Below are 72089 nucleotides of genomic sequence, written 5' to 3' on the forward strand. Positions count from 1 at the left end.
GGTCAAATATAGATTGGACATCTTGCACCGTCAATGGCACTTGAACCAGAATATGTCTTGTGGGCATTTATAAGGTCACTACATGAACATTTTAGGGTGTTTACAGGTCACTTATTATTGATTTTGATTCATTTTGGGGACATTTTTGAGTCACTTCCTTTTCAGTTACCCAAAATGAACAGGAAGTGACCTGTAAATGCCCCAAAATCAGTAGGAAGTGACCCGTAAATACTCTAAAAGGAAAAGGAAGTGACTGAAAATCAACAGGAAATGACGTGAAATAATTCAAAATGAACTCATTGCCTGTCATGGGCTGCCATCGATAGCGCTAGATGTCCAATCCATTTTGACCGGGCGGGTCAAATATAGATTGGACATCTTGCACCGTCAATGGCACTGGAACCACAATATGTCTTGCGGGCATTTATAAGGTCGCTACATGTGCATTTTAGGGTGTTTACAGGTCATTTGCTATTGAGTTTGATTCACTTTGGGGACATTTTGGGGACACAAATAAATTGGACGTCTTGCGCCATCACTTCACTTGACTTCATGCTTATTTTGGGGCATTTACAACACCTCCTGTTGATGTTGAGTCACTTCCTATTCATTTGGGGACATATTCAGGTCACTTCCTGTTCAGTTACCCAATATGAAAAGACAGTGATAAATAAATTACCCAAACTCAACAACAAGTGACCAAAAAAATCCATGTATTGTATTATTTATATATTAAAGGGCGATTTCTTGACATGTATCAATAATTGTTCGCCATATCGTGAGATTATCGTGAGCCTTGTGTTGCCAATACTAGAGTAGAGATTTGAGTAGTGTTGGTACGTGTAAGTAATCCTTTCCAGATTAATCAAAAGATATCATTAGCTTAAAACATCTATGTGCGTTCACTTGCTGCCCCCCTCCCACTTCAAATGGACGTCTACAAGTAATCAACTCATTGGTGGAAGGGTTCATCCCCCCAGTGTGATTCATACACTCAAAAATACGGTCGTTCCCGGATTTTGTGATTTACTGTGGACATTCAAGACCCCAAAAGGATCCTGCTTAGTGCCAATGTGCTTCCTTCAAATAGGCACAAATGAGTTTCAAACAAACAAAACAACAAAAAATCCAAAAAGCTAGCGCTAAACACACCGCTAACAAGGAGAGGCTAACACAAGACTAACGTTCAAGAGCAACGGCTATACAATAGCGACAGCGAATATTAGCGCGTTTACACACTTACACACACACAACAAACAGGTGAGAAGAAGCAGACTGAGCAACTAGACGGTAATTAAAGTTAATTAATTAATCTCCTAAAGTGGCTGGTGTGTTGACACAAACTGTCAAACTCCAAAGTGGATTTTTTTTTCTGCATACATGGACAAGTCTGTGCAAAACTGTGCATCTTTGACTTTGTGGGGACCTCAATCAGACAGAGAAGTACTCAAATACAAACGATGGGGATGGAACGCTTTGGATGAGATTTATTACGAGACAATATTTGACACCCGCGTCAGCTACAGGCAGCATGAAAAATCCATTGTTCGGGCATTTGTTTTGGCACTAGCGCAGGTCATTTGTTGATAAATTTGATTTTCATGAGGAATATTTGAGGTCTTTTTTTCTTGTTAACTCATTGGCACTGAGCATTCAAAGTAGCTAGGGGCAGAGCTTGACTTCCAGTACATTTTGGGTCACTTCTGGATGATTCTGAGAAATTTGCAGGTACTTACTGTCCATTTTTGGGGGGTAAAAATTAATGACCGCCAAATGGAGAAACACTGAATGATTTAATGAAAGTTTTTTTTTTGGGTGGGGGGGGGGTTATTAATTTCGATTGATATCTTCTGGTGTCCTCAGTTATTTAAACATAATTTACTCCTTTGGTTTTGGGTCACTTTTGGTACATTTTGGGCCACTTCTTGTTGATTCTGAGCCATTTTCAGGTACTTCCTGTACACTTTGGGTCAATTCTCATTCATTTTTTTGGGTCAAAAAATGATGACCACCAATGGAGAAACACTGAATGAGTTGGTGAAAGATTTTTTTTGGGGAGTATTGATGTCAAGATGAAAATTTTAGTTTTGTGACTATTCAGTATCTTATTGTGTACTCAGCTTTTTATATAGTCATGTGAAAAAATTAGGACACTCTATGGAAGCCTGCATGTTTTCTCACATATTTTTGGTCATAAGGATATTTAAAATCAATTTTAACAATCTTGAGAGAATCAAGCAATAGAAAAAAACAAAACTTAAAGAAAATGATTTTTTTTTTAATAACCTTCTGTAAAAAGTTTAAATAAATGCAATTTCTGTTGAGGAATAAATTAGGACACTCCCACATTCAATCCCACTTAAAATGGCTAAAATCACACACAGGGGTATCACATCAGGTGTACATGATTTTGGTGTGCCTCTGACTACTGAAGTGAGAGAAAACAGAATGGTGGATCAAAGGAGCTGTCTGAGATCTTTAGAAAGAAGATTGTAGACGCTTATGAGTCTGGTAAGGGATTTCAGAAGATCTAAAAAGAATATAAAATCAGCCATTCGACTGTCTGAAAGTGGAGAACATTCAAAACAACTGCAAACATGCCCACGTCTGGCTGTCCAAGCAATTTCACCCCGAGAGCAGACCGCAAGATGCTAAAAGAAGTCTCCAAAAACCCTAAAATGTCAACAGAAGGCTCTTGCTACTGTTGATGTGAAAGTGCATGCCTCTACAATCAGAAAGAGAAGTGCAAGGAAGAAACCTTTCCTCTCCAAGAAGAACATAAAGGCCAGACTGAAGTTTGCCACAGTGAATGTAGACAAAGACCAGGACTTCTGAAATCATGTTCTTTGGACAAATGAATCTAAAATTGAATTATATGGACACTAGAACAGAGGACATGTTTGGCGTAAATCCAATACAGTATTCCAGGAAAAGAACCTCATACCAACTGTGAATCATGGAGGTGTCATGGTTTGGGGATGCTTTGCTACACCAGGACCTGGCCAGCTCATCATCATAGAATCCACCATGAATTCTATTGTGTATCAAAGGGTGGTTGAGGAACATGTGATATCAAAAATTAAAGCTGAAGCAAAACTGGACCCTGCAACATGACCATGACCCAAAACATCCACCAAGGACTGGCTGAAAAGGAAGAAATGAAGAGTCCTGGAATGGCCGAGTCAAAGCACAAATCTCAATCCCATTGAGATGCTGTACATGTAAGCAACCCCTCAAACATCTCACAGCTGAAAGTATTCTGCGTTGAAGAGTGGGGCAAACGTTTTTTTCAGACCGAAGTTAAAGACTGGTAGATGTCTACAAAAAGCGTCTAACTGAAGTTATTTCAGTCAAAGGGGGTAACACTAGCTATTAGATGGTAGGGTGTCCTAACTTTTTCCTCAGTTAGAATATGCATTTTTGTTGATAAATTTGATTTGAATGAGTAAAACAATGTTAATTTTTTGGTTGTTTACCTGCAATTAAATCACTTTTTTTTTTCCAGAGATAAACAAAAAATATCAGACATTGATAAGTGAGGGGTGTCCTAATTTTTTCACATGATTGTTTACTGTTTTTTTCCCCATTAATTTTGGTCACTTTTTGTTAATTCTGAGCAATTTCCAGGTACGTCTTGTACATTTTGGGTCAATTCCTGTTATTTTTTTGTGTTATAAACATTGCCTGCCAATGGAGAAACACTGAACGAGTTAATGAAACCATTATTCAAATTTTTGGGAGTATTGATATCGACAAGAAAACGACTCATCTTCCTGCCATGCTTAATTACTATAGTTCTAATTTTGGGTGTATTTCCACTTCAGACCACAAGATGGCCGCAGGTGTGATTTCAAATGCTGACGCACAAAACTGGATGTGATGGCGTTGTCGGACCCACGAACGATCGGACGAGAACAAAATCGGTGCAATGGCGCGAAGAAACACAATGCACACGTTGGCACATTCGCAGTCGGAGAGGGGACGTAATAGCACCAGTATGAAATAAAGCTAATGTGGCAGCAAAGACCCTCGCATTAGTCGGCCACAGATCTGACACCCTCACTCACTCAGGTCATCAAATTGTTTCAGGGATTTATAGTCTTTAGTCCTTTTAGCCGCTCTTCTTGCGTGTTGTCTTTGTGGTAATTTGTCGCTTTTGGCACTGGATTCCCCCTCTTCCGCCCTTGACTGGATTACATAAACTGCATCTGAAGCAAGATGGAATAGATTGCAGAAACGACGAGATTTAAATGACAGTCCGAGTGATGCGTTCTCACCTGCGCTCCAGGCATGGCTGCAAAGGGGTTAGTGGGTCTGAGGACAGGCTGGTTGTACATCATTGGCTGAGGGGCCATGACTGGTACCCCGCCCACCTGACCCATCTGGGGGGGCACCTGCAAACACCATTGGAACACTCACAAACTCTGAAACCCTCTATAAGATATTCTTTATTGACTAGAAAATCAATCAATCAATCAATCTAAAAGATGGTTCCCCTCACCATTCCATACACAGGCACTTGAGGTGTCGTCATGGGGAAAGCCAGGGGAGCTGGAGCCTTTAAAGGAATGAAAAGACTCAGAATTAGTCCCCCCAAAAAAGTAAAATCAAGGCCAACGCCAAAATACCAGAGCACCCTCTAGGAATTTAATGCTGTTTGTACAGGATGACCCATAAAAACAGGAAATTTTTAAGCACTCCAATAAAAATACCATAATTTTCGGACTATAAACCGCTACTTTTTCCCCATATTTTTGAATCCGGTGGCTAATAGTCTGGTGTGACTTATTTGTTTATTTATTTGGGTTAAAGTGCGTACGACAGGATAGAAAAAGTCTTTATTATGTGAACTAGAAACTGCAATTTCTGGAGAAATTACTCTGGGTCTTTGCTATGTGGAGATACAGATCCTAGCCCTGCCCAGGTTTGTTTGGGGACATTTCTAGGACAATATCAGGTCACTTCCTGTTGATTTGAGGACATTTCGGGGACATGTCCAGGTCATATCAGGTCATTTGGGGGGCGTGTCCTGGTCATATAAGGTCATATGGGGACATTTGGGGGTGTGTTCTGGTCATATCAGCTCATTTGGGGACATTTGGGGGGCGTGTCCTGGTCATATCAGGTCATTTGAGGACATTTGGGGGGCGTGTCCTTGTCATCTCAGGTCATTTAGGGGACACGTCCTATTCAAATCTGGTCATTTCCCGTTGATTTGGGACATTTGTTTTTTTGCCATTGAAAATGAATGGGAAATTTGGACGTCCATGGCTGTCAATGGCATTGACTTACATTTGGGTCAATGCAATCCAAGTACATTGACATCAATAGAATCGACAAACATGGACGTGAATGGCATTGAACAAAGTAAATGCCATTAGAGCTGCAACGATTAATCGATGAACTCGAGTATTCGAGTACAAAAAATATTCGAATAAAATTTTGTTGCTTCGAGTATTCGTTTAATTAAAGTGGCGTTTTAATGGTTTTATTGAAAGTGTTTGCAATTCGTTTTACTGATGAGGGTGGATACACTGCCCTCTGGTCTGCCTCTTTTCGAATGACTGAATCCAACTGCTCCCTGTTAAGACCAACATAAGCGTAAAACGTAAGTTTTTGTTTGAGCTCATGTTTTTTAATGCATTCTTAATTTATAGGTCTAGTTAGCCATTTTTTGTGGGAATATATGTCCTAACCATTTGTTAGGAGCATTGTAAAAAAAAAATTTTTTTAGCATTTTATAGCATTAAAGGTAGCGGACCTTTTCTATGCAAGTTAGCCAGTTGTTCTTTTGTTGTACATAGATCCTCATTAAAAAAAAAAAAAAAAAAAAAAAAATACTGTTTAAGGCTCAGCTCAGGTGTTTTAATTTTTCATGTTCCTTATCCGATTACTCGATTATTCGAACCAAGTAGTCCATCGATTAATCGACTACTAAAATATTCGATAGCTGCAGCCCTAAATGCCATTGAAAATGAATGGGAAATTTGGACGTCCATGGCCGTCAATGGCATCGACATCCATATGCGTCAATGGAATCCAAGTACATTGGCATCAATCGAATTGATATAAATGGCCGTCAATGGCATCAATGCACTGTAAATTCCATTGGAAATTCCAATGGAAGTGAATGGGAAATTTGAACCAATGTTGCATCCCATTAAAAATGAATGGGCAAGTTTTTGGCAAATTTCCGGGGAACTAATTTTTTTTCCAAATTCTGTATACAGCTTTTATGCCCCTCACCGTCCCGGAATTTTTGATGTCAGAATTATGTGATTTGGTCAAAAATTGTAGGACCAGATACATTTTAAAAATGATTTTTTTCCCAAAAAATCGGTGAAAAATCAGTGTTTACGAGCGATCGGAAAATGTTTAATCGGAAAATCGATTAATCGCCCACTAAAATAATCAATACCTGCAGCCCTATTCTGAACCATTTTTATTTGGACCTTTTTGCGTTTTCTAACAGTCAAGGAATCACGATGGCCTTGTACTTACATAACTAGCATAGAACATTCCATTCTGCATCAGGATGCATCAGGAAAAAGGGACAAAAGACAAAAAGAGATGAGTAGACAAAGATAAACATCACGGAGATGGAAGCCGAGGAAAAAAATGTTAAAAAACAAATGACGATGGATGACACCAAGCAGCGAGCAAATGACAAAGCAAAACAGGCGTTCGAAAAATGAGAGGAAGGGAAGGTGATGGCGTCGCAAAACGGCCGGGAAAAAAAAGCATGGAGCGGTCAAACTGAGCAGGAAAACACAAGTCAAAAATGGATCCTACCATGTGCGGAACAGGCATGGGTGGCGGAACCATGGGGGCCGGGCTCCACTGGGTTGTAGACATGGTCTTGTTCTGCCAGTTCTGGCCTCCTGTTAGCTTCTTCTCCCCGGGCTGATTCCACTGCATTTCCGGCCTACAAGAAGTAACGACAACAACAACAACAAAAATACAATGAGAATTCACAGCCAGTTCAAATGGAATTTATAAACTAAAAATAAAAACAATATTCATAGAACAGATTGAGCTGACATATATCAGACGTACTTCTTAGAAGGGGTTCCGCCAAATTGCAGATCTGAGGAGAAACGAGGACTCTGGTTATTGTCAAATTAGCGTGGTTACAATATATTAAAAAGGTGGTGTCTCACGGAACTTTGTAGCCCAAAAGGTTATTGATACTCTCCAACCATGAATGGATATTGCGTTTCAAAAAGTAAAAGAAGAAAGGAACCAACAGCTTGCTATCAAAATCTTCCTTTAGAACTGTGTCTACATTGGCTCACTTGACGACACGAAATTTCCAATTCATTTTGACTGTACTGATACTGAAACCAGAGCATCTCTTGTGGGCATTTGCAGGTCACTTCCTGTTAACTTTGAGTCACTTCTTATTCATTTGTGGACATTCTTGAGCCAATTCCTTTTCAGTAACCCAAAATCAACAGGAAGGGATGCAAAAGGCCCCAAAATCAACAGGGAGTGACCTATAAATGCCCAAAAAGGAAAAAGAAATGACCGAAAAATCAACGGGAAATGACGTGGAATACCCCAATAACCCAAAATCAACAGGAAGTGACCCAAAAATGCCCCAAAAGGAAAAGGAAGTGACGGAAATTAACAGGAAATGATGAAAAATGCCCCCAAATTGAAAGGAAGTTGCCTGTAAATGCCCCAAAAGAAAAGGAAGTGACCGAAAAATCAACAGGAAATGACATGAAATGCCCCAGTAACCCAAAATCAACTGGAAGTGACCCATAAATGCCCCAAAAGAAAAACAAAATGACAGAAAACAAACAGGAAATAACGAAAAATGCCCCCGGATCAAAAGGAAGTGACCTGTATATGCCCCAAAATAAAAAAGGAACTGACCTAAAATCAACAGGAAATGACGTGAAATGCCCCAGTAACCCAAAATTAACAGGAAGTGACAGATAAATAACCCATAAACAACAGAAAGAGACACGTAAATGCCCCAAAAGAAAAGGAACTGACCTAAAATCAACAGGAAATGACGTGAAATGCCCCAGTAACCCAAAATTAACAGGAAGTGACAGATAAATAACCCATAAACAACAGAAAGAGACACGTAAATGCCCCAAAAGAAAAGGAACAGACCGAAAATCAACAGGAAATGACGTGAAATGCCCCAGTAACACAATATCAACTATAAGGGAAACGTAAATGCCCCAAAATCAATAGGAAGTGACCCGTAAATGCCCCCCAAATTAAAAGGAGGAGACCTGCAAATGCCCAAAAGAAAAGGGAACTGGCCTAAAATCAACAGGAAATGACGTGAAATGCCCCAGCAACCAAAAATCGACAGAAAAAGACCGATAAATAACCTAAAAACAACAGAAACTGATACGTAAATGCACCAAAAGGAAGTGACCCGTAAATGCCCCCCAAAAAAAGGAAGTGACTGAAAATCAACAGGAAATGATGTGAAATTCCCCAGTAACCCAGAATCAACTGATAGTGACCCGTAAATGCCCCAAAAGAAGGAACTGACTGAAAACCAACAGGAAATGACAAAAAACGCCCCCAAATTAAAAGGAAGTGACCTGTAAATGTCCCAAAAGACAAACGAACTGACCTAAAATCAATAGGAAATGACGTGGAATGCCCCATATCACCAAAATCGAAAGAAAGTGACTGATAAATAAGGCCAAAAAAAACACAAGTGATACAGAAATGCGGCAAAAGGAAAAGGAAGTGACCGAAAAATCAACAGGAAATGACGTGAAATACCCCAGTAAACCAAAATCAACTGGAAGTGACTTGTAAATGCCCAAAAAGAAAAAGGAACTGACCGAGAACCAACAGGAAATGACGAAAATGCCCCCAAATTAAAAGGAAGTGACCTGTAATTGCCCCAAAAGAAAAAGGAACTGACCGAAAATCAGCAGGAAATTACGTAAAATGCATAAGTATCCCAAAATCTAAAGGATGTGAAAGATAAATAACCCCAAAACAACAGAAAGTGACACGTAAATGCGCCAAAAGGAAGTGATCGAAAATCAACCGGAAATAACATAAAATGGCACCAAATTAACAGTTGCCCTAGTTTATGGGTCACTTCCTGTTCATTTTGAGTCACTTCTTATTCATTTGTTTGTTTGTTATTCATTCAGTTCATTCATATTCAGGAAATATGGGGACATTCCTCCAATGTCCCCATATTTCCCAATGCAAACAAACATTCCGGGTGATGTCCCCATATTTCCCAATTCAAACAGACTGGACGTCTGTGGCTGTCAGTGGCAGCAAATGCCCGGCAATGAGTTCATTTCCGGTCACTTGCTTTTCCTTTTGGGTCACTTCCTGTTCGATTTTGGGGCATTTACAGGTCACTTCTTGTTCGATTATGGGTTACTGAAAAGGAAGTGACTCAAGAAAGTCCCCAAAAACACTCAAAATCAACAGAAAGTAACCTATAAAAACCCTAAAATCAACAGGAAGTGACATGTAAATGCCCCCCAAATTAGGAGGTGGTCATGTTTTAGTGCCATTGATGGCACTAGACGTCCAATCCATTTTGACAATCAAACTGACTTGGATGTCTTGCGCTGTCAATGGTGGTCAATGAGCTAACATAGACAGCATTCCAGTGGAATATTTTCACAGCATTCTGATGTCTATTGTTTGACTCACTGCCTACGAGGTTTGCCAAGGAGGAGTCCAGGTCGTTGGCGAGCAGCTTTCCTCCCGACTGGAAGACCATTTGAGGTGGAAGCGGGTGGGCGGCGTGGATGGGAACCGTAGGCTTCAGCAGATCTCCCAGGGTGTCAAAACCTGCGGTGGGAACACAAACTATCTAGTGAAGAGACTCAAAGTCAACACGACCAGCAAAGCGAGGGATTAAAAGGTTAGACCACAGTAGGAGCTGGCAAATGTTTAATCCATTTGAGCGGGAAGGGCTGCCACCCTTCTCAATTCAAATAGATTGGACGCCCATGGCCATCGAGTGTTGAATTGAGTGGCTCAAAAAGATTTGGTTGTTGATGATCAAAACTGGGGGTGGGAACCTCTGGGTAGCTAGCGATACCATTTGCGATACAAGGCTCACGATAATCTCAAGATATGGCGATGCAACAGTTGCATGGGTCAGGAAATCATTTAAGGATATTTTACAAAAAAACAACAACTATGAAACAGAAAACAGGCTAGTTTCAGCATTCTGTTGTGAATTGGAATGAGTTCCGTTTGAATCCACTTCAAATTGGACGTCTATGGCCAACAGTGGCAACAAAACTAGACTACAGGATGTTGATTTTCAGATACTTCCTGTTTTTATAGGGTGTTTATGGGTCACTTCCTGTTGATTTTGAGTTTGTGAACAGGAACAGACCTGGGAATGTCCCCATTTTTCCCCAATTCAAATAGACTGGCCATCAGTGGCAAAAAAATCAGCAGTAAGTGGCCCGGAAATGCACCAAAATCAACAGCAATTGAGTGAAGATCAACAGAAAATGACCTGAAATGGCCCAAAATTTAACTCATTGGTTACCATTGGTTTTCACTTCCTGTTCAGTAAACCCAAATCGACACAGGAAGTGACAACTGATGGCAAACAATGAGTTTAATTTTGGGGGCATTTCAGGTCATTTGCTGTTGATTTCCGTTACTTGTTGTTGATTTTAGGGTCACTTCCTGTTGATTTGGTGTTACTGAACAGGGAATGTCCCCATTGTTCCCAATTCAAACACACTGGATGTCTATGGCCATCAGTGGCAACAAATCAGCAGGAAGTGGCCCGGAAACGCCCCAAAATCGGCAGTAAGTGAGTGAGGATCAACAACAGTAGGGTCGGTTGCCGACGGGCTTACCCTCACAAGGGATTCACACAATTACTGATTTCTAGATCACAGAGCTGATTTGTGTACACTCCACCCCTCCCAATCACTTATCCTATAGACTCCCCCACCCCCTTCCCTTCTTTCCCTGGTCAACAGGCCCCCCACATGGTGTCAACCGGAAATACATCTAGCTGACGATAGCACCAACATACTCATAGTTAGTGTAGGCGTTCAATGTATTTTTTGTTGTTGTTTCTTTCTCTTTTCTTCTGTTCCCCATGACCCCTTCCTGTTCGCTGCTTTGTCATAATAAACAAGGTATGTTGAATGATCACAATGGGAGTATGTCATACTTTCAATGTGAAACATTAAAGCTGTTCAGACCAACCGGACACTTAGACTTCCACTCTCTGTGTCAAACAGCTGAACAGGTAAAATCCTTAATTTAACAGGAAGTGACTAGTAAATGCGCTAAAAGGAAAATGAAGTAACGGAAAATCAACAGTAAATGAGATGTCATCATCCAGCTGGGGACGCGAGAGCGCTATAATGAAAGGTGGGGCTAAACAGCAGATTAAAAGACTAATTTCTTACCATCTGCGCTTTGCCAAATTGTTGTATGGAGTTGAATTGCCTGAAAATATGATTTTAATTCACATAATAATGCTATTTAGGATTTTTTATGCTGTCACGGGCACTTAAAGCCAGGAGGTGTTTCAATGTGCTCGGTGCTGGACAAGGACAGCACGAGAAAACGAGTGTGCAAATTGCCAAAACAGGCTGCCGTCGACCACATTGACCTCGTGAAACACAGAGAGAGCAGAAAATGAGGGGGAAAAAGAAGGGGAGGGGGGATAATATTTAGTTCGGAAGTGGTTTGTAGCTTTGACAGTGGTGCTGACACAAGACATCCAGGGTACATGTTTCCTGCTAGCTTAAGCAGATGGGAAAGGGAAGTCAAGGAGGAGGCGCACATGATTAAAAAACGAACATTTTCAAAAAATACCAGCTGATTAAAGCTAACGATTGCAATGCTGATAGATGGGACCTGTCAGAGCGCTGATCTGCTTCAAAATAATTGCACCTTGATTACCCGCTAACAGGAAGAAAAACAACAAGGAGCAGAAACCCTGTGAGCAATGCTAGCAAAGTTAACAACAGCGCTAGACAAGGTATCCAAAGAAAACAGAGTCAGTTTACAGTCTAATCTGCATTTTAACACGGAAGTTTTGTTAAAAAAACAACAGAATGCTAGCATGCTAGGTAAGCTAGCAAAGCCCGTCACCGTCTCGTACAGCAGCCACGAGTTGCAAGGGTTAATCGAAAGCGCGCAAAGCCGAGAAGGTTTTAGTTTCCAGCCTGGACGGTCGACGGGTCGGACCGGGGAAAGGTTTTACCGGCTGCTGGCTGTGTTCCGTCGTTAGCTGGAGCGGCTTTATTCCCGAACACAGCATCGAAATCTACAGTCATGGCGGGGGCGTTCTGTTCCAAAGGCTGCCTCTCCAGTCCTGAGGACGTAGTTCTGTTATTAAACTGCGGTTTTATTTTGAAGTAGCTTCGCCAAAATAATAAAAAAGGATATTCAATCAGCTGAAACATAAATTTAGGCCGTCGGTATTCAGCCGGGAACCCGTCAGGCCCAGGAATTTTACAGTTTTACGGTCCATTTGATAAACTCTTTGAAACCGACCGTAAAACTGTAAAATCCCTGGTAGACGTCCAATCCATTTAAACTGGGAGGGGGACTCCTACTTCATATGGACTGAACATCTATGACCAGAAAGGGGTCAAATGACCCCGACACCAAACTGACTACATGGCTTTGTAAAACAATAGACCACTCAAACAAGCAATCCAGCATACAACCCAACCCTACATACTCCTGTGGAGTCGCTGCCTAGGTGTGAAGAGGGGGTTTCACTCTGGATAACTGCAATTAGCATCTTGAATATTTGCAAATCCAGACCTTCTGACCTGTGAAGGTCCCCATTCTGTCACCTCAAACGGAATGGATGTGAGTGTCAGCCAACGAGTTCATTTTGGGGGATTTCACACCATTTCCTGTTGATTTTCCGTCACTTCCCTTTCCTTTTCGGGCTTTTACCGGTCACTTCCTGTTCATTTTGGGTTACTGAAAAAGAAGTGACTGTAGAATGTCCCCAAAAGAATAATAAGTGACTCAAAATCAAAAGGAAGTGTCCTGTAAATGACTTCACAATATATTGACGTGGCATATTTCCCATTCACTGCGTTACGCCATCCCGAAGGGGGTTGTCCCACACTTCGCTTCATTCATTAGCAGTCGGTCACATGCAGCGATCTTATACCGGATTTAAGCTGAAAAAGTATGAAGGCTGTACTGCATACAAACAGGCAGGATTGTTTGAAGAGTGATTCGTTCGAGGATTCAAGGTCATGATTATATTTTTCGTACCATGCATGCATTTTGAAACGTTGTGAAAAAAAACAATAGGATAAATTAGCAGCTACAGCATTGGCATTATACTTCGCAATATTTACGTAAAATAACTGCTAACTGCACGGTTTTTATCTATAAAGAATTCAGGGATTTAAGCATTTATTCACAAGAATTTTTGACGCAAAAAGCTCTTAGTCTGTGATATGGCGGCCGCTAATTTGCTGACTGACTAGCATCATAGTTCGCAATATTTACATAAAATAAATGGCAACTGCACGTTTTTTGCTTTTAACCAAGAATCGAGACTGTGTAACGTCCATAATTATAAAGAATACAGGGATTTAAGCATTTATTCATGAAAACTTTCAATGGACATAGCTCTTTGTTTACATATGGCGGCCGCCATTTTGCTTACTGACTAGCATCATAGTTCGCAATTTTTATGTAAAATAAATGCTAACTGCAGTTTTTTTTTTTTTGCTTTTAAGCAAGAATCGAGACTGTTTTACGTCCATTTCTATAAAGAATTCAAGAATTTAAGCATTTATTCACAAGAATTTTCAATGGAAAAAGCTCTTTGTTTACATATGGTGGCCGCTAATTTGCTTACTGACTAGCATCATAGTTCGCAATATTTATGTAAAATAAATGCTAACTGCCATTTTTTTCCCCTGCTTTTAACCAAGAATCGAGACTGTTTTACGTTCATGTCTGCAATATTTCCATAAAATAACTGCTAACTGCACATTTTTTAAAAAATCTATAAAAAATTCAGGGATTTAAGCATTTATCCACGAGAATTTTCAACGTAAAAAGCTTTGTCTCTGATATGGTGGCCGCTAATTTGCTTACTGACTAGCATCATAGTTTGCAATATTTACATTACATAAATGGCAACTGCCCGTTTTTTTCTGCTTTTAACCAAGAATCGAGACTGTTTTATGTTCATATCTATAAAGTACTTTCACTGGAAAAAGCTATTTGCTTACATATGGCGGCCAAAAATTAGCTTACTTACTAGCATCATAGTTTGCAATATTTATGTTAAATAAATGCTAACTGCCCGTTTTTTTATGCTTTTAACCAAGAATCAAGGCTGTTTTACGTCCATATCTACTAGTATAAAGAATTCAGGGATTTAAGCAATTATTCACGAGAATTTTCAACGGAAAAAGCTCTTTGTGTTTCCACTCAGTCAGCTTTGACAGAGATAGGCCCCCTATGAATTGGCCCCGCCCCCATGTCCCGTCAAAATATTATGAAGTTATGTAAATGCCCGAAAATGAACAGGAGGTGACCTGTAAATGCCCCAAAAAACAGGGGCTGTGAATGCTCTGGTTTCAGTGCAGATTGGATGTTTAGTGCCGTTAATGACAGGCAGTGAGTTAAAGGTCAAGAGACACATACTAAGGCATTTCAGGGGCGTTAAACTGGCGGTACGCGGGCCAGATCCGGCCAGTCGCAAAAGTATATTATGTGCATGAACTTCATGTTCGTTGCTCATATTTTTGTCACTAACTCCATTTATGCCCAGTCCGCATCTTTTAGATCCATTTAAAAGTGACATCACTTGCCGGATGGCACTTAATGACATCTTAATGACATCATAATTGTGATGGTGAATGAACCCTGGTTCACATGCCACTGACGAACAAGTGAAAGTGTGGCGTACCTCCCCAGGCGCTGTTGGCGGCAGAGATGGACGGAGTGCACTGCACCGCGGGGATGAAGGCCGGCTGGAGATCAAATAGGTCGCTGTTCAGGTTGGGCACACTGAGGGATTCGGACAAAATGGATGAAAAACTGTTGCCGCTACGGAGCGATTAGCGCATTCTAGCCCACCTGTTGGCCGAGAGCGTCGATCCGAACAACTCGGGGGTTTGGGCGACGTGGTTGTTGTTGTGGGCACTACTGGGGGATGCAGACGGCGGTGTTTTCATGCCAATCTCCTTTAATCGCTGATCCTGGAAAAGTGTTTGAATGGAACATGTCAACACAATGAGAGGATGTTAATCGTTGAATTAAGTTTAATAGAAATTCAGGCAACAAGGGGTTCATCACAGTCAATGGTAAGGGTGTGAAAATCCAGGTTAGGCCCATGATTGAAAACTCACCATTTTGATAACTTTAGATCTCATATGTCTCATGAACAGTCTCACCAATTTGAGGAGAATCCAACTAATGTCCACCAATGTCCCAGTTTTCATTGCTCTACAGTTGAAAAGAAAAACCTAATAGGAGAGGCTTTTTTGAAAAATTCAAGGGGGCGACTTTAAGCGTTGAAAAATTGGCGAAATTTACGGCAAGAAGCATGAATCTGTAAATTTTGGTGAGTTTTCGAGCATGTTAAGGCCTCCAAACGGTCGAAAAGAAAACAGGTAATCCCAGGGTTACGAACGATTTCTGTTCCTAAGATGGGACGTAAACTGAATTTCCGCTAAGTCGGAATTAACCCTTTAAGTACCCCAAAATAACGATCCAAAAAGTCCAAAAGTATTGTATTTTGTCTAATGATGGATGATGGAGCAGCATTAGTATGACCGCCATGTATGACTGAGAAGCAGACTCAGACATATGACATGGATTAAGGACAGCTGCGCTCTGGTTTTTACATAAGGTTGTAAATTGTTTCAGCTAATATTTGTTTGTGTATACCTTAAGAGCTTGTAATCTGGCCTGCTCCTCCTCCAGAGCCAGCTGCTTCTCCTTCTCGTCCATGCGGGCGAAGGACAGGTCGGCAGAGGCCAGACACGAGACGGCGTTGGACAGGGTGGACGCTCTGCGAGATGAGAGCGCAGTGACAATGAAGTGCCGATGACGACCGACTCTCATATCAGCAATCTCTACCTGGTGTCCGGATTCAGCTCCTTGGTCTTCTTGCCCTCAAGGGAGGCCAGATGTTGCTCCAGAGCCTCCAGGAGGCTGCTGGGGGCCTTAGGACACAAAGGTTGGACGCAAAGTGAGCATTTTCGCATAGAACCGACCTCGTTCTCCATCGGGTGAAGTTATAGATCGCTCTCCCGGGAAGGTAACGCAGTAAAATTCAGCAGGGCCGAGAACAAAACGTGGTATTTGCCATTAAGCAAAATGGATTTTGCCATGTGGCATTTTTTTTTGCATGTGGCGAAATGGATTTTTTTTGGCCGTTTTTTTGCCGTGTGGCAACATATTTTTTTTTGCCATGTGGCATTTTTTTGCCATGTGGCAAAATGGATTTTGCCATGTGGATTTTTTTCCCATGTGGCAAAATTTATTTTACTATGTGGCATTATTTTGCCATTTGTCAAAATGAATTTTGCCATGCGGCATCTTATTTGCCATGTGTTACATTTTTTTTTTGCCATTTTTTTTGCAGTGCGGCAACATGTTTTATTTTTTTGCCATGTGGCAAAATGGATTTTGCCATGTGGCATTGTTTTGCAATCTGGCAAAATGTTTTTTTTTTTTGCCATGTGGCATTTTCTGCCATGTGGCAAAATTGAGTTTGCGATGTGGCATTTTTTTCCTTTTTTGCCATGTGGCAAAATGGATTTTGCCGTGTGGCATTTTTTTTGCCATGCGGCAAAATGTATTTTGCCATGTGGCATTTCTTTTGCTATGTAGCAAAATGGATTTTGCCATGTAGCATTTTTTTTTGCCATTTGGCAAAATGGATTTTGCCATGTGGCTTTTTTTGTGGCAAAATCCATTTTGCCACTTAGCAAAAAAATGCCAAATGGCAAAGAATGGGATTTTGCCATGTGACTTTTTTTTGCCATGTGGCAAAAATGGAATTTGCCATGTGGCAAAAATGGGATTTTGTCATGTGGCATTTTTTTTCCAGTGGCAAAAAGGGAATTTTTCGATGTGGCATTTTTTTGCCGTGTGGCAAAATGGATCTTGCCAGATGGCAAAAAAAAAAAATGCCCCATGGCAAAATCCCATTTGCCACTGGCAAAAAAAAAAAAAAAAGCGACATGGCAAAATCCCATTTTGCCACTGGCAAAAAAAAAAAAAAAAAATGCCACATGGCAAAATCCCATTTTGCCACTGGCAAAAAAATGCCAAATGGCAAAATCCTTTTTTTCCACTTGCAAAAAAAATGCCACATGGCAAAATCAATTTTTCCACATGGCAAAAAAAAGCCATATGGCAAAATCCATTTTTCCACATGGCAAAAAAAAGCCATATGGCAAAATCCATTTTGCCGCATGGCAAAAAAAAACAAAACAAAACAGCCACATGGGAAAATCAATTCTGCCACATGGCAAATACCACTTTTGGTTATTGTTGTCTCTCGTAAAATGTAGCCATAGCAACATGCAGCCAACATCGACACAGTTAGCAAAGTAGCACTACAAAAGCTTAGAAACAAAAAAGGTAGAAGAGAAGTCATGCAGTTTTTTTGGCGGGAAGTATAAGTAGTTTTAGTGCATTTTAGAAATGGATTCATTTCAGTTCGAGTGTTCTCTGTTGTGTGCGGTCAGTGTAAATGCAACTCTGGTTCTTCTATCCTACTCAATGTGTTCGGCTGGGATTCACAATGAGAGGAGCAGAGGCGAAGAATGCAGCTCCATTCTGTACAGAAATCCAGCGTTCAGCGTTATGCTTGTTGCAGCAATTTCCTTCACAGTGAAAATATGACAACGTCACCGTCCGCAAGAATGCGCGCACACACACACATCTGGAAGTATTTTGTCTTGAGAGCTGTTTGCGGCGGGCGAGACAGTAGTACGCTTCCAAAAGAGGAACTTGGATATTATCATCGATTAAGCACACTTTGAGTGTTTTAAGTGTTAAAATGCCAAACTATATGGATATGAATTCATGAAACGCAGCCAATGAGTTAAGCATTCATGATACAAGGTATAAGGACAAAACAGAGAAATTCACTAGCATTCCATCTCCTGTGTCACGATCAAAAAGAACTCCAAATTCAAAGGAGTCATGCAGATGAAGACGCTCAATCCTCATTTTCTATTCATGAAGTTTCATGGCCTTTCGCCGGCAGCAGCGAGAGGGCAAAAAGCAATCTGCGCTGCTTCCACAGGCAACAAGCCAGCCCACGTGCCGGTTTGATAAAAGACGGTGCGCGTGCAGGGGGTGCCGAAGCGGTAGAAGTAATACGGCGCGCGACCCGCCACCTACAATGTATTATCTTTTTGTTTTCTGCCACACAGCAAGAACAAGAAAAAAACACTTTTTTTGTTTTTTATGCATGAAATCAAAAGTTAACTCATAGGTGTCAAACATAAGGTTCGGAGGGCCAGAAGCGGACCGCAAAATCTTTTTGCATGGTCCTTGAATGTAGATCATGTGCATGGACATGCTTTACGCTAGAGTAAAATCTAAATATCTCTAGTCGAATCTGATAGGGGAATATTTACATCCGTCCGTCCAGGACATGTGTAGCATCTCGGACCTTGAGCGCACGTCTATGGAACACGAAGCCCAGCTAGGTAGCTTACAGATAAAATGGTGAAGGCCTTGACTAAAGTTGTGACGCGACTCGACGCAACTTCCTGACTCGACCCGAGATCCTGACTCGACCCGACCTCCTGACTCGACCCGACCCGACCTCGTGACCCAATGAAACTTCGTGACTCAGGTTAGCGTAACATTGTGACTCAACGCAACCTCGACCAAACCTCGTGACTCGACGTAACATCGTGATTCGACGTAAAATCGTGACTCTGCTCGATGTGACATCGTGACTCGACGTAACCTCGACCCAACCTCATGACTTGACATAACGTCGTGACTCTACTTGACGTAACATCATGACTCGACCTAAACTCGACATAACCTCGTGACCCAACGTAACCTCGTGACTCGACCCGACCTCGTGACTTGATATAACATCGTGACTCGACCCAACATCGTGACTCGGAGCAACCTTGACCCAACCTCATGACTTGACGTAACATCGTGACTCGATGCAACCTTGATGTAACCTCGTGACTTGACCCAACCTCTTGACTCGACCCAACCTCGACGTAACCTCGTGACCCGACGTAACATTGTGACTCGACCCAACCTCTTGACGCGATGCAACCTCGACGTAACCTCATGACCCGACGTGACATCGTGACTCGACTCGACATAACCTCGTGACTCGATGGTACCTCAACGTAACCTCGTGACTCGACCCAACCTCTTGACTCGACCCAACCTCATGACTCGATGCAACCGCTACGAAAACTCGTGACCCGACGTAACCCTGTGACTCGACGCAACATCCTGACTTGACGTAACATCGTGACTCGACGCAACATCGTGACCCGACGTAACATCGTGACTCGACGTAACATCGTGACCCGACGTAACATCGTGACTCAATGCAACTTCGACCCAACCTCTTGACGCGATGCAACCTCGACGTAACCTCATGACCCGTCATGGCCCGACGTAACATTGTGCCTTGAACCAACCTCCTGAATTGACGTAACATCGTGACACGACCCAACATCGTGACTCGACCCGACATACTGTAACATACTGTAACATCGCGACTCGACGCAACCTCGACCCAACCTAATGACTTGACGTAACATTGTGATTCGACTTGACGTAACATTGTAACCCGATGCGACCTCGACGTAACCTCGGACTTAATGTAGCCTTGTGACTCGAAGTAACCTCGTGACTCGACCCAACCTCATGACGCCTACCAACCTCAACATAACCTCGTGACCCGACGTGACCTTGTGATTCGACCCAACTTCTAGACTCTGTGCAACCTCGACGTAAACTCGTGACCCGATGTAACATCGTAACTCGACCCGACCTCGTGACTCGACGTAACATCGTGACTCGACCCAACCTCATGACTTGACGTAACATCGTGATTTGACGCAACCTCGACCCAACCTGATGACTTGACATAACCGTGAATCGACTCGACGTAAGTTCGTGACTCGATGGTACCTCGACGTAACCTCGCGACTCGACGTAACCTCGTGACTCGACCCAACCTCGACATAACTCCGTGACCAGACGTAAACTCAAGACCCGACCCAGCCTCGACATAACTTCGTGACCCGACGTAAACTCGTGACCCGACGTCACATTGTGACTCGACCCAACATCGTGACTCGACCCAACCTCAACGTAAACTCGTGACCAGACGTAACATCGTGACTCGCCCAACCTCGTGACTCGACGTAACATCTTGACTTGACCCGACCTAGTGACTCGACCCAACCTCGACCCAACCTCATGACTTGACGTAACATCGTGACTCGGCGTAACATCGTGACTCGACCCAACCTTGTGACTCGATGCAACCTCGACGTAACCTCGTGATCCGACGTAACATCGTGACTCGACGTAACATCATGACTCCACGTAACATCGTGACTCAGCTCGACGTAATATCGTAACTCGACGCAACCTCGACCTGACATCATGACTTGACGTAATATCGTGACTTGACTCGACATAACCTCATGACTCGATGTAACCTCGTGACCCGAGGTAACATCGGAACTCGACGTGCCATTGTGACTTGACCCAACCTCGTAACTTGATGCAACCTCGACGTAACGTCGTGACCTGACATCACCTTGTGACCCAAAGTAACATGTGACTCGGCGTAACATCGTGACTCGACCGCACCTCGTGACCCGACCTCGTGACTCAACGTAACATCGTGACTCGACTCAACCAAACCTCCTGACTCGACGCAACAAAACCTGACTCGATTCAAGAAAACCTCCTGACTTGACTCGACTCGTTCACACTCCCAAAAAAAACACTGGAATGATTGTTGGAAATTGAAAATCAAATAAGTGAGTGAAGAGTGAGGAAAATCAAAGAGTTACGCTACATGAGGTCTATGAATGGAAAGCGGAGTGTCTGAACAGAAAGAGAGAGAAGGAGGTGAGATGTACACTGACCTGCGAGAGATCGGGGATGTCACCCTGATCTATTCCAACTTCCTGTGGTTGAAAACAAACAAATCAAAAAAGGGAAGGAAGGTGGGTGATCGGTGGGTATCGTTACTTCATGCGGTAACAGAAAAGCACAACGGAAAACAACAATTTGTGATCAGTGAAAGTGACGGATGCGGGGTGGAGGATGGCGTGACCATGAACCCGACGTTGATAAAAGGACAGACGGACGGCAAATTCGCAAGGACTAACAGATAAGCTGACTCTGAGAACAGATAAAAAAATAACTCAGACTATTAAACAATCACCATATGGGCTTTTACTTGTCACGCGGGTGCACCTTCCAAAGCAGCCGATATATCTAGAAGAGTCAAAACTTGGATCTGATTTAGGTCAAACATCGACGAGGTAAGCGCCATTAAGAAGAAGCTAGGCGCTAAAATAGAGCCGTGTTGTCCCGACGTGTTTGTGTTCAGGTGCGGGTTTGTACGTACCTCGGCTACTTTGAGGAACTCTGACAACTTGGTCATCCTGTAAAGGAACTTCTTGTAGATGTCCAGCGCGTCTTTGCATTGGTTCTTCTTCATGTCGAAATATTTCTCTGAGATTGCAGCAAGAAGAAGGAAAAAACACGAAATAAGCTAGGATTGGGAACCTCTGGGTACCTCTATATACGATACATGGCTCACGATGATGATTATTAAGCTCATTTGATCCTTCTGCTGTGAAATGAATTGAGTTTATCAATAGTAGACGTCCAACTCGTTTGAACTGGGAGGGTGGCAACGATTGTCCCTCCCACTTTAAACGGATTGGACGTCCACGGCGGTCAATGGCAACCGATGACTATTCATTTTAGGGCATTTCAGGTCTTTTGCTGTTGATTTTCAGTCATTTTTTTATTGAATTTGAGGCATTTCCGGGTCACTTCCAGTTGATTTTAATGACATTTATGGGTCACTTCCTGTTGAGAAACCCAAAATCAACAGAAAATGACCCGGAAATGCACCAAAAATCAACAGGAAGTGACTGACAACTAACAGCAAATGACCTGAAATGTCCCAAAATTAAACTGGTTGCCATTGACCTCCCTAGATGTCCGAGTCATTTGAAATGGGAGGCATGGCAGCGAACGAATGAACGGTCACTCAAGTTAATTGGACATCCACTCGAGATAATCTCAATTTTCAGTCTGTTCCTGTTGATATTGGTGCATTTATGGGTCACTTCCTGTTGATTTTGGGACATTTATGCGTCACTTCATGTTCAGAACCCCAAAATACAGAGGAAGGGACTAGGGCTGCAGCTATTATATATATGTATTAAAAAAGCATTAGCTCAAACAAAAACTTGGCTTATGTTGGTCTTAACAGGGAGCAGGTTGAGCTAAGCCTCAAAGTGTAAAAAAAAAAAAAAAGTAAAATAATAAATGAGGATCTAAATTCAGCAAAAGAATTATTGCTTATTATATCTTACATAGAAAAAGTCTGCTAGCTTAAATGCTATAAAATGCAAATTTTCTTTTTTAAAATTAAAAAAATATTTTTTTTTCACAGTGCTCTGAAAAAATAGTTCAAGCACATATTCCCACAAAAAAAAAAAAGCTAAATATACCGATAAACTAAATTACAAATGCATTAAAAAGAAACATTAGCTCAAACAAAAACTTGGCTTCTGTTGGTCTTAACAGGGAGTAGTTAAAGATTATTTCAGTAGTCGATTAATCGATGAACTAGTTAGTTCGAATAATCGAGTAATCGGATCAGGAACATAAAAAAATTAAAGTACATGAACTGAGCCTCAAATGGTATAAAAAAATAAGGATCTAAGTACAACAAAAGAACAATTGGCTAACTTACATAGCAAATGTCCGCTAGCTTAAATGCTATAAAATGCTAATTTTCTTTTTTTGAAATTATTATTTTTTTTACAATGCTCTGAAAAAAATAGTTCAAGCACATATTCCCACAAAAACCTATTTAATATACTGATAAACTAAATTACAAATGCATTAAAAAAAACATTAGCTCAAACAAAAACTAGGCTTTTGTTGGTCTTAACAGGGAGCAGCTAAAGATTATTTTAGTAGTCGATTAATCGATTAACTAGTTAGTTCGAATAATCAGATCAGGAACATAAAAAAAAATTAAAATACCTGAACTGAGCCTCAAATGGTATAAAAAATAATAAGGATCTAAGTACAACAAAAGAACAATTGGCTAACTTACATAGCAAAAGTCCGCTAGCTTAAATGCTATAAAATGCCAACTTTTTTTTTTTTTTTTTACAATGTTCTTAATAAATGGTTCAAACTCATATTCCCACAAAAAACGGCTCAATATACCTATAAACTAAATTATGAATGCATTAAAAAAACATTAGCTCAAACAAAAACTTAGCTTATGTTGGTCTTAACAGGGAGCAGCTGGATTCAGCCATGTTAAATGAGTTATATAATATTCACTGTTGCCACTAGAGGGCAGTATATCCACCCAAATCAATAAAACTGAATGTGAACACTTTCAAAAGAAACCAGTACAACGCCACTTTAATTAAACTAATACTGAAAGCAACAAAAATTTGAATCTTTTTTTTCTAATCGAATTACTAATTGATTAATCGTTGCAGCACTAGAAGATACCAAGAAATGCAACAAAATCAACAGGAAGTGACTGAAAACTAACCGCAAATTACCTGAAATGGCCGAAAAACTAATGGCAAAAATGGCACCAAAACTTCCATTCACTCCAATTGATTTCCAATCCAAGTGACCCGAAAGGAAGTCTAAGATCCCTCCAAATCAACAGGAAATGACTGAAAATTAACAGCTAATGACCTGAAATGCTCCAAAATTAAAATTCATTGGTTGCCATTGACCGCCAAAGATGTCCAATCCATTTGAAGTGGGAGGGAATGACAAGCTAGCTCCTCGCACCTAGCGCCGCCGTTGAAAGTTCTGGTAGCAACTTGTTGATTACATTAAAATGATACATCAATTCTTGGCAGGAGCATATCGATAATCTTTTGGGACACAAAGTATCACAATATTTGCCAAACCCCTGAGATACGATTTTAGTCGGAATATTACGATTTAGCCGTGCCGAATCCAGACATCGTACGTAAAGTGCGTACTAATCACAAGAACGCTGAAGTCAAAGTTAGTGCGTTACCCAAGAGGTTGATGACCCCTTCGTTGTACGCGGCGAACAGCCTGATGGAATCTTTGAAAAGCAGCATGAAGGCAGAGTTGATCACACCGTTAGTCAGTTCGTTGGGGTTGGCCTGCAGAGGAGAAGGAAGAATGACAATCACCATCCTACTGTGGTATGGAAAAATAGCTGAATCATTCGGAATTCCTCACATTTCTGCATAAAATCACCATCAAATGTGATCTGATCTTTGTCAAAATCACACAGATGAAAAAACAGTGTCTGCTTTAACTAAAACCACCCAGACATTTAGGTTTTCATATTTTAATGAGGATAATATGCAAACAACGACACAAGGGGGGAAAATAAGTTAGTGAACCATCACATTTAATATTTTGTGGCCCCGCCTTTGGCAGCAATAACTTCAAGCAGACTCATCCTGAAGCTGCAGATCAGTCTGGCACATCGATCAGGACTAATCTTGGCTCATTCTTCTCTACAAAGCTGCTGTAGTTCAGTCAGATTCCTGGAGTGTCTGACATGAATCGCTGTCTGTAGGTCATTCCACAGCATCTCAATGGGGTTCAAGTCTGGACTTTGACTTGGCCACTCCAGAACGTGTATTTTGAACCCATTCTGAAGTTGATTTACTTCTGTGTTTTGGATCATTGTCTCGTTGCAGCATCCATCCTCTTTTTAGCTTCAACAGACGGCCTCAGGTTTTCCTGCATTCTTCCATTGTTGATTGCAAGTTGTCCAGTCCCTGTGGTAGCAAAACAACCCCGAATCATGATGCTCCCTCTACCATGCTTCACACTGGGGATGAGGTGTTGATGTTGGTGAGCTTTTCCATTTTGCCTCCACACATGACATTGTGTGTTACTCCCAAACAATTCCACTTTGGCTTCATCAGTCCACAGAATATTTTGCCAAAACTTCTGTGGAGTGTCCAAGTGCCTTTTTTACATTAAACGAGCAACAATGTTTTTTTTTTATTTTTATTTTTTTTATATATAGACAGAAGTGGCTTCCTCTGTGGATGTGTGCAAAGAGATACTGGACTGTGCAAGTGATTTCTGTAAGTCTTTAGCAGACACTCCAGGGTTCTTTTTTACCTCTCTGAGTATTCTGCGCTGAACTCTTGGCGTTATCTTTGTTGGACGGCCACTTTTGGGGGGAGAAGCAACAGTGCTAAACTTTCTCCATTAGACAACTTCTCTGACTTTTGATTGGATGAACATCCTGACTTTCAGAAATGGTTGTGTATCCTTTCCCAGCTTTATACAAATCAACAATCCTTGATTGAAGGTCTTTAGACTTAGTCTTTTGACTGATCCATGATGCACATCAGACAATGCTTCTCATCAAGACATTTCTTACCAGGCGTGTGTTTTATAGTGGGCAGGGCAGCTTTAAACCACTTATCAGTGATTGGGCAGTGGGCACACACCTGACTTAAAATGTTTAGTAAAAATTGGTTTCAATTGCTCTTTAAATCGCCTTAGGCAGAGGGTTCACTTATTTTCCCCCTTCTGTCATTGTGTTCATGCTATCCTCATTAAAACATAAACATAAAGCAGACACTTTTTTCATCTGTGTGATTTTGACAAGGATCAGATCAAATTTGATGGTGATTTTATGCAGAAATGTGAGAAATTCCAAACGGTTCAGATACTTTTTTATACCACTGTATATCCAATAATCCTATTATATCAGATCCAAATACAAACAAAGTACCTGGAAATCTAGCAGAGCGTCGAGCTGGTTCTGAATGATTGGAAGAGTCTTAATCAGCTTCTCCGTGTTCATGGTACGCATCACTCCGTCTGTCCTGCGAGAGTCATTTTGGTGCATTTTAGAAATCCGTCTCGAGGCAAAATGAACTAATTGCCTGCTGTGATGCAATGATAGACATTCTGGAGAAATTGCGATGACAGCTTTGCTGTGATGGTTGCTATATCAGGTCACTTCCTGTTGATTTTATGGCATTTTTGGTTCTTATCAAGGAAGCCTAACGTGTGCGTCATGAGCAAGATTGACGCACCAACTCTCGCAATCAGTTCTCCCGGACAGTCCAGAACAAATGACGGGACGCTCTGTCCCAACACAAGGAGCACTGGAGAACGCCCGATATCCACCTGACAACACGACTGACCAGACTCCAAGAGCCCCTTTGACGCTGAGGTGGCAAAATCCACAACACTCGTTGCCCAGACAACAGTAACTCCCGAATCATCCTGTCCAATCCACAAACAGACAATAATCCCAAACACACCCTTCTTCCTGCCCACGGCCCGCCCTGCGAGAGCCCTTAAAAAGACTGAATGTTTCATGAAGCGTTTTTCCTCGGGAACCTTTTGTTGACTTCTGATATGGTGACCTTGGAACGAGTTTGCACCGAGTCTGTGCCGGTTTTGCCTTTCTGTTTGATCACTGTCGATCCCAAAAAATTGTCAACTTGTTCTCGGTGAGCTTTCTTTAAACCTTTCAAAATGGAGTCAGTACAAAGGGTTAAGACTAAGGTAAACACGTACAGTTTGCCTTTCTGGCCGGTTGCCGGGGTCTCGCCTGCTTGAATCGTTGGATCTGCGCCAGCGCGGCAGTTCGGCTGGCGCGATTCTGGCGGTCTGACTAGAAGGTGAGATTCCTTCATAGTTTAGCTTAGCTAAACTTACCCTCGCTTCATTTTGGTGAAATCCACAGCCACCAGTCTGTAGGACATGGCTTGTGCGTCCTGAGCAAGATTGACGCACCAACTCTCGCAATCAGTTCTCCCGGACAGTCCAGAACAAATGGCGGGACGGTCTGTCCCAACATAAGGAGCACCGGAGAACGCCTGATATCCACTTGATAACATGACTGACCACACTCCAAGCGGCCCTTTGACACTGAGATGGCAAAATCCACAACTCTTGTCGTCTGGACAACAGTAACTCCCGAATCCTCCTGTCCAATCCACAAACAGGCAATAATCCCAAACACACCCTTGTTCCTAACCACTGCCTGCCCTGCGAGAGCCTTCAAAAGACTGAATGTTTAACTAATAGTGGCCATTTTTCTTGGGAACCTTTTGTTGACGTATAATGTGGTGACCTTGCCTCATCGCCTGAGTCTGTTTCGCCTTGCTGTTTGATCGCTGTCGACCCGAATAAATTGTCAACTTCAAACCTTTCAAAATGGAATCAGTGGAAAGGGTTAAGACTAAAGTGAACACGCGGAGTTTGCCCTTCTGGCTGTATTGCCAGGATCTCGCCGGCCCGGATCGTTGGATCTGCGCCAGCGCGGCGGTTCGGCTGGCGCAATTCTGGCGGTCTGGCTAGAAGGTGAGATTCCTTCATAGTTTAGCTTAGCTAAGCTTACCCTCGCTTCATTTTGGTGAAATCCACAGCCACCAGTCTGTAGGACATGGCTTGTGCGTCCTGAGCAAGATTGACGCACCAACTCTCGCAATCAGTTCTCCCGGACAATCGGACAATCCAGAACAAATGGCGGGACGGTCTGTCCCAACACAAGGAGAACCAGAGAACGCCCAATATCCACTTGATAACATGACTGACCACAGTCCAAGCGCCCCTTTGACGCTGAGGTGGCAAAATGCACAACTCTCGTTGTCTGGACGACTAACTCCCGAATCCTCATGTCCAATCCACAAACAGACAATAATCCCAAACATACCCTTGCTCCTAACCACTGCCCGCCCTGCGAGAGCCTTCAAAAGACAATGTTTAACTAATAGTGGCCATTTTTCTTGGGAACCTTTTGTTGACGTATAATGTGGTGACCTTGCCTCATCGCCCGAGTCTGTTTCGCCTTGCTGTTTGATCGCTGTCGACCCGAATAAATTGTCAACTTCAAACCTTCCAAAATGGGAGTCAGTACTTAGGGTTAAGGTGAACACCCAGAATTTGCCCTTCTCGCCAGATTGCCGGGACCTCGCCGGCCGGGATCATTGGATCTGCGCCAGCGCGGCAGTTCGGCTGGTGCAATTATGGCGGTCTGGCTAGGTCAGATTCCTTCATAGTTTAGCTTAGCTTACCCCAGCTTCATTTTGGTGAAATCCACAGCCACTAGTCTGTAGTACATGGCCTGTGCGTCATGAGCAAGATTGACGCACCAATCTCGCAATCACTTCTCCTGGACAGTCCAGAACAGATGGCGGGACGGTCTGTCCCAACACAAAGAGTATGGAGAACGCCCGATATCCACCTGATAACACGACTGACAAGACTCCAGGAGCAAAGTCCACAACCCTCGTTGCCCAGACAACAGTAACTCCCAAATCCTCCTGTCCAATCCACAAATACACCCTTCTTCCTGCCCACGGCCCGCCCCGCGACAGCCTTCAAAAGACTTGTGATGTTAAACTAAGTGCTGTCATTTTTTTTTGCGGGAACCTTTTGTTGACTTCTGATATGGTGACCTTGAAACGAGTTTGCCTCCTCGCTTGAGTCTGTGCCTGTTTCGCCTTTCTGTTTGATCACTGCCGATCCAAATAAATTAACTTGTTCTCGGTGAGCCTTTTTTAAATCTTTCAAAATGGAGTCAGTACAAATGGTTAAGACTAAGGCGAACGTGCGGAGTTTGTCCTTCTGGCCGGATTGCCGGGATCTCGCGGCTTAGCTTAGCTTACCCTCGCTTCATTTTGGTGAAATCCACAGCCACCAGTCTGTAGGACATGGCCTTTTCGTTCAGGTAACGGCTGTATCTTCGGATGAAGGTTGACATATCATAACCTAGGTTCAGAAAACGTGCGGCTTAAATAAATTAGTTCACTTCACGAGTGATCCAAGATGTTTACCTTGCAGGGCACCCTTATCCAGGAAGTTGGTGAGGTTAAACAGTGTGTTTCTGGAGGCCAGGTATTGGATGAAACGCTAGAAAAAGATGGATTTGTGTCAAAAATATAGTCGCTGTTATTTGGAAAGTCACTTTCATAACACCTTTAAAAGGTGCATACTAAAGAGAACTAGTTTCTTCACTGAAAGCTGCTGGTAATCGACGAGCGGCTGCATTCCGAGGAGGGAACGCCATCATTTCACGGAACATTAAACAGTCCGAGAGTCCTGCTACAAATACTGCAGGGGGAGAATGTATGTGGAATTTCATTAAGCCACCACAGCCTGACTATAAACGTGATTTAAAATGGTAACAATTCGCATGAACTAGTAAATTGCCAAAGGTATTTTTATTACTTTTTTTTGTCATTATAAATGGGACATTCTTTCATTCTCTGCCATCCTACCACTTCAAACGGATTGGACGTCTATGGCGGTCAATTGCAAGCAATGAGTGTGGCAATTCAGGTCATACGCTGATGATTTTCAGTCACTTCCTGTTGATTTTGGGGCATTTCCAGGTCACTTCCTTTTGATTTGGGTTTACTGAACAGGACATGGCCCTTAAACAGGGTCAGTAAAAACAGGACGTGACCCGAAAATGCCCCAAATCAACAGGAAGTGACCCAGAAATGCCCAAAAATTAAACTCATTGGTTGCCATAGTTGTAACTTCCTGTTGACTTTGGGTTACTGAAAAGGAAGTGGCCCATACATGCCCCAAAATCAACAAGAAGTGACTGAAAATCAACAACAGATGACCTGAAATGCCCCAAAATTAAACTCATTGGTTGCCATTGGTTGTCATTTCCTGTTGATTTTGCGCTACCGAACGGGAAGTGACCCATAAAGGCCCCAAAATCAACAGCAAGTGACTGAAAATTAACAGCAGATGACCTGAAATGCCCCAAAATTAAACTCGTTGGTTGCCACTGGTTGTCACTTCCTCTTGATTTGGGGTTACTAAACGGAAACTACCCATAAATGACCATTTTTGGGTTACTGAACAGGAAGTGATCTAATTCCTTAAAATTAACCGGTTGCCAAAATTGCCACTGGTTGACCCATAAATGCCCCAAAATCAACAGGAAGTGATTGTAAATCAATAGCAGATGACCTGAAATGCCCCAAAATTAAACTCTGGTTTAACTGGTTGCCATTGGCTGTCACTTCCTTTTGATTTGGGGTTACTAAACAGGAAGTGACCCAAAATGAACAGGAAGTGACCCATAAATGAACCAAAATCAATAGAAAGTGACCCAGAATTGCCCCAAAATCAAAAGGAAGTGACTGAAAATCAACAGCAAATTACCTGAAATGGCCTAAAATCAAACTCATTTGTTGTCACTTCCTGTTCATTTTGGGTTACTGAACAGGAAGTGACCCATAAATGCCCCCAAATCAACAGGAAGTGACTGAAAATCCACTTCCTGTTGATTTTGGGTTACTAAACAGGAAGTGACCCATAAATGACCCAAAATCGACAGGAAGAGACCCCGAAATGCCCCAAAAATCAACACTAAATGACGCTGAAATGGCCCAAAATTCAACTAATTTGTGATCATGTCCTGCTGATTTTGGGTTACTGAAAAGGAAGTGACCCGGAAATGACCCAAAATCAATGGGAAGTGACCCGGAAATGACCCGAAATCAACCGGTAGTGACTGAAAATCAGACGCAAATGATGTGAAATGACCCAAAATAAAACTCATTGGTTTCCATTGGTTGTCACTTCCTGTTGATATTGAGCTACTGAACAGGAAGTGACCCCTAAATGAACCAAAATCAACAGGAAGTGACTGAAAATCAACATCAAATGACCTGAAATGCCCCAAAATCAAACTCATCGGTGTTCACCTCCTGTTCATTTCGGGTTACTGAACAGGAAGTGACCCATAAATGACTCAAAATCAACAGGAAACGACTTTAAAATGAAATCAACGGCAAATGACCTGAAATGGGCTAAAATCAAACTCATTGGTTGTCACTTCCTGTTCATTCTGGGTTACTGAACAGGAAGAGACCCATAAATGCCCCAAAATCAACAGGAAGTGACTGAAAATCAACAGCAAATGACCTGAAATTCCTTAAAATTAAACTCATTGGTTGCCACTCGTTGTCACTTCCTGTTGATTTTGGGTTACTGAACAGGAAGTGACCCATAAATGACCAAAAGTCAACAGAAAGTGGCCCAGAAATGCCCCAAAATCAACAGGAAGTGACTTAAAATCAACAGCAAACGACCTGAAAGTGCCCAATATTAAACTCATTGATTTCAATTGGTTGTCACTTCCTGTTAATTTGGGGTTACTGAACAGGAAATGACCTAGAAATGACCCAAAATCAACAGGAAGTGACCCAGAAATGACCCAAATAAACCGGATGTGAAAAAAATCAACAGCAAATGCTGCGAAATGACCCAAAAATCAAACTCATTGGTTGTCACTTCCTGTTGATATTGAGCTACTGAACAGGAAGTGACCCATAAATGACCCAAAATCAACAGGAAGTGACTGAAAATCAACGGCAAATGACCTGAAATGCCCCAAAATCAAACTCATTGGTGTTCTCTTCCTGTTGATATTGAGCTACTGAACAGGAAGTGACCCATAAAAGACCCAAAATCAACAGGAAGTGATTGAAAATCAACGGCAAATGACCTGAAATGCCCCAAAATCAAACTCATTGGTGTCCACTTCCTGTTGATATTGAGCTACTGAACAGGAAGTGACCCATAAATGATCCAAAATCAACAGGAAGTGATCACTTCCTGTTGATATTGAGCTACTGAACAGGAAGTGACCCATAAATGACCCAAAATCAACAGGAACTGACTGAAAATCAACGGCAAATGACCTGAACTGCCCCAAAATTAAACACATTGGTGTTTACTTCCTGTTGATTTTGGGTTACTGAACAGGAAGTGACCCATACATTACCCCAAATCAACAGGAAGTCACTGAGTAATCATAAGAAATTGACCTGAAGTGCCCCCAAATCAAACTCATTGGTTTCCATTGGTTGTTGCTTCCTGTTGATTTTGGGTTACTGAACAGGAAGTGACCTGAAAATGACCCAAAATCAACAGGAAGTGACCCAGAAATGACCCAAATAAACCAGATTTGAAAAAAAAATCAACAGCAAATGATGTGAAATGACTCAGAATGAAACTCATCGGTTGCCACTTCCTGTTGATTTTGGGTTACTAAACAGGAAGTGACCAATAAATGCCCCAAAATCAACAGAAAGTGGCTCAGAAATGCCCCAAAATCAACAGAAAGTGACTGAAAATCAACAGCAAATGACCTGAAATGCCCCCAGATTTAACTCATTGGTTGCCATTGACTGCTATCGACGCCCAATCTGTTCGTAGTTGGAGGGATGTCAACTACTCATGATAAACTCAATTTTCAGTCACGAACGATTGGCTTAATCCGTATGAACTAGTAGATTGCCACAGATATCTTTGTGTTTTTTTTTTTGTCACTACAACTGGAACATCTACGTTCAAAACAGGTAACTTTTGATGGCAATAAGAAATCCCTGCAGCTCTCCAGTGACCTACTTAGCACTCCTCAGCTTTGTCAAAAAATGTTGCACGAATTTGCACTGCTAGAACAAACATTTAACACAGTCCTGTGATGAACCGGTTCCTCTCCGAGGTATTTATAGTCTTGACTTAAGCGGAGAGCTAATTAGTAGCCAATTTGGACCTAAATTTGAACGCGAAACACCTATTTCAACGTTGACAGAGATATCAGCGAAGCAGAAGTTTGCTTGTTTAATAACATAACAAAATCTGACAATCCATTCTTCCTCTTTTCAGTACACTGCAAGCCAAAAGTACTGGCAAAACTGCAATTCTGTCAGATAATGCTCAAGTTCTCCTGGAAAATGATCGTAATTACAAATGCTTTGGTAGTAATATCTTCGTTTATTTTGCTTGTAATGAAAAAAATGTTTAAATCATTATCATTTTACACAAAAGTCCAAAAAACGGGCCGGACAAAAGTATTGGCATCGTTTCAAAAATCATGTGATGCTTCTGTAATTTGTGTAATTAACAGCACCTGCTGCTTACCTGTGGCACATAACAGGTGGGGGCAATTACTAAATCACACTTGTTTAGGGCTGCAACTATCTATTATTCTAGTGGTCGATTAATCGATGAACTATTTAGTTTGAATAATCGAGTAATCAGATAAGGAACATAAAAAATTAAAATACCTGAGCTGAGCCTCAAACGGTGTAAAAAAATGAGGATCTATGTACAACAAAAGAACAGTTGCCTAACTTACATAGCAAAAGTCCGCTAGCTTAAATGCTACAAGATGCTAACGTTTTTTTATTACAATGCTCTTAACAAATGGTTCTGACAAATATTGCCACAAAAAAATGGCTAAATATTAGGGCTGTCAAACGATTAAAATTTTTAATCGAGTTAATTACAGCTTAAAAATTAATCGCAATTCAAACCATCTATAAAATATATTATTATTATATTATATTATATTTTTCTGTAAATTATTGTTGGAATGGAAAGATATGACACAAGATGGATATATACATTCAACATACGGTACATCGGGACTGTATTTGTTTATTATAACAATAAATCAACAAGATGGCATTAACATTATTAACGTTCTGTTAAAGCGATCCATGGATAGAAAGACTTGTAGTTCTTAAAAGATAAATGTTAGTACAAGTTATAGAAATTTTATTTTAAAACCCCTCTTAATGTTTTCGTTGTAATAAAATTTGTAAAAATTTCAATCAAAAAACAAACCAGTAGCCCACCATTGTTGATGTCAATAATTACTTACACAATGCTCATGGGTGCTGAAGCCTATAAAATCAGTCGCACCCAAGCGCCAGCAGAGGGCGGCAAAACTCCATAAAACACAATTAACATGTGGGCATTTCACTGTACTGTCATTTAAATCTGTCTGAGCGGGGCATGTGCGTTAATTGCGTCAAATATTTTAACGTGATTAATTTAAAAAATTAATTACCGCCCGTTAACGCGATAATTTTGACAGCCCTACTAAATATACCTATGAACTAAATTACGAATGCATAAAAAAAAAATCATTAGCTCAAACAAAAACTTAACAGGGAGCAGATGGATTCAGCCATGTGAAATGAAGTAGACTAGAGAGCCGTGTATCCACCCAAATCAATAAAACATATCCAACACAAACCAATACAACGCCACTTTAATTAAACTAATACCCGAAGTGGCAAAATTTAATTCGAATCTTTTTTTCTAATCGAATACTCGAGTTAATCCATTAATCGTTGCAGCACTAACTTGCAGTCAGTTAAAATGGATTAAAGTAGACTCAACCTGTGTCCTTGTGTGTATCACATTGACCATGTAGAACAGAAAGACCAAAGAACTGTCTCAGGACTTGAGAAGCAAAATTGTGAGAAAGCATTGGCAATCTCAAGGCTACAAGTCCATTTCCAAAGACCTGAATTTTCCTGTGTCTACCGTGCGCAGTGTCGTCAATAAGTTGTGGACGGAAAAGAAAAATTGACGAGAGATTTCAACAAAACATTGAGCGGATGATGGATAAAGAACCTCGACTAACATCCAAACAAGTTCCAGCTGTCCTTCAGTCCGAGGGTACAACATTTTCAACCCGTGCTATGAAAAGGGACTCTATGGTAGGATACCCAGGAAGACCCTACTTCTGACCCAGAGACATAAAAAAGCCAGGCTGGAGTTTGCCAAAACTTACCTGAGAAAGCCAAAAACGTTTTGGTCAGATGAGACAAAAGTACAGCTTTTTGGGAAAAGGCGTCAAAATAGAGTTGGGGATGGGGTTGCTTTGCTGCCTCTGGCACTGGACTGCTTGACTGTGTGCATGGCATTATGAAGTCTGAAAACTACCAACAAATTTTCCAGCATAATGTTGGGCCCAGTGTGAGAAAGCTGGGTCTCCCTAAGAGGTCATGGGTCTTCCAGCAGGACAATGACCCAAAAAGCACTAGAAAACGGTGAGAGAAAGCACTGGAGACTTCTAAAGTGGCCAGCAATGAGTCAAAACCTGAATCCCATAGAACACCTGTGGAGAGATCTGAAAATGCCACCCTTCAAATCTCAGAGACCTGGAGCAGTTGGCCAAAGAAGAAGGGTCTAAAATTCCAGCAGAGCATTGTAAGAAACTCATTGATGGATACCGGAAGCGGTTGTCCGTAGTTATTTTGTCTAAAGGTTGTGCTACCAAGTATGAGGCTGAGGGTGCCAATAGTTTTGTCCGGCCCATTTTTGGAGTTTTGGGTAAAATGATAATGATTTATTTTTTCTTTCCTTCTGTGTTGTTTCATTGCAAGCAAAATAAATGAAGATATTACGACCAAAGCATTTGTCATTGCAATTATTTTCTGGGAGAAATTGAGTTCTCTGACACAATTGCAGGGGTGCCAATACTTTTGGCCAGCATTGCAGAAAAGAATTGCAAATATTTTAAAAACGATTTACATCATTTTTATATAAATTTTCATCTGATAACGGACATGCCGTTGAGTCCCTAAAATGCACATTTCCTGACTGTTCTTGTGTGTGTGTCCCCACCTCATTGCCATACATCATGAGGTGGTGCGTAGTGATAAGGGCTTTAAAGACCACCACCCAGCTGGAGTTGGCCGTGCGCTCGAACAGCGTGTCCGCCAACTGGGGAATGTTCACGTTCATCTCGTTGGTGCAGTGGATCAAATCTGGGAACAAAAATGAACACAACACAAAAAAGGTTATAGAATAGTTGCATTGGCTACCATTGAGGGCGCCAGATGTCCAATCCATTAGATTCAGTTGGGCGAGTGCCCTGTTTATAGTTAGTGGCGTCCAGGTTGGTATGATTAAGTAATGATGATAAATATACCGTAATTTTCGGACAAAAGGCCCCGACATTTTTTCACACTCATTTTCAATCTGGTGCCTTACAGTCCAGTCCAGCTTATTTGTTGATTTATTTGGGTTAATAGCTAACACTTTATTTGACAGTGGCGTCATAATTATGACATGACACAGGGTTTTAATATAAAATTACTATAACTTGTACTCACATTTATCTTTTAAGAACTACAAGTCTTTCTATCCTTGGATCCCTTTCACAGAAAGATGTTAATAATGTTAATGCCATTTTGTGGATTTACTGTTCTAATAAACAAATACAGGACTTATGTACGGCATATTTTAGAGATGGTTTTAATTGCGATTAATTAATTTTTAAGCTGTGATTAACTCGATTAAAAATGTTAATGGTTTGACAAACCAATCTAGGCAAAGCTGACAGAAACAAACAACTGCAAATGTGACCTACTCTTGTGAGGTCTGTTGTTATCGCTCATCTTTGACCTCAGTGGCCTTTGATAGCTCCACAATAGACCAGAGACTTCCTGGCACCGGGCGACACTCGCGATTGTGTGCTTTAGTTGCTAAGCTATGCAGGTTCCTCTGCTTTTTCAAGGCTTGATGTTTAACTGGATAACTGACGAGTACCCGAGTGCAGGTTTTTTTTCTTTCCCCAAGCCGGTGTGAAGCTGAGAAAAACCGCTTGCAGTCTTGCTTGCAGTCAAGACTCCCCAAACTATGAAATGACAGACTTGCTGCCGCATCCAATTGCTCCTATCATTACCCACATTTGAGGAGGGCTTCAACAACAGACGAAAGGTTTGGAAATTGGAATTTTGCAGCCGCCGATACGAAAAGATGGGTCGATTCAACGAATTAGTGTTAGAGTGTCACCAGAAGTTTGACTATTTATAGATGAGATGGTTGCTCTGATTCCAAATCGGAGGGCTTAAAAAAAAAAAAAAAACCTCTTTAGAAATAAACACAGACTCCCTCTGCTCTCGATAGTTATGGTTTCCATCGGAGGGCCATTACATGAGCTATTTTAAACATTTATGCCATTTTGATTAGCTTTTTTGGATGACAGAAATTTGACATTCATTTTATGTTAGCGGAAACCATCAAGTCGATGCGTGCGTTTAAGGAGCCGGATCGAACCACCGGTTTTGCTGTTATCTGGCGGGAACTTCTGGGTAGCTCACGATACGATTTGCGATACAAGGCTCACGATCATGATTATCTCACGGCCAAACGTTTTCTGTAACTCTTCACAAGCTTTTCACACACTGTTGCTGGTATTTTGGCCCATTCCTCCATGCAGATCTCCTCTAGGGCAGTGATGTTTTGGGGCTGTCGTTGGGCAGCACGGACTTTCAACTCCCTCCACAGATTTTCTATGGGGCTGAGATCTGGAGACTGGCTAGGCCACTCCAGGACCTTGAAATGCTTCTTACGAAGCCACTCCTTTGTTGCCCTGGCAGTGTGTTTGGGATCATTGTCATGCTGAAAGACCCAGCCACGTCTCTTCTTCAATGCCCTTGCTGTTGGAAGGAAATTTTTACTCAAAATATCTCGATACATGGCCCCATTCATTCTTTCCTTTACACAGATCAGTCGTCCTGGTCCCTTTGCAGAAAAACAGCCCCAAAGCGTGATGTTTCCACCACCATGCTTCACAGTGGGTATGGTGTTCTTCGGATGCAATTCTCCTCCAAACACGAGAACCTGTGTTTCTACCAAAAAGTTCTATTTTGGTTTCATCTGACCATAACACATTCTCCCAGTCCTCTTCTGGATCATCCAAATACTCTCTAGCAAACCGCAGACAGGCCTGGACGTGTACTGGCTTCAGCAGGGGGACACGTCTGGCAGTGCAGGATTTGAGTCACTGGCAGTGTATTGTCTTACTGATAGTCACCCTTGATACTGTGGCCCCAGCTCTCTGTAGGTCATTCACTAGGTCCCCCGTGTTGTCCTGGGATTTTTGCTCACCGTTCTTGTTATCATTTTGACGCCATGGCGTGAGATCTTGCATGGAGCCCCAGATCGAGGGAGATTATCAGTGGTCTTGTATGGCTTCCATTTTCTAATAATTGCTCCCACAGTTGATTTCTTTACATCAAGCGTTTTACCGATTGCAGATTCAGTCTTACCAGACTGGTGCAGGTCTACAATTTTGTCTCTGGTGTCCTTCAATAACTCCATGGTCTTGGTCATAGTGGAGACGGAGTGTGACTGACTGAGATTGTGGACAGGTGTCTTTAATACCGATAATGAGTTAAAACAGGTGCCATTAATACAGGTAACGAGTGGAGCCTCGTTAGAAGAAGTTAGACCTCTTTGACAGCCAGAAATCTTGCTTGTTTGTAGGTGACCAAATACTTATTTTCCACTCTAATTTGGAAATAAATTCTTTGAAAATCAAACTGTGATTTTCAGTTTTTTTTTTTCTTTCCACATTCTGTCTATCATGGTTTAGGTTTACCCATGTTGACAATTACAGGCCTCTCTAATCTTTTCGAGTAGGAGAACATGCACAGATAGGTAAAACACAGGAAAGAAAACAGAGCTACACTGCTAAAAATAAAGCCCCGCGTCAGAACTGAAACACTGAATTTTACAATCTCAGTTAAGCGATCTTTTCTGTCCGTGATACCTTTATAAGTTTACTCAGTAGCCCAACTGATACTTCCAGTTCTGACTGCCAAGCAGTCCAGAGCGAGGAGTAATCCGCCTTTCCGGCCCCGGAGTCTAAACTGGGCCTATCTTTAGTCTGCAGCCAGGGAGGGGCGACCCCTGCTCTGTCTGGATAGCATTGGACTCGCCTCCCATCCAGTAGCATATGACATCTAAGCTAGTTTTCAGCTTTAGTCAAGATAAAAACACCACGTTTCGTATACGCCTTTGTCAATAAATCTCCGGTCGAGTCGATTTAACAGCAGCCGACTGCCGACGTTGCTGCTATGACAACAGAGTGCTGGCGGAGGGGAAACTAGACTTTACTTTAAATGTCACAATTCCTTTGTAACGGCTGCGAGATGACGAAACAATAGCATGAAGCAATTTTGGAAGTCGACGCCCATTGGAAATGTGGCTCCGTTTTCTTTGAATGCTCATTTTTCAGTGCCATTGACGGCGATAGACGTCCAATTTGTTTTGACTGAAAGGGTCGAATGAGTGTTATTGATTCATTTAAGAAAATCCGTATAGATTACAGTAATTTTCGGACTATGAGCCGCTAGTTTTTTCCCTTCATTTTGAATCCTGTGGCATAGACTTCATAATGTATTGACGGGACACGGGGCCGATAAATCGGGGGCCTGCATTGTTGGCGAGGCAGTCAAAGCTGATCGAGTGGAATTACAGACAAAGAGCTTTTTCCGTTGAAAATTCTTGTGAATAAATACTTAAATCCCCCAATTCTTCATAGATTTGGACGTAAAATAATCTCGATTCATGGTTAAAAACAAACAAACAAACAAAAAAATGTGCAGTTAGCGTTTATTTTACGTAAATATGTCGAAGTACAATGCTAGTCTGTTAGTTAATGTAGCTAGCGGCCGCCTGATGGAAACAGTGCTTTTTCGGTGAAAATTCTTGTGAATAAATGCTTAAATCCCTGAAGTCTTTATAGATATGGATGTAAAACAGTCTCGATTCTTGGTTGAAAGTAAAAAAAAAAAAAAAAGTGCAGTTAGCGTTTTTTTTTTTTTAGGACTGTTGAAATTATCGCATTAACGGGCGGTAATTCATTTTTTTAATTGATCACGTTAAAATATTTGACGCAATTAACGCACATGCCCCGCTCAAACAGATTAAAATGACAGCACAGTATCATGTCAACTTGTTACCTGTGTTTTTTGGTGTTTTGTCGCCCTCTGCTGGTGCTTGGGGACGACTGATTTTATGGGTTTCAGCACAATGAGCATTGTGTAATTATTGACATCAACAATGGCGAGCTATTAGTTTTTTTTTTAATTGAAAATTTGACAAATTTTATTAAAACGAAAACATTAAGAGGGGTTTTAATATAAAAAATCTATAACTTGTACTAACATTTATCTTTTAAGAACTACAAGTCTTTCTACCCGTGGATCGCTTTAACAGAATCTTGTGGATTTAATTGTTATAATAAACAAATACAGGACTTATGTACAGTATGATGAATGTTTATGTCCGTCTTGTGTCTTATCTGTCCATTCCAACAATAATTTACAGAAAAATATGGCATATTTTAGAGATGGTTTGAATTGCGATTAATTAATTTTTAAGCTGTGATTAACTCGATTGAAAATTTTAATTGTTTGAGAGCCCTAGTTTTTTTTTTACATAAATTTGTCTAAGTACAATGCTAGTCTGTTGGTGAAGGTAGCTTGCGGCCGCCTGATGGTAACAGTTTTTCCGGTGAAAATTATTGTGGACAAATGCTTAAATCCCCGAATTCTTCATAGATTTGGACGTAAAATAATCCTGATTCATGGTTAAAAACAAACAAAACAAAAAAAAAAAAAAAGTGCAGTTAGCGTTTATTTTACGTAAATATGTGGAAGTACAATGCTAGTCTGTTAGTGAATGTAGCTAACGGCCGCCTGATGTAAACAGAGCTTTTTCGGTGAAAATTCTGGTGAATAAATGCTTATATCCTCGAAGTCTTTATAGATATGGACGTAAAACAATCTGGATTCTTGGTTAAAAGTAAAAAAAAAAACAAAAAACGTGCAGTTAGCGGTTTTTCACATAAATATGTCGAAGTACAATGCTAGTCTGTTAGTGAAGGTAGCTAGCGGCCACCTGATGTAAACGGAGTTTTTCCGGTGAAAATGATTGTGGATAAAGGCTTAAATCCCTGAATTTTTCATAGATACGGACGTAAAACAGTCTCGATTCTTGGTTAAAAGCAAAAAAACAAAAACAAAAAAACAACTAAAAAAACGTGCAGTTAGCGTTTATCGTACATGAATATGTCGAAGTACAATAAGAGTCTGTTAGTGAATGTAGCTAGCGGCCGCCTGATGTAAACAGAGCTTTTCCGGTGAAAATTCTTGTGAATAAATGCTTAAATCCCCAAAGTCTTTATAGATATGGATGTAAAACAGTCTCGATTCTTGGTTAAAAGTAAAAAAAAAAATAAAAAAAAAACGTGCAGTTAGCGGTTTTTCACATAAATATGTCGAAGTACAATGCTACTCTGTTAGTGAAGGTAGCTAGCGGCCGCCTGATGTAAACACAGCTTTTCCGGTGAAAATTATTTTGGATAAATGCTTAAATCCCCGAATTCTTCATAGATACGGACGTAAAACAGTCTCGATTTTTGGTTAAAAGCAAAAGGAAACAAAAAAAACGTGCAGTTAGCGTTTATTTTACGAAAATATGTCGAAGTACAATGCTAGTCTGTTAGAGAATGTAGCTAGCGGCCGCCTGATGTAAACAGAGCTTTTCTGGTGAAAATTCTGGTGAATAAATGCTTAAATCCCAGGATTGTTTATAGATAAAACAGTCTCGATTCTTGGTTAAAAGCAAAAAACGAGCAATTAGCATTTATTTTACGCAAATATTGTGAACTATGATGCCCATGCAATTCAGCAAATTATGTCAATTTTCAATGAATGTAAAAGACCCAGGCAGGACGTAAATGGCGTTAGTGACATAATTAGCCGGATGACACTTAATGACATCTATCATATGCATTCATGAATACTCATGGCAGTGTCATGTCATAATTATGATGGTCTTATGACAGTCTTATAGCACCACTGTCAAATAAAGTCTTACCAGATACCATAACTAGCAATTAATGAAACAACTAGAGCAGAAACTGAAGAAATAATTAGCACAGAACATCAATTTTGATTGGTATTTACATCAGTAGCGCTGCAAGTGGCTTACAGTCCGGTGCGGCTTATCTATGAACAAATGTCGTTTTAGCGCCAAATTTGGCGGGTAGCACCTTTTAGTCCGAAAATTACGGTATATACAGTAGTTTCAATGTCAAATAGGGGCTACAAAATATTTTTCCATGGAGCGCAAATGACCCCTGAGCCGCAAGTTTGAGTTTGAGATACAGTGCCTTGCAAAAGTATTCGGCCCCCTTGAATCTTGCAACCTTTCGCCACATTTCAGGCTTCAAACATAAAGATATGAAATTTAATTTTTTTGTCAATAATCAACAACAAGTGGGACACAATCCTGAAGTGGAACAACATTTATTGGATAATTTAAACTTTTTTAACAAATAAAAAACTGAAAAGTGGGGCGTGCAATATTATTCAGCCTTTACTTTCAGTGCAGCAAACTCACTCCAGAAGTTCAGTGAGGATCTCTGAATGATCCAATGTTGTCCTAAATGACCGATGATGATAAATAGAATCCACCTGTGTGTAATCAAGTCTCCATATAAATGCACCTGCTCTGTGATAGTCTCAGGGTTCTGTTTAAAGTGCAGAGAGCATTATGAAAACCAAGGAACACACCAGGCAGGTCCGAGATACTGTTGTGGAGAAGTTTAAAGCCGGATTTGGATACAAAAAGATTTCCCAAGCTTTAAACATCTCAAGGAGCACTGTGCAAGCCATCATATTGAAATGGAAGGAGCATCAGACCACTGCAAATCTACCAAGACCCGTCCGTCCTTCCAAACTTTCTTCTCAAACAAGGAGAAAACTGATCAGAGATGCAGCCAAGAGGCCCATGATCACTCTGGATGAACTGCAGAGATCTACAGCTGAGGTGGGGGAGTCTGTCCATAGGACAACAATCAGTCGTACACTGCACAAATCTGGCCTTTATGGAAGAGTGGCAAGAAGAAAGCCATTTCTCAAAGATATCCATAAAAAGTCTTGTTTAAAGTTTGCCATAAGCCACCTGGGAGACACACCAAACATGTGGAAGAAGGTGCTCTGGTCAGATGAAACCAAAATTGAACTTTTTGGCCACAATGCAAAACGATATGTTTGGCGTAAAAGCAACACAGCTCATCACCCTGAACACACCATCCCCACTGTAAAACATGGTGGTGGCAGCATCATGGTTTGGGCCTGCTTTTCTTCGGCAGGGACAGGGAACATGGGTAAAATTGACGGGAAGATGGATGCAGCCAAATACAGGAACATTCTGGAAGAAAACCTGTTGGTATCTGCATAAGACCTGAGACTGGGACGGAGATTTATCTTCCAACAGGACAATGATCCAAAACATAAAGCCAAATCTACAATGGAATGGTTCAAAAATAAACATATCCAGGTGTTAGAATGGCCAAGTCAAAGTCCAGATCTGAACCCAATTGAGAATCTGCGGAAAGAGCTGAAGACTGCTGTTCACAAACACTCTCCATCCAACCTCACTGAGCTCGAGCTGTTTTGCAAGGAAGAATGGGCAAGAATGTCAGTCTCTCGATGTGCAAAACTGATAGAAACATACCCCAAGCGACTTGCAGCTGTAATTGGAGCAAAAGGTGGCGCTACAAAGTATTAACGCAAGGGGGCCGAATAATATTGCACGCCCCACTTTTCAGTTTTTTTATTTGTTAAAAAAAGTTTAAATTATCCAATAAATTTTGTTCCACTTCACGATTGTGTCCCACTTGTTGTTGATTCTTGACAAAAAATTATGTTTGAAGCCTGAAATGTGGCGAAAGGTTGCAAGGTTCAAGGGGGCCGAATACTTTTGCAAGGCACTGTATATACAATGCTGGCCAAAAGTATTGGCACCCCTGCAATTCTGTCAGATAATGCTGAATTTCTCCCAGAAAATGATTGCAATTACAAATGCTTTGGTAGTACGGTAATATCTGAATGCATGACTTTCCAAAAGGTAGCTTGAAAATGCTCCTTATTTTCACAAGTGGTGCATGAATGTCACACTTCCTGCCGGTCGCTGATGTTGAAAGGCCTCTGGCGGGGATACAAATATGCCAGTGAGCTCATTCCCAGCTTGCTGTCAGACAGTTTTTTTCCTCAAGAGAAGAAAAGGTGCATGTTTGTCCATGCAAGAGAGCCCCTACACTCAGCAACCTTTTGGTGAACAGCTTCAACCTCTTAAGTTTCATTTCCTCTCACCACATTTGACTTTTCAGGAAAACCACATCCTGCCACTAGTTCCTTAAATGCTCCGGCAATGGTCGGGCGCCACCTTCAAAGCGCCGCAGTGCTCGGCGGAAGTCGACGACGGCACCACGCCGCGCTAAAGGTGTTTTTTGTCTGCGCGGACAGGCTGGTGACCGCTCTTTGCGCGGATATGCAGTTGACACTGAGGTTGTCGCACTCGCGTAGTAATCAATAATACACAATTATTAAGCTGGACGCGGCAGGGAAGGTCAGGACGGGTTTGTGCAGGACATTAGAAGACAAGAGGTTGAAAATAACATAGTAATTTGCTATTCTGGAGAATTTGTGGAGGAATTCTTTCATGAAGATGGCAATTTTTTGGTCAAAAATGTGTGACGACATGTGAAAAGTGTTTTTTTGTGGGATTTAATGGGAAGTTTTGGGTGGAAATTTTTTTTGTGGGTGTGATGGTGATTTTTTTTTTGGGGGGGGGTGGATGCAATAATGTGGACCATGTAGTAAATGATAGTGAATTTTTGGTCAAAAATGTGTGTCAATGTGTGAAAAGTGTTTTTTGTGGGATTTAATGGGAAGTTTTGAGGAAAAATAATGATCGCTAATTGACTTTTTTGGTGGGTGTAATGGTGTTTTTTTTTTTTTTTTTTTTTTGTGGATTCGACAATGTTGACCATTTAGTAAATAATATCATGATAGTGAATTTTTGGTCAAAAATGCGTGTCAACATGTGAAAAGTGGTTTTTGAGGGATTTAATGGGATGTTTTGGGTGAAAATGATGACCGCTAATGCACTTTTTTTGTGGGTGTGATGCAGATTTTTTTTTTTTGTGGGTTCAATAATGTTGACTATGGAGTAAATGATGATACTATGATGGGATTGAATTTTTGGTCCAAAATTTGTGTCAAAATGTGAAAAGTGGTTTTTGTGGGATATAATGGGAAATTTTGGGAGATTGTGGATTTTTTTTGTTGTGGAGTCAATAATGTTGACCATTTAGTAAATGATTATATCATGATGACACAACGTTTAGACAAAAATGTGTGTCAACATATGAAAAGTTTTTTGGGGAAAAATAATGACCGCTAATGGACTTTTTTTTTTTTTGTGGATTCAATGTTGACTATGTAGTAAATGATGATATTATGATGAGATTGAATTTTTGGTCAAAAATTTCTATCTAAATGTGTAAAGTGTTTTTTGAGGGATTTTAATGGTGGGTTTTTTTTTTTGGGGGGGGGGGGGGGGTAATGACCACTAATGGACTTTTTTGTGGGTGTGATGGTGATTTTTTTTTGTGAATTCAATAATGTTGACCATTTTGGAAATGATAGTAATTGTTTGGGTCAAAAGTTTGGGTCAAAAATGTGTGTCAACATGTGAAAAGTGTTTTTTGTGGGATTTTATGGGATGTTTTTGGACAGAAATAGTGATCATTAATGGACTTTTTGTGGGTGTGATTGTGATTTTTTTTAAGTTGATTTTTTGAGGATTCAATAGTGTTGACAATATCGTAAATGATATCATGATGACAATGAATTTTTTTGTCAAAAATGTGTGTCAACATGTGAAAAGTGGTTTTGGGGGGGATTTAATGGGAGGTTTTTGGAGGGAAATAATGACCACCAATTGACTTTTTTGTGTATTTAATAATGTTGACTATGTAGTAAATGATGATACTGAATTTTTGGTCAAAAATTTGTGTCAAAATATAAAAAGTGTTTTTTGTGGCATTTCATGGGACGTTTTTTGGGGAAAGTAATGACCGCTAGTGGACATGTTTTTGTAGGTGTGATGGTGAATTTTTATTTTTTTTGTGGATTAAATAATGTTGACCATGTAGAAAATTAATTTTTGGTCAAAAATATGTGTCAATGTGTGAAAAGTGGTTTTTGTGGGATTATATGGGATGTTTTTGGACAGAAATAGTGATCATAAGTGGACTTTTTGTGGGTGTGATTGTGATTTTTTTTTTAGGATTCAATAGTGTTGACAATATCGTAAATGATGATATCATGATGACAATGAATTTTTTGTGAAAAATGTGTGTCAACATGTGAAAAGTGTTTTTTGGGGGGGATTTAATGGGAGGTTTTTGGAGGGAAATAATGACCACTAATTGACTTTTTTGTGGATTTAATAATGTTGACTATGTAGTAAATGATGATACTGAATTTTTGGTCAAAAATTTGTGTCAAAAATATAAAAAGTGTTTTTTGTGGCATTTCATGGGAAGTTTTTTGGGGAAAGTAATGACCGCTAGTGGACATGTTTTTGTAGGTGTGATGGTGAATTTTTTTTTTTCAGAGGATTCAATATCGTTGACCATGTAGAAAATGAATTTTTGGTCAAAAATATGTGTCAATGTGTGAAAAGTATTTTTTGTGGGATTTTATGGGATGTTTTTGGACTGAAATAGTGATCATTAATGGACTTTTTGTGGGTGTGATTTTTTTTTTTTTTTTCATGATGACAATGAATTTTTTGTCAAAAATGTGTGTCAACATGTGAAAAGTGGTTTGTGGGGGGATTTAATGGGAGGTTTTTGGAGGGAAATAATGACCACTAATTGACTTTTTTGTGGATTAAATAATGTTGACCATGTAGAAAATGAATTTTTGGTCAAAAATATGTGTCTGTGTGAAAAGTGGTTTTTGTGGGGTTTTATGGGATGTTTTTGGACAGAAATAGTGATCATTAATGGACTTTTTGTGGGTGTGATTTTTATTTTTTATTTTATTTTTTTAAGGATTCAACAGTGTTGACAATATCGTACCATGATGATACTGAATTTTTGGTAAAAAAATTTGTGTCAAAATATAAAAAGTGTTTTTGTGGCATGTCATGGGAAGTTTTTTTGGGGGAAAGTAATGACCGCTAGTGGACATGTTTTTGTAGGTGTAAATTTTTATTTTTTGTGTGGATTCAAATGTGTCAATGCGTGAAAAGTGGTTTTTGTGGGAGTTTTGAGAAAAAAATAATGACTGCTAATGTACATTTTTTTGTGTGGATTCAATGATGTTAACCATTTAGTAAATTATATTAATTGTGAATTTTTGGTCAAAAATGTGTGTCAATGGGAAAAGTGGTTTTGGGGGGATGTGAATTGACATTTTTTCTGTGGGTGTAAACTATAGAACCTTAGAAGTTGCAACTATTGAACTCAGCCATTGAACCTTTTTTTTGTAGGTCCTAGATTTTTTTTTTTTTTTTTGGTGCAAAAATGCACCTTACCACCAATGACTTTATCCCTTGTAGACTTTCAAAAGTTCAAATGGATTGGACGTCTATCTATCAAAGAGTAAATAGGTGTTTTCAATACATTTTCCCAACACATACTCACAGTCAAGATGTTTCTTCTTAGGTCCGCTGACTTCGTGCGTGGTGGCCTTGCACACCGCCTTGTTGATCGCCGATCCGGTCATGCTGTGCTGAGCCGCAGCGATCCGGTCGGTTATCGATTGGCCAGACATGATTTCTAACTTCCCAGAAACTCCGAGAGCACTGGAACGATCCTATCAAGAAAGTCGACAGTTGAACGTGACTCGACTGTCAACTGGGCGTCAAAGACTCACTGGAGAATCCTTCAATGTTCTGCTTTTTTCCCCCTAAAATCTACGACACAATTCCGAGCCAGTCTGTGTTAGCTCATGTTTCCGCCGCAATCCTCAAGAGTCCCGCAGTGGGATTTGTTCACAGTGGAAAAAACTCGGCGATCGTACATAATCATAGCCGCGATAACAAAACGCTTTGGAGTAGATTTTTTTGGGGGGGGAGTTCCTCCTTCCTCCACGTCAACTTGTTAGCTCGTTAGCTGTCGCGGGGCATCGGACTGGAAGTCAACTCGAGGTAAGTCACATAGAACCCAGTCAGACATTGCCGGAACTTGTCAAAATCACACCATGGGTGACAGGTGATGCCTCTTCCCAGACACGTCTGGTCCGCCGCTTCAGTCTCCACCGGACAAAATGGCAGCGTAAAAAATCAGCTGATCTCACAACTGAGACGCATTCGATGACCGATCTCAGCCTGGGAATTTCTAAAACCTCAAGACAGACCTGGAAAGAAGGCTAATTTACTAACACTGTCGTTTAACACCGAACAAAAACGCGTTCTGATGAATCCTCCGCCGATTTCCTGGATTCCAAGTTGTCATTTGCGAGATGATTTGAAAGCTGCATTACAAACAATGCGTAGCTGCATTAACGTCACTCGGTGACGCGTGGAGCTTAATTTTCGAGGCGGCATCCAGTGGGTGTCCCTCAGACGCCCCGTGTCCTGATTTGACTCCTCATTGTGCGGAACACAATGTCCTGCCGTTCCGAACGTGAGGTGTCTCAAGATGAAGCTTCGAGATACGACTATCGATATGGGTGACTTTTTAAAATCCGTGGATTAGAATATTCATGTTTCAGCGCCATTGACGGCGGTAGACGTCTATTCCATTATGAATGGGTGGTGCAGCCTTCCCAGTCGTAATGGATCGGACGTCTATGGCTGTAAATTTGCAATTAAAAAAAACAAACAAAAAAAACAATAAAAAAAAAAAAAACAGAACAGTAATGCAAAACAAAAATACAAAATATAATTTATTAAATGTGCCATTAAAATGTTTCTATTTTAATATTTATTGATATATTCCAATTTTTATTTATAAACTTGATTTATTCCTACTTTTTTTATTTCAATATATATTTCAATTTTTATTTATCATTTTTTTATTTCAACATTTATTGCCATTTATTTCAATATTTATTCCAATATGTATTTAAACATTTATTTCCATTTTTATTTGTTTTAAAAACTGATAATTATATTTAAAAACTGACATAATTTTAATTTTTTTTATTCAAATAAATGTTGAAATGAAAATGGAAATAAATGCTTATTTCATATTATTTAAAAGTGACACAATTAGGCTTTTTAAATATTGAAATAAAAATTTAAATAAATGTTAAAATAAAAATGGAAATAGATGTTGAAAAAATTAAATGTCACTTTTTAAGTAATATTGAAATAAAAAAAACATGTTGAAGTAAATAAAATAAAATAAAATTGAAATACAAATAAATTGAAATAAATAAAAATTGAAAAAGTGTTGAAATAAAATATATTTTGGTATTAACAAATAAATGTTGAAATAAAAATGGATATAAATGTTTATTTCATATCATTTGAGAGCGACATATTTATACTTTTTAAATAATATTGAAATAAAAAATTAAATATTGTAATAAAAATGGAAATGTTGAAAAAATGAAACACTTTTTTTAAAAAAAAAAACATTCAAATTAAAAGATAAACATGTCGAAATAATTTTGAACAATAAAATAAAATTGAAATAAAAAATGTTTAAATAAAATATATTTTGGTATAAACAAATAAATGTTGGAATAAAAATGGAAATAAATGTTTTTTATTTCATATTTTTTAAAAGTGATATAATTATACTTTTTAAATAATATTGAAATAAACAAAAATTAAATGTTGAAATAAAAATGGAAATAAATGTTGAAAAAACTTAATGACATTTTTTAAATAATATTGAAATAAAAATATAAACATGTTGAAACAATTTTAAAAAATTATTAGAATTAAATATAAATCGAAATAGTGAAAGAAAAAATGTTGAAATAAGATATATTTTGGTGTAAACAAATAAATAAAAATAGAAATAAATGTTGAAAAAAATGTCACTTTTTAAACAATAAATGTTAAAAAAAATTAAATTGGTGATATAAAAAAACATTGAAATTAAAAAATATATATAATTTAATAATAATTATAACATAAATAATTGAAATCAAATTGGAATAAATGTTGATATAAAAATGGAACTCAATGTTGAAACAATTAAATATCACTTTTTCAATAAATAAATGTTGAAATAACTAAAAAAAAATACATAAGAATTGAAATAACTAAATAAATGAAACTAATAACTATTGAAATAGAAGCATTTTAATGACACATTTAATATCACAGTGTATTTATTAATTTCGTTTTTGCACTCCTCGTCCTCCATAGTAGAAACTCCCAAAGAAAGGAAAACTCGAGTGAATTGGAGTCTTTCGCCATCTTGCGGCGGAAAGAGGAAACTCCCAATTGCCATGGCAACTGCGTGGATGCTGGCAGCCTGTGTAACCCCTGGCAACAGGTGCGAAGACGGGGAACTGTCCATCAAATTTGACGCTATTCACACTCAAGTCGAAGAGGGTGATGTCATATTTTTGATGAATATAAATAAGAATGACCCATGTTAAATAGGAAGAAACCCCATGCGCACGTTACCATTACGACGGATAATAGCTGGGCCTCATTAAATAAAAATAAAATGATGACTCAACGGGGATGCACGTTTATTTAAATGGTCAAATCCAAGAAACAATACCGAGCTAGCGTGTGAAGTACTTTAAACACCACTCAAACGAGTGCCGACGACATCTCCGTCAGAGCTTCCGGGTCGATCCCCACGGCGACGGGCTGGCAGCACCCGATGCAGATGTATCGGAGCACCCACAGGTAGATGACGACGGACAGCGTCACCGTGCTGGCTAGCAGTATCAGGCTGAGAACGGACTGCGGGCCGGCGCCGAAAAACATGACGAGGGACGTTTGGAGGTTTTCGTCACTTGCTTGGTGGGCTGCAAGTGTCGAAGTTTTAAAAAAAATAAAATCAGTTATTCCTCCGGACATTTTGACTCGAGCTAACGACTTCATTTTGGCTAACATTGCTGAAAACTGACATTAGCCTGATAGCTAGCTTATTATGTTGTAATGATAGAACAAATCCAAATGAAAAAGCAGTGTTGTTTTCGTTGACGAACAATTTTTTCATGACGATGATGAGACGATAACGAGCTAAGAACGTGTTTTGGGAGACTAAAACATAACGAGACGAATGCCAGTTTTTGTCTTATGCTGCTTTAGCTTTGAAAGGTCAGTGCTGAGTGATCATCACACACTAAATATAACTCGCCACGAGACCAAAATGCACTGTAGTTTCTGTCACACGTTCAAAATGTGTAACTTTTTTTGTGTCGTTAGCTTGCATTGTAGTAGTGTCTGGTTGTGTCACTTATGTGATGTGCTGTGCCCCCCCCAATAAACCCAGGTATCCTCTCCTCTCCAGGCTTGCTTGTTTTGCTCAACACAGATTTGTTTTCTTATCTTGCAATGTTGCTTTAGCCTTTACAGGTCTGTGCTGAGTGATTATCACACACTAAATGTAACTCGTAGCATTAGCCTAGCATTAGGCAAGTGCTACGAGACAAATGCCAATTTTTGTCTTACGAAAATGTCATAGTTTCCGTCACATGTTCACAATGTGTGACTCTTTTTTTTGTGTCGTTAGCTTGCATCGTAGCAGTGTCCGGTTGTGTCACTCATGTGTTGTGCTACGCCTTGCAAAACACAGTAAACATTTTCTTATCTTTAGCCTTTAAAGGTCTGTGCTGAGTGATCATCAGATACTAAATGTAACTCCTAGCATTAGCATAGCAAATTGTTGGACACCTTCATTTATTTTTGGACAAAACTTTTGAATTTTACAGACGAAAATTTTTTTGAGTATTTCAACCATAAGTAAACAAAATTAGTAATCTAGTTTTCGTAAATGAAAACTAGACAAAGACGTATACATTTGAAATAATAAGTATTTTTGTCCAAAATACTAAGACTTTGAAAAGGGCTGTCAAAAACAACACTGGATCCAAGTTTGTTTTAACTCGTAGCATTAGCATTAGGCAAGTGCTACGAGACAAATGCCAATTTTAGTCTTACGAAAATGTCATAGTTTCCGTCACATGTTCACAATGTGTGACATGTTTTTGTGTCGTTAGCTTGTATCGTAGCAGTGCCTGGTTGTGTCACTCATTTGGTGTGCTACGCCTTGCACACACAAAAAAAAAAACTGTAAAATTTGTTTTCTTATCTTGCAATGTTGCTTTAGCCCTTAAAGCTCTGTGCTGAGTGATCATCGCACACTAAAAGTAACTCGTAGCATTAGCATACCATTCGTGTTAGCGTGATGGTAGTGCTACGAGACGAATGCCATAGTTTCCATCCCATGTTTACAATGTGCGACATTTTTTTGTGTCGTGAGCTTGCATCGTAGCAGTATCTGGTAGTGTCAGTCATGTGATGTGCTGCGCCCTCCAACCCCCCGGTATCCTGTCTCAGGCTTGCGTGTTTTGCAAAATACAGGAATATTTGTTTTCTTAAGTTGCAATGTTGCTTTAGCCTTTAAAAGCTTGTGCTGAGTGATCATCACACACTACATGTAACTTGTACCAATAGCATAGCGTTTCCATTAGGCTAGTTCTACGAGACGCAGGCCTGTTTTGGTCTTACGAGACGAAAATGCACCATAGTTTCCGTCACATGTTTACAACGTGTGACTTTTTTTGTGTCATTAGCTTGCATCATAGCAGTGTCTGGTTGTGTCACTCATGTGATGTGCTATGCCTTGCAAAACAGTAAAATTTGTTTTCTTATCTAGCAATGTTGCTTTAGCCTTTAAAGGTCTGTGCTGAGTGTTCACACACTAAATGTAACGCATAGCATTCGCGTTAGCATTTGGCTAGTGCTATGAGACGAATGGCAGTTTTCGTCTCACGAGACGAGATGAAAATGCCATAGTTTCCGTGACATGTTCACAATGTGTGATATTTGTTTCAGGGCTGTCAAAATTATCGCGTTAACGAGCGGTTATTACTTTTTTGAATTATTCACGTTAAAATATTTGACGTAATTAACGCACATGCCCCGCTCAGATTAAAATGACAGCACAGTGACATGTCCACTTGTTACTTGTTTTTTGTCTCCCTCTGCTGGCGCTTTGGTGCGACTGAATTTATGGGTTTAAGCACAATGAGCATTGTGTAATTATTGACATCAACAATGGCGAGCTACTAGTTTGTTTTTTGATTGAAAATTTTACAAATTTTATCAAAACGAAAACATTAAGAGGGGTTTTAATATAAAATTTCTCTAACTTGTACTAACATTTATCTTTTAAGAACTACAAGTCTTTCTATCCATGGATCGCTTTAACAGAATTTTAATGCCATCTTGTTGATTTATTGTTATAATAAACAAATACAGTACTTATGTACAGTATGTTGAATGTATATATCCATCTTGTGTCTTATCTTTCCATTCCAACAATAATTTACAGAATTATATGGCTTATTTTATAGATGTTAGAATTGCGATTAATTACGATTAATTAATTTTTAAGCTGTGATTAACTCGATTAAAAATTTTATCGTTTGACAGCCCTAATTTTTTTGTGTCGTTAGCTTGCATTGTAGCAGTGTCCGGTTGTGTCACTTGCGTGATGTGCTACGCCTTGCAAAACATGCAAAACACAGTTAAAATTTGTTATCTCGCAATGTTGCTATAGCCAAGGGGTAGCCAACTTCGGTCCTCGAGGGCCCCTATCCAGCTTGTTTTCCATGTCTTCCCCCTTTAAAACACCTGAATCAAATGATCAGCTCATCAGTAATCTCTGCAGTCACCTGATAATGATCCTAATTATTTGAGTCAGGTGTGTTGGAGGAGGGAGACATGGAAAACAAGCTGGATAGGGGCCCTCGAGGACCGACGTTGGCTACCCCTGCTTTAGCCTTTAAAGGTCTGTGCTGAGTGATCATCACACACTAAATGTAACTCATAGCATTAGCATATAATTCGCGTTAGCTTTAGGCTAGTGCTACGAGACGAATGCCAGTTTTCGTTTTACGAGACGAAAATGCGCCATAGTTTCTGTCACATGTTCACAATGTGTGACTCTTTTTTGTGTCGTTAGCTTGCATTGTAGCAGTGTCTGGTTGTGTCACTCGTGTTGTACTACGCCTTGCAAAACACAGTAAAAATTTTCTTATCTTTAGCCTTTAAAGGTCTGTGCTGAGTGATCATCAGATACTAAATGTAACTTCTAGCATTAGCATAGCAAATTCACACCTTCACTTATTTTTGGACAAAACTTTTGAATTTTACAGACGAAAATTTTTTGAGTATTTCAACCATAAGTAAACAAAATTAGTAATATAGTTTTCGTCAACGAAAACTAGACAGAGACGTATACATTTGAAATAACTAAAATACGACTAAGACTATTAAGTATCTTTGTCCAAAATACTCGGACTTTGAAAAGGGCTGTCAAAAACAACACTGGATCCAAGTTTGTTTTGTATCACCTTCGCACGAGTGTACCACCGAGACCAGGCTGATGAAGATCCAAATGACCGCGTCGGTCTTCATTGTGGACTGGATTCTAGAGAGAGAAACACATCTCGCTAACGACTCCTCGAGAGGTGTTATCATCAATACAAACAAATTCAAAACCATGGCGAGACCTTACTTCGTCAGTCAGGAGACCTTCGAGACTTTGTCATGTTCCTCTTCACTGACTGTTCCCTGGCAGGGGAGAAAAGATGCCTTTTAATGCTCAAGAATGAAGATTGGTTCAGAAATAGATGACAGACGTTGGTGGAAAGGTGGTGGGAGGGGCGACAAAGAGCAGGAACGTTTGCTTCAGCAGAGAAAAGGATGAAAAAAGCTCCCTCTCGTGGTTCATAAAGCTGTTTTCGCTTTAGCGCTCAGACTATTTAAGTCATGAATGCACGTAAAATAAGCAGCGGAGGAAAAGACATACACTGCCTCAGTCTGGCAATTCTTTTGTCCTTCCACGTCACGCCTCCAGGAGTCGCCTTAGCAACATGTTTTACAACCAGCTTGTGAAATGTACTCCGTGTAGTAGGATGGTTGTACACAGGAACCCTCGAGAGACAAGGACTTCCATTCCAAAGTGGGGGATGTAAGAAAGACCTCATAGTATTTACCGACTATTCGTAGCTGGTTGCAGTTCGGTCTTAAAACTTTGTGAGACGTTTCGCCTCGACGAGGAAGACGAGGAGTCCTCGTGTCTTCCAACTCTTTATGGACACCAAACAGGACGATGTGGATCGAGAGACGGCTTTGGGAGTGCTGAGTTGGCTCAGTGTTTTTTATGCGAATAGAATGAGCGCATGGAGGGATGCTCTTCAAAAGTGTGTCTGCTTCCTTAACCCAAACCCGCCTGGTATGCGACCTCTGAGGCTGTTTTGTAATCCGATTGGTAAAACATCGCTGATGTGGAGTGTGGTTCTTGTCCAGATTTTACCGGTGCTTTGTTGAGTCTTCTGGAAGACTTAGAGCAAATTCAAGACCAATTGAACAGCATTTGCAACAAGGTGGAGACTCAAGTAAATCAGTTTAACTCGGAAGCATCTCCAGACCTGATGACTCGGCACCCCGAAACCGATGGCGTACCGTTAGCCTCGAAGGTCCGGTCAGAATGTGAAGATGGAGATGGTCAAGAACTGCTTTCAAGCAATGAGCAAACATTTGAGTCGGACAGTGTTACGTGTCGTGATGAAGCAGAGGGTCAGGAGGTCAAAGGTAATGATGGCAACAACATCTCAGACGGCGTCTCAGAGAAGAAAGAATGGATCAGGATCGGGTAAGCTCCAAATACAAATCCGTAGGAGGACTTTATAAACATCAGAAAAATAAGGAGAGAAGGCACTCAATTTAGTTGAAAAGCTTGCAAGTAGAAGGAGGGAAACTATACAATGCAGACGTGTCTTTCCTCCCTGCTGCTGTTTGCTGTTATCTTCGTCAGTCAGTCTGTCTGCTTTTTTTGTATTTCCTCTGTGGATCAACCGTGCTGGTCTCTCATACAAAAATGGATACACACAACCTCCACCCCTTCAGTCCGCCACCACCTTTTTCTCACTATCACTGATTCCCCCCCTCCCTCCAGCCATGACTGGTAGTTCTTTTTTTCGTACAAAAAAATCCCTGCACGTGACCTGTGCGTCGCGTCATACCCATGCTATGTTGTATGATATATGTAACTTGTAACAAAGTCTGCAGCGGCCCGATTCTCACTCATTGAACGGAATTTCGTTGCATCTGTTCTCATCGTGTGAGAGCTAGGGGCAGTTTACATGGTGACTGTCCGAGAATACGACAAATGTCAAATTTGCATTTATATGGGCCCGTCTCCATCCGAACAATGTCGCAATTCCGCATGAAAACGATGTAGTATCCATGCCAAGCCCTAGGGGGCAGTGCAGATTTACAAGGCGACAGCGAATGATGCACTTTGACCCCTCAACCCGGAAAAAAAATATGCCCGACCACTCAAAGCAATGGCATTTTTCTTTTGTTCAAAAAGGCACAAAAATGGAAACATTCAAAATTTTTAATTTAAAAATATTAAAACAGTAAATTAAAGCCGACATTCCGCCATATTTGCTGTTTTTAATGTTTAGTAGCACCGCTGCGCACGCCCAATGTGACGTGTACGAGTGCTGACGTTATCGGCGCTGTCTCGTGCCGCGGGAGCCTTTGATATGCATGCGGAGCAGGCCGCCGTCAATCCCCCGAAATCGAATTCTTCCACTTTGGAGGCAGGATTCAGAATTTTTTGTCTTCGCCGACACCATATGCACGCCAGGCCCTTCCGCTACTCAGTCATTGCGTCTTTGTGTCACAGAGTCGCCATGTAAACTGCCCCCTAGTGTGACAAATAAATCTCAATCTGAATTTTTATTAGGTTAGGTATGTTAAATTAATACTAATTAATAGTTTATCAATAAATCATGTCCGAGGGGAACGGACCAGGGCACCCACATGAAAAACGCAAGCCACAAACCACTTCAGAACCAACTAACTTCACAAGTAGAGACGCCGCTGCGAAGTAGTTATCGACTGGATGTCGACTCCGCCTCTCTTAACTCCGGGTATCTTGCAATCCGGCTCGAAGGACCATTTAACTCATTTGCGCCCAAAAACGTATAAATATGTTCTATTTTTAATTTTTTCAGTGTCCCAAAAACGTATTACGTTTTAATTTTTTTTTTTTTTTATAAGAGGCATCTCTAGGTTCTGATGCACCTAAACTGCAATGCACAAAGCTCAAAACCCATTTTAAAGCAATGAAACTGGCCACTGGAGGCAGTAGCGCATTTTGTAAGAACTCATCTCGGGCCAAGAAAGGAAGTGAAGAAAAATAGTCAGGAAACGGAAGTTGGAGGGATCTTGTAAAGACACGTGAGAAAAATGTGGAGAACGTTCGGGAAAAAAAGGCAAACGACACTGGAGGAGTGTTTTGAAAAGAAAATGAAACCCTCGTCAAAGAAGGATTAAAAAAAATCTATCTTGATGAGACAGATGGTGGCTGCCACAACAGCGTCAGGTTCCACATGCGTTCTGCGGAGCTCACGTTGCGTTACTCCTGAGCCCTGAGGTTGAAACCAACGATGAAGATGATGAAAAAAGTGAGACCGATCTTGATCCGGACTCATCAGATTACTGGGAGCCACCTCATTCAACCGGGAGAAGCCGAGAGCCTTCCCCGTTGTTATGTGCGCAAATAGTTCAACAGTTCAATAGTTTAGTTATGTGTAAATAAATTGTTACTTTGCGACCAAAAGCTCTATTTGTCGTGTTGTTTATGATATTTTGTAAAAGGAAAACATTATTCAGATGTTAACTAAAGCAAAAAATAGCTGTGTTAAAGTCAAAGTTATGTTTGAAATGTATGCTTTCACAAAAAAAGCTCAATTTCTCTGTTTTTTCATCAGAAATTGGAAAATTGCTCAAACTAAGCTATTTTCTAATGCTGATTTCTAAAGAATGAAAAAAGATATGAAGTAACTTTTTTTCTGCTGAAAGAAGAGAGTCTAATCTTTCTTTTGGTGGGTTTCATGTTTATAGAGCAATAGAACAGAATTTTCTATGGGCCTTGCAAAATCAGTCAAAATCCAGTAAAACGGCCGGGAGCGAAGGGCCTTGCTCCAGTGAAAATGGCTGGGAGTGAATGAGTTAAATGTCAAGTTCAAATACAAATCCTCTCGAGGATATTTATAAACATTAAAAAAATGAAAAAAGATACTCGATTGAGTTGAAAAGTGTGCAAGGAGAAGGAGGAAAACTATACAATGCAATACTAGACTACAAAATACAGTTTTCACAATCGTTCTGGACCTAAGCCCTCCTTACCCTTTCTTTTTATATGGGGCGGCCCTAGCAACAAGAGAGTGTCAACCTTAAAAGGATGGGAAGCAGAGCGGGCGACACGTCAATGAGTTTGTTTGGCTATGTGTATGCATGTAGGTTGGATTAATACATGTGTATCAGCACATTCCAGCAAAGCAAGGCTGTCTTTGTCCTTGTCTTGAGCAGGCAAAGCTTACAATTGCGAGCAGCAATTGATTAAAGCAAATATATAATAAACATCTTGTAATTATGTCATCAGCCTCCAACGATAATGTTTTTATGATCTCAATTGGTACAGACAACCAGACATAGCAGGCGCATGCTTCATCAGAGCACCTTTGAGTTCCGCTGAAGCTGTGCGCTGCGAGGCGGCCGATGCCATGAGTTGCCTCATGGTGACCGGCGCCGAGGAGCTGCTGAGCCGGGTGATTCGGCTCCGAGCCGAAAGCCACGACGATGACCTCCGCTTCCCTCTGACTTTAGCGTTGTCTTTCCGGGCGCGTTACCGTGGCAGCTACAGAACCATAACTGTCAAGGTGGTGGATGCCGAGGGGAGGGCCAGCTACCTTCTACCTGCTACGACGAAGGACACGTATGGTGGGAAGAGGGTAAAGTACATTCCTAAACTCTATTGAGTTCTCATTAGTGTCCTCAAGTTTGATTAAGTTGGATTAATCCAGATGTAATTTTACTGGGATTTTGCTTCAGGGCTCCTTCGCAGAGGTTAAGGTATACTCCCTTGGCTTGTTCGCGGTGGTTTCCTGTCTCAAACAGGAACATTTCACAGTTCCTCGACGAGGCGTGTCATATAAAGTTCCCACGGACCCTCGTATCTGCCTCAACTACCTCCCTGGAGCCTTTGCTGCTCCTGTAATGGTGCAGTACACGGTAATGGAAGCAGTATTACCATGTATCGTTGCTTATTTTTACATCAATCTGTGCTTAACGTCAGATCCAACCTCTCGACGCCGTTCTCCTGGCTTCCGTCAAGCCAAAAAGCGAGGCCTATCGCCGCGTGGTGTCCACCAGCCCAATACTCTACCTCACGCACCCGTCCTCGCAGACACTTCAAAGACCCTTGACCGTCACACTTCCCTGTCCGCCAAATCCTGGCAAGCGGAAAGACACGAGGGGACAAGCGGAGGAAAAGCAGCGCTGCCTTCCTCAACTTGCCGCTGCTCCTCCAGCGTTGGATTGGTCTTGTTCCCAGCAGAGGAGGTAAAAGCCTTCAGCATGGTTTTGATCTACAAACACCAGCTTCAAAAACATTGCGTATTTCAGGATGCCGGTTCCCTGCACGCAGTCTGCCAAGGAGAACCCTACGGAGCTTCTGAGTGTAGTGACCTCCAGGGACAGACAGTGGAGCTTTCTGGAAGACGTCCCGATTCGGAATCATCAAAACGGCTTGGTGTCTTTTGAAATTGCAGAGAGCTTTGACAGGTTTTTGCTTTTACTCTGGGGTATTACTCTCGATAGCTACAATTACCATCTTGAATATTTGGAAATCTACTCTTGTTAACTCCTGGGTTAGTGTAAAAATGATGAGAGTGCCATGTGGCATGAAACTAAGACTAGCATCCAGATCTGTAGCTAAACCAGACTGTCTACGTTTTAGGAAATTGAGTGTTAAGCATATCTGGTACAAATCCCATCAAGCACCTTTACTTTGACTTGACAAGTCCAACATTCAGTTGTCAAGGTTCGCAGCTTATCATGTTGAAGCACACAATGACCAAAAAACTTTCCACAGCAGCTCAAACAGCTGTTTTGTTCCAGCAAACACGAGCCTCAGTATGCAGTTCATACTGTAAAAAGGTTGCCCACCTAATTGCCTGCCTGAGCGGTCCACTGTCCGACAAAGCCAAGGCAGCCCTGCCCTGCAAACATTCAAGATGCTAATTGGAGCAATCCAACCTTGTGTTTTGCAAGTGTGAATGGGAATGACTAATGAGGACCTCAATGCTCACAAAAAAAATTGCTGATTAGAGTCTGATGACCCTTCTCTGGTAACAAAAGTGATTTGTATCAACTGATCCACCCCTTGGTAGTTCTAGTGTTAACACTATAACTTGTTGCAACAAAACAGCTATTAAAGGTACCGAACCCCACGTTTCACATGTGGATTCACCGAACCAAGCAAGCTAATAATTAAGCAAATCCTCTTCAAAATTCTTTTTTTGACAGCGTTTTATAAACGGGTCAGATTTTGAGACCACGCTGCCAATTGGTCTGTTGTATTCCCTCAAACCAAGTGCGAGTCAACCTTCCACTGAGCAAACCAGTTCTTCCTCCCATCAGATCAAGGAAGGACAAAGAAATGGATTAATCCATTTCTTGGTTTGAGGGAATACAACAGACCAATTGGCAGCGTGGTCTCAAATTTTTAACCATTTATAAAACATGCTGTCAAAATAGGAATTTTGAACGGGAATTTCCTTAATTATTAGCTTGCTTGCTTGCTTGCTTGCTTGCTTCGGTGAATCCACATGTGAAACGTGGGATTCGACGCCTTTAACAGCTGTTTAGTTTCAGCAAACACAAGCCTCAGTATACAGTTCATACTGTAAAAAGGTTGTCCACCTGATTGCCTGCCTGAGCGGTCCAGTGTCCAACAAAGCCAAGGGGCAGGCCCTGCAAACACTCAAGATGCTAATTGGAGCAATCCAACCCTGTGGTTTTGTGAGTGTGAATGGGAATGACTAATGAGGACCTCAATGCTCACAAAAGATAAGCTGATCAGAGTCAGATGACCCTTCTCTGGTGACAAAAGTGATTTGTATCAACTGATCCACCCTTGGTAGTTCTAGTGTTAACACTGTAACTTGCTGCAACAAAACAGCTATTAAAGGTACCAAACCCCACATATTTCACATGTGGATTCACCGAAGCAAGCAAGCTAATAATTAAGCAAATCCTCTTCAAAATTCTTATTTTGACAGCGTTTTATAAACGGGTCAAAATTTGAGACCACGCTGCCAATTGGTCTGTTGTATCCCCTCAAACCAAGTGCGAGTCAACCTTCCACTGAGCAAACCAGTTCTTCCTCCCATCAGATCGGAGAAGGGCAAAGGAATTGATTAATCCATTTCTTGGTTTGAGGGAATACAATAGACCAATTGGCAGCGTGGTCTCAAATTTTGGCCCGTTTATAAAACATGCTGTAAAATAAGAATTTTAAATGGGAATTTGCTTAATTATTAGCTTCCTTGCTTCGGTGAATCCACATGTGAAACGTGGGGTTCGATGCCTTTAACAGCTGTTTTGTTACAGCAAACACAAGCCTCAGTCCACAGTTCATACTGTAAAAAGGTTGTCCACCTGATTGCCTGCCTGAGCGGTCCACTGTCTGACAAAGCCAAGGCAGCCCTGCCCTGCAAACACTCAGGATGCTAATTGGAGCTATCAAACCCTGTGGTTTTGCGAGTGGGAATGACTAATGAGGACCTCAATGCTCACGAAAGATATGCTGATCAGAGTCCGATGACTAATGAGGACCTCAATGCTCACAAAAGATATGTTGATTAGAGTCTGATGACCCTTCTCTGGTAACAAAAGTGATTTGTATCAACTGATCCACCCTTGGTAGTTCTTGTGTTAATCCATTTTTTAGCCCTTCCTCGATCTGATGGGAGGAGGAACTGGTTTGCTCAGTGGAAGGTTGACTCGCACTTGGTTTGAGGGAATACAACAGACCAATTGGCAGCGTGGTCTCAAATTTTGACCAGCTTATAAAACATCCTGTCAAAATAAGAATTCTGAAAAGGGAATTTGCTTAATTATTAGCTTGCTAGCTTCGGTGAATCCACATGTGAAACGTGGGGTTCGGTACCTTCAGCAAGGTTAAGAACCACTGATGTATGCAGTAGAGAGAGCGCCTTGCTCATATACAAAGTGTCCTTTGAGGCATTTTCTTCAATCCAGTTCAGCCACTTTTTCGTCAAATCACGAAATGCCATTTCACATTAAAAGACAACCTTAACGACTAAGTTACTCCTGCGTGAAAATCAAGTTGCACCATTTTTTTTTACTGGCTCTACGAGCGTGCCAAGATACTGTACTTAAACTTCCATCCTTCTCCAGTTTCCTTGTGGTTCGGCTGTTGTCCCCGTTGCAAGCTTTCCAGCTCACCTCCCTGGCGGAGGACTTGGTGGAGACAGCCCGGCACCACCTGGTCACCGTGGTAATTTGGCGGCTGCCGGACGAACCCCGCGCCATCCTGGTGACCGCCCTGCCTAGCGGGGAGCTCAGGTGGGAACTTGCCCGACAGCGAGCAAAGGGCAACGGTGCGCCCCTGCAGACGTCTGCTGAGATTTACATGCAGGAGGGGGACCAGCTTCTCCTCCATCTTTGTGGAAACATCTCCTGCGCAGGTTAGACTGAAGCGCATTCTACGACCAGCAGAAGACTAATTCTTCGTATGTTGAAGCAGGAACTCAGAAGAACCATCGCATCACTTTTCACAGTCAACGCAAGAATGAGCTACTTTTGCATCTGACGGAAGTGGACCCCTTTGGTAACTACAGCTCCCCTCACTACAAGGGCGTCGTCGACTTCTATAAGGTCAGCAGAGATCAAGTGGAGTGGCGAGGGGACACGCCGGTCCGCGTGGAAGTAAAAAACCTAGGGAACCCCGTGTGCACGCTACCCTTGACTTTGCCAAAGGTAGAGAAAACTTCCTCCAGCACCTGAATCCCAAATTTTTGGTTAACATTGTCTTCCTGTTGAATTTAGCGAGTGAAACCAGCCGTGACACCGAAGACTAAGCTTTCTGAGCGGATGGGTAAAGACAAATTTTGACTTCTCGACATCTTGGACAAATTACAAATTGATTTCTGGCCTGCAGAGTCCACCTCAGAACCGCCGCTCGTCTGGCTATCTGGCGAGCTTTCGGAAGACGAGTTGGCCCCCTTGGCGCTTTCGCTACATCTTCGCCGCAGCGCCGCCCAACTGGTGAAACTGCGAGCTGGGGACAGTTTGCCGGACCGAGCTTTGGGCCTCTTGACCATATGGAAGAGGGAGCTGCCCGCGTCACAGATGCAGCCCAAAATTTCCCAGTTGGCGCGTTGCCTGGCCAGGATCGGCCGGCCGGATCTGGCCAGAGAGCTGCTGCTGCGCCAGGCCCGAGGAACGCGACCGTTGGACGTTGAATGAAAATACTCTGTCTTGAGATAAGTCTTTCATTCGTTTGCAGAATGAATGATGCTCCTCAAACATATCACAATAAAGTATGATAAGGTTTTTAAATATATTTCTAAACCTTCCCCAGATTTGCACTGTTCAAACTTTGGCTAAATTCTTATGCTATGCTCTTCCGCTAGTCGCATTGTTGAGGTGAAGTTTAGGGTTACTTATACAGTGGGGCAAATAAGTATTTAGTCAACCACTAATTGTGCAAGTTCTCCCACTTGAAAATATTAGAGAGGCCTGTAATTGTCAACATGGATAAACCTCAACCACGAGAGACAGAATGTGGAAAAAAAAAAAAAAAAACAGAAAATCACATTGTTTGATTTTTAAAGAATTTATTTTGCAAATCATGGTGGAAAATAAGTATTTTGGCTCATTCCTCCATGCAGATCTCCTCTAGAGCAGTGATGTTGTGGGGCTGTCGTTGGGCAACACGGACTTTCAACTCCCTCCACAGATTTTCTATGGGGTTGAGATCTGGAGATTGGCTAGGCCACTCCAGGACCTTGAAAGGCTTCTTATGAAGCCACTCATTTGTTGCCCTGGCTGTTTTTTTGGGATCATTGTCATGTTTAAAGACCCAGCCATGTCTCATCTTCAATACCCTTGCTGATGGAAGGAGATTTTCACTCAAAATCTCTCAATACATGGCCCCATTCATTCTTTCCTTTGCACAGATCAGTTGTCCTCGTCCCTTTGCGGAAAAACAGCCTCAAAGCATGATGTTTCCGCCCCTATGCTTCACAGTGGGTATGGTGTTCTTCGGATGCAATTCAGTATTCTTTCTCCTCCAGACACGAGAACCTGTGTTTCTACCAAAATGTTCTATTTTGGTTTCATCTGACCATAACATATTCTCCCAGTCCTCTTATGGATTATCCAAATGATTTCTAGCGACCCGCAGACGGGCCTGGACATGTACTGGCTTCAGCAGGGGGACACGTCTGGCCGTGCAGGATTTGAGTCCCTGGCAGCGCATTGTGTTACTGATAGTAGCCTTTGTTACTGTGGTCCTAGCTATCTGTAAGTCATTCAGTAGGTCCCACTGTGTGGTTCTGGGATTTTTGCTCACCGTTCTTGTTATCATTTTGACGCCACAGGGTGAGATCTTGCATGGAGCCCCAGATCAAGGGAGATTATCAGTGGTCTTGTGTGTCCATTTTCTAATAATTGCTCCCACAGTTGATTTCTTTACACCAAGGGAAGAGTGAAGAGTGACAGAAAACGTTTGGCCTCCGTTATTGCCAACAAAGGTTACATAACAAATTGAGATGAACTTTTGGTATTGACCAAATACTTATTTTCCACCATGATTTGCATATAAATTCTTTAAAAATCAAAATGTGATTTTTTTGTTTTTTTTTCCACATTCTGGCTCTTATGGTTGAGGTTTACCCATGTTGACAATTACAGGCCTCTCTAATCTTTTCAAGTAGGAGAACTTGCACGATTGGTGGTTGAATAAATACTTATTTGCCCCGCTGTAGATCACACATGACCAGGGACACCCTCATTTCCAGACTCACTCCTGTGACCTCACAAGCCGCAGGCAAACCCTTCGCTTCATTTCTCCAAGTGAATAGCAATGTGTTACTGTATCCACATGAGGGCAGTATTGCACAGTTTTTCCGTGCCTCCTGTGACTGTCAAACTTGAGTTTATTTCATGCTACTGTACTCATGACTGAGAACATGTACTCAAAACATGTTGCTGACCCCGAAAAGCAGTGCCAGCATTAAAATTAACATATGTATAGATATACATCTTGACACTGTTCATGTTCAGTCCTCAGTTCAAGCTCAATTGTTGTTGAAGATTTTAAAAGCTTAGGTTTAAAGAAATCCTAAATATCCATCTTGCCTCCTCAGGTGTAGTTTTGGCTAAGCAAAGCAAAAGACTCTAAGGTGCTAGTCATATGATCCGTTTGAAAAAGAAAGTTTGACATTATGCTTTATCTCCGAGTTAACGGGGGTTTAATTAGTCGGTGGAGTTGATTTCAAAAAATTTCGTGCGGTTTGTCAGTTATTTGTTAGCTTTAGGGCTCCGGAGTGGCTAAGCTAATGCAAATCAATAATGCCTGCTTAGCATATCAATAAATAACGATATTAATAGATCTAACAAATAAATTCCAAAATGCAGTCATTGTTTGGAATACCCACGAGGCCAAAACAATGTCACACCAAACGTTAGTATGAGTTAAAACAACTTGATATTAAAACCCCTCTTGATGTTTTTGGTTTTATACAATTTGTAAAATTAGTTTAACTAGTAGGTCGTCATTGTTGTTGACATCGCAGGGCGGTGACGTCACTGGACTACGCTGCCGGGATTCCAGAGTATGACACTAGCGACATAAACATGTCATCTGTTCGGCCCTTTTAATTTGAACCCAGGAGGAACATTAATGAGCAGGACAGCACTGTCGATATTTCACAAAATGAGCAGCAAACGCAAAATGAACAGGAAAGACAGGATGAGACGTTACGAAACTAGGACAAAACCGGTGTTCTACCAAAATGTTCTACAACCAGCGAAACGTCCTGCAATAGGCGAGTTTGACACCTAAAGTACTACCGTGTGCTTTTAGCTTGTTTTGTTTAGATGCATACAGACAGAACTAAACTAACTAAAGATGCCTTAAGAAAATACTTAAACGTCGTAATATCAAATAAGGGTGGTTTAAATACGCTACATGACTAATGTGGTCAACAGATCAACAATCTGCTTCCACAAGAAAACACAATGCTTAAAAGTATCAGAGGGAAACACATGCAAAAAGTATTTTGAGGCAATCAAAAGGTAAAAAAAGACTCAATTAAAACAAATAGTAAGTACCCGCCGCTTGTTAGCGATGTGCGCATGTCTCGCTGCGTAAAAAACCAAGGCAAGCAACAAAGGGATCGAGAATAGAAACTGTCAAATGGCAGCAAGTCAAGATCTTGGCAAGCCGCTTAGGTTTGGTTTGAAGACACTGCTGATGAGCTGGAATTAGATGCTGGGAGAACATTGATAACTCATGCCACAGCTCTGTAACAAAACTATCTGACCAGCAGCAGAATGTGACAAAACCATGCCAGTCGTCATACTAGCATTGCTTGCTAGCTAGCACAGCAATTCACCAAGGCTCGGCCAACTATGTCAGCACCCCGAGCGTCCATTGCGCGCATGAAACATGGCACCCTTCATAGGTCAAAATGTGTACTACAAATAATAGATTTTTTAATTAATGGCAATATTCATGTGTTTTTAAATGACGTATTTTAGTAAAATAGAACAATTGTGGCTTGAGCCTACAAGTCTAAGTCCGAGGTTTCTTTTAATAACTTTATCCTGAAAAGATAGCCAACGCTATTGATTGCAAGGGTCATCGGTGATTCTCATGCGTGCATATGTTGTCTTTTATTGGTATGCTAAACAGGCACCATTGACTCTCGCTAGCTTAGCCACTCCCTAGCCCTGGAACTAACAAATAACTAACAAACTGTACGGAATTTGTTGAAATCAACTCCACTGACAACCGTAATTTTCGGAATATAAGGCGCTACTTTTTAATGCTCATGGCAGTGTCATGTCAATTATGATGGCCTTTATCGACATTTTCAAATAAAATGCTAGGAAATACAGTAACTAGCAATGAATGAAACAACTAGATCAGTAAGTGAAGAAATAGTTAGCACAGCACATGGATTTTAGTTGCAATTTACATCTGTAGCGCTGCAATGCATGCTAGATGGCAAGTTGGATGACAAAAGTGTTGACAGCAGGTGGCAGCAGAGGTTGACTGTCTTCCCCCAAGGGAGTAGAGATGGCCAAATGAAGGTTCTTGAAGCAATGAAGCTTTGCAACAAATTGGTTCAAAGTTTCATGGTGGTTAATTTGGTCTTGCGACAGTTTTATGGCGCCACTCTCAAATAAGGTGTTACCAAATGCCATAACTAGAAATTAATGAAACAACTAGATCAGTAACTGAAGCAATAATTAGCACAGGACATGTATTTTGATTGCAATTTACATCTGCAGCGCTGCAATACATGCTAAGAGGCAAGTTGGATGACAACAGTGTTGGCAGAAGGTGGTAGTAGAGGTTGACTGTCTCCCCCAAAGAGCAGAGATGGCCAAATGAAGCTTCTTGAAGCAATGAAGCTTCATAGCCAATTGGTTCTAAGTTACATGGTGGTTCATTTGGTCTTATGAAAGTCAGTTTTATGGTGCCACCGTCATGCCATAACTAGAAATTAATGAAACAGTAATCAGAAACCGAAGAAATAATTAGCAGAGGACATGAATTTTGCTTGCAATTTACATCTGTAGCGCTGCAATGCATGCTAGGAGGCATGTTGGACGACAACAGTGTTGAGAGCAAGGTTGACTGTCTCCCCCAAGGGAGCAGAGATGGCCAAATGAAGCTTCACAGCCAATTGGTTCTAAGTTTCGTGGTAGTTATTTGGTCTTATGAGAGTTTTATGGCGCCACTGTCAAGTAGGGTGTTACAAAATGCCATCACTAGAAATGAATGAAACAACTACATCAGTAACTGAAGAAATAATTAGCACAGGACATGGATTTTGATTGCAATTTACATCTGTAGCGCTGCAATGCATGCAAAAGAGGCAAGTTGGATGACAACAGTGTTGACAGCAGGGGACAGCAGATGTTGACTGTCTCCCTCAAGGGATCAGAGATGGCCAAATGAGGCTTCTTAAAGTAATGAAGCTCTGCAGCCAATTGGTTCAAAGTTTCATGGTGGTTAATTTGGTCTGATGACACCACTGTCAAATAAGGTGTTACCAAATGCCATAACTAGAAATTAATAGGGCTGTCAAACCATTAAAAATTTTAATCGAGTTAATTACATCTTAAAAATTAATTAATAGTAATTAATCATAATTAATTGCAATTCAAACAATCTATAAAATATGCCATAATTTTCTGTAAATTATTGTTGGAATGGAAAGATAAGACACAAGATGGATATATATATTCAACATGCGGTACATAAGGACTGTATTTGTTTATTATAACAATAAATCATCAAGATGGCATTAACATTATTAACATTCTGTTAAAGCGATCCATGGATAGAAAGACTTGTAGTTCTTAAAAGATAAATCTTAGCACAAGTTATAGAAATTTTATATTAAAACCCCTCTTAATGTTGTCATTTTGATAAAATTTGTAAAATTTTCAATCAAAAAATAAACTAGTAGCCCGCCATTGTTGATGTCAATAATTACTTACACAATGCTCATGGGTGCTGAAGCCTATAAAATCAGTCGCACCCAAGCGCCAGCAGAGGGCAGCAAAACTCCACAAAACACAATTAACAAGTTGGCATTTCACTCTACTGTCATTTAAATCTGTCTGAGCGGGGCATGTGCATTAATTGCGTCAGATATTTTAACGTGATTAATTAAAAAAAAAAAAATTACCTCCCATTAACGCGATAATTTTGAAAGTCCTAGAAATTAATGAAACAACTAGATCAGAAACTGAAGAAATAATTAGCAGAGGGCATGAATTTTGATTGCAATTTACATCTGTAGTGCTGCAATGCATGCTAGGAGGCAAGTTGGACAACAAAAGTGTTGACAGCAGAGGTTGGCTGTCGACTTTCATGTCGAATTTGGTGGGTGGCGGCTTATAGTCAGGTGCCCCCTATAGCTAAAAAATTGCGGTAATTAAACCCCCGCTAACTCAAAGATTAAGCCTTATGTCAAAACTTCTCCTTTCAATTCATTTACAGGAAAGTCAGTAACATGCATGTTCAGGCACCGGTGGGGTCATAAGCATTCATTCATATAGGTGTCATATCACGATTAATTAAGGCTTTCAAATAAAATGTAACCTAAAATTTCATTAACTGTCTGGCAGCCAATGGATTCGATGTCTACTAGGGATAAACACATTGAAATGCAAACAAAATGCTACAACTTGACTAAAAGAATGTCATATTTAATCAGAATTTTTGGCTAGTCTAGCTAGCTAAAGGGCACGTGTGAGTCTGCTGGGCATCATTAGCGCACACACAAACGAAGGGTCTCGGTAAATGTCAAAGAGGGGGCCTCCCACAGTGCTTGGAAAGCATTTCCTCTCTTACACGATCGCCCTCCCCTCTCGTTCTACATTATTGAAAAGGCCACTCAGCAAGGCACTGTTGGAGGTGTGCTCCGAGTCTTGCGGGAGGTCGGACAAGGCGGGGACGGAGAGATTTCAAGCCGAGCAAAGGATAAAGACATCAGCGCCTGCCCTGAATCTATTGGGATAACGGGCAAAAAAAATTGGGATCTCCTTGGACATAAACAAGGATGGATCATACCTCGAAGCGTGGGGGGAATGTAGGACTCGCACTATGACTCACAAGCAGATGGCGAGACAGGACTCTCAGGTGGACGGCTCACTGGTCCGTGCTAACGTCTTCATTTGTCCTCGCTTCAATGGCAGAGAGGACTCCATGAGGAATTCCCATGATGTGAAAAAATGACAGCTAGCCAGTCGAAGTGTCCTGAAAAAGATTACATTGCAAAAATATTTCCTTAATAACTCCCATTCAAACGTCATTATTTTTTAACATGGTTACTACTAAGTTTAACTAGAAACTGCAATTTCTCGAGAAATTACTCTGGGTCTTTGCTGTGTGGAGATACAGATCTTAGCCCCGCCCAGGTTGGTTTGGGGACATTTCGGGGACCAATAGAATCGACAAACATGATCGTCAATAGAATTAAACAAAGTAAATGCCATTAGAAAATGAATGGGAAATTTAGACGTCCATGGCCGTCAATGGCATCGACATCTATATGCGTCAATGGAATGCAAGTACATTGACATCAATAGAATTGACATACAAGGCGGACAATGGCATCTGTCTAAATTGGCCTCAACGCAATGTTAATGCCATTGGAGATGAATGGGAAATTTGGACGTCCATGGCCGTCAATGGCATCAACTTCCATATACGTCAATGGAATCTGGGATATTTGGAGGACATGTCTTATTGATATCTGGTCATTTCCTGTTGATTTGGGGACATTCATTTTTTTCCCATTGAAAATTAATGGGAAAGTTGGACGTCCGTGGCCGTCAATGGCATTGACTTACATATGTGTCAATGGAATCCAAGTACATTGGCATCAATAGATTCGACATACATGGCCTTCAATGGCATTAATGCACTGTAAATCCCATTGGAAAAGAATGGGAAATTTCAACCATTAAAAATGAATGGGGAAGTTTTTGGCAAATTTCTGGGGAAGCGTAGATTTTTTCCAAATTCTGTATACAACTTTTATGCCCCTCACCATCCCGGAATTTTTGATGTCCAAATTATGTAATTTGGTCAAAAATTGAAGGATTGTAGGACATTTTGAAAATTTGTTTTTTGAAAAATTTGGGAAAAATGGGCATTTACGGAAAATTTTTCAGGGTTGTTCGAAAAATTCCCTGCGTCGCGTGAAAATTCCGGTTGTTTCGAAACTTGAACGGTGCCGATCGGTGAAACGGTTTGGGCTGTGCTAATCCCATTCAAACAAATAAACAGAATAACACTATGACTCCCATTCAAACGTCATTATTTTTGAACATGGTTACTAATTAGTTTCACTAGTTAGTAGCTCAGGGAAGGGTATCGGATGAAAGTGTTTGTTGCACTGCGAATAAAAGAGTGCGAAAAGGTTTGGGAATATGGTGGGAAAACAGGTCAAGGGAGTGTTGGCGGAGTAACAGCACAGCTAATGCACAAGGGGGAGGGGCTAGCGTCAACATATTGTGGAAGTGTTGCTCACGCCAACAGAACAAAGGGACCACGTTGCATTATTTGCACTGTTTATAAAAGTACTACCTTTATCCAGGGATATTCTCTTGCAAGACGGCAACATCCGAGCCGCGGCAGATGTCAGCTTCTTCATCTGGTCTCCGCGGATTCACACATTCAAGCTCCTTTCACGCTCTAACAAGCAGCTGTCAACTTTTCCACGTCGGTCTCGGCAATCCTCGTTACACTGCGGTTGACCTCGGGCTCGAGTGGTCTCATTCGCCCTTCAGCGTGCCTGGCGGATGGAAGGAATTTCTCGAGAGCTCCGCTACATATTTCGTGCAGTTTTTGTCTTACTATTGCATGGTTGAGAATGAGGGTTTTATTCACGCACCGTGTGTTTGTGTGGTGTGGTGATTTATCACACCCCAGATGTAAAAAATAAAATACACTCTTAACCGACAACCATCCATCAATTATCTATCCTTTAAACCGGGGTTGGGTCACAGCTTTAGCAGGAAAGCCCAGACTGTCCTCTGATCAAGGCATTCCTAGGCCAGCCGAGACACACAGTCTCTCCAGCGTGTCCTGGGTCATCCCCGAGGCCTCCTGCGGGTGGACATGCCCGGAACACCTCTACCCTGAGGTGTCCAGGCAGCATATGAACCAGATGCCACCTCAGCTGGCTCCTTTCAACGCGGAGGAGTAGCGGTTTGACTAAGAGTCCCTCCCGGATGACTCTCTAAGGAAAACCTTGGATACCCTGCGGAGGAAACTCATTTCGGCCGCTGGTATCCGGGATGTTGTTCTTTCGGTCACGACCCAGAGCTCATAAGGGTAGGAACAAAGATCGACTGGTAGATTGAGAGCTTTGCCTTTTGGCTCAGCTCCTTCTTCACCACAACAGACTGGTGCAGAGTCCGAATCACTGTAGACGCCGCACTGTAGATCTTATCTCACAGATGCTCTGGTTCCGTACACCCCAACAGAACACTTCGTTCTCAGAATGCAGGTGTGCTGGTAGTTCCCAGGGTCTCTAAAAGTACAATAGGAGCTAGAGCCTTTAGTTACCAAGCTCCTGTCTTATGGAATCAGCTTC

General features: G+C 41.0%; 2 protein-coding genes across 7 annotated transcripts; one reads left to right on the forward strand and one right to left on the reverse strand.

Annotated features, from left to right (window-relative positions):
* Positions 1–3271: 3271 nt before the first annotated feature.
* On the reverse strand, positions 3272–48276 carry si:ch211-200p22.4 (phosphatidylinositol-binding clathrin assembly protein). 6 transcript variants are annotated; one of them, XM_057855043.1, is made up of 21 exons: positions 47577–48274; positions 47345–47516; positions 35665–35807; positions 29046–29121; positions 28878–28980; positions 25985–26078; positions 24269–24380; positions 21593–21699; positions 21105–21146; positions 16075–16160; positions 15883–16006; positions 15070–15191; positions 14900–15000; positions 12206–12316; positions 9664–9804; positions 7057–7087; positions 6793–6925; positions 6502–6525; positions 4502–4558; positions 4278–4394; positions 3272–4208 (listed from the first exon to the last, which is right to left on the reverse strand). In XM_057855043.1, exons 2-21 carry the CDS (start codon positions 47472–47474, stop codon positions 4194–4196), a joined length of 1869 nt encoding a protein of 622 aa, XP_057711026.1. In that variant the 5' UTR covers positions 47475–47516; positions 47577–48274; the 3' UTR covers positions 3272–4193. The 6 variants fall into 6 exon arrangements, with proteins under 6 accessions (XP_057711026.1, XP_057711025.1, XP_057711028.1 ...); XM_057855042.1 differs by having other exon boundaries at positions 47345–48274; XM_057855045.1 differs by lacking the exon at positions 21105–21146 and having other exon boundaries at positions 47345–48276.
* A 5385-nt stretch (positions 48277–53661) lies between these two features.
* Positions 53662–63329, forward strand: dthd1 (death domain containing 1). Its single transcript, XM_057855051.1, has 10 exons — positions 53662–55087; positions 55162–55507; positions 58352–58661; positions 58762–58941; positions 59006–59271; positions 59335–59493; positions 62134–62423; positions 62483–62715; positions 62785–62833; positions 62897–63329. Exons 1-10 carry the CDS (start codon positions 54946–54948, stop codon positions 63202–63204), a joined length of 2283 nt encoding a protein of 760 aa, XP_057711034.1. The 5' UTR covers positions 53662–54945; the 3' UTR covers positions 63205–63329.
* The last annotated feature ends 8760 nt before the right edge of the window (positions 63330–72089 follow it).

This window comes from Corythoichthys intestinalis, chromosome 13, assembly GCF_030265065.1.
Source record: "Corythoichthys intestinalis isolate RoL2023-P3 chromosome 13, ASM3026506v1, whole genome shotgun sequence".
NCBI lineage: Eukaryota > Metazoa > Chordata > Actinopteri > Syngnathiformes > Syngnathidae > Corythoichthys > Corythoichthys intestinalis.

What these genes read in the sequence shown, in the direction of transcription:
- si:ch211-200p22.4 (XM_057855043.1), bottom strand. Translation starts at nt 47,474, where the DNA reads ATGTCTGGCCAATCGATAACCGACCGGATCGCTGCGGCTCAGCACAGC. An exon ending in TCATGATGTATGGCAATGAG is followed by an intron (nt 29,122 to 35,664) that starts GTGGGGACACAC and finishes ATCTTTTTCTAG; the next exon opens with CGTTTCATCCAATACCTGGC. An exon ending in ACATCCCCGATCTCTCGCAG is followed by an intron (nt 16,161 to 21,104) that starts GTCAGTGTACAT and finishes TTGTGTCCTAAG; the next exon opens with GCCCCCAGCAGCCTCCTGGA.
- dthd1 (XM_057855051.1), top strand. Translation starts at nt 54,946, where the DNA reads ATGGACACCAAACAGGACGATGTGGATCGAGAGACGGCTTTGGGAGTG. An exon ending in CTGTAATGGTGCAGTACACG is followed by an intron (nt 58,942 to 59,005) that starts GTAATGGAAGCA and finishes GCTTAACGTCAG; the next exon opens with ATCCAACCTCTCGACGCCGT. An exon ending in TCTTGTTCCCAGCAGAGGAG is followed by an intron (nt 59,272 to 59,334) that starts GTAAAAGCCTTC and finishes TGCGTATTTCAG; the next exon opens with GATGCCGGTTCCCTGCACGC.